Source organism: Hyperolius riggenbachi, chromosome 6 (genome assembly GCF_040937935.1).
Source record: "Hyperolius riggenbachi isolate aHypRig1 chromosome 6, aHypRig1.pri, whole genome shotgun sequence".
Taxonomy (NCBI): Eukaryota; Metazoa; Chordata; class Amphibia; order Anura; family Hyperoliidae; genus Hyperolius; species Hyperolius riggenbachi.
In genome coordinates this window covers 342,697,031-342,769,119 of record NC_090651.1, presented here as the reverse complement: position 1 = coordinate 342,769,119, position 72,089 = coordinate 342,697,031, and positions in this window count along the sequence as shown.

Below are 72,089 nucleotides of genomic sequence, written 5' to 3'. Positions count from 1 at the left end.
TTTTGGCTCACCATGAGCTTGCTGGGCAAGCCGACCTTTGACCTGAGCAACCGGAGCGGTCGGTCAGGGCACCAGCTTGCACAGTACAGTGTCACCGCTCGCTGCCCCGCTTTGTCTCTCCCTGCCACTGTCCCGCTCTGTCTCTCCCTGCCACCGCTGTAATTAGAGCAGGACTACAAGAAAATGGTCGCCGATGTCCACAAATGCTGACATTGGCGGCAATTTTCTTGTAGCCCTACTCTAACTACAGATAGAGCGAAGGCGGGAAGAAGCAGGGAGAGAAGAGTGACGTCGGCGCTGGAAGTCTGGAACGTGGATGTCAGGTGAGTAATTCCCCGCCCGCTGCCGCTGACACTATCTGTAAGGGGGGAGCACAGAAGTGGGGGATTGGGGCAACCATACTAGCTGCCTATACTGGCGAAACTACTACCTATTCTGGAGGAAACTATACTACCTATACTGATGGCAACTATACTAAGGCAACTATATTAGCTACCTATACTGTGCTAACTATACTAGCAACCTATACTGGGTCAATTATACTAGCTACCTATACTGGGGCAACTATACTACCTATACTGGGGGCAGCTATACTAGCTACCTATATTGGGGAAAATATACTACATATACTGGGGCAACTACTAGCTACCTCTACTGTGGCAACTATACTATGCTTGGCTACCTATACTGAGGGCACCTACACATTGACATCCTATACAGGGTGCACCTATAGCTGGTTACCTATACAGAGATCACCTACACCTGACTTCCTATACTGATGGCACCTATGCCTGGTTACCTATACAGAGAGGACCTACACCTGACTTCCTATACTGGGGGCACCTATAGCTGGCTACCTATACTAAGGGCACTTACACCTGGCCACCCATACTGAGGGCACCAACCCCTGGATACCTATACTAGGGGCACCTATAGCTGGCTACCTATACTAAGGGCACTTACACCTGGCTACCCATACTGAGGGCACCAACCCCTGGATACCTATACTAAGGGCACCTATGCCTGGTTACCTATACAGAGAAGACCTACACCTGACTTCCTATACTGGGGGCACCTATAGCTGGCTACCTATACTAAGGGCACCAACACCCGGCTACCTATACTGGAGGCACTTACACCTGGCTACCCATAGGGGGGCCTACACCTAACTTCCTAAACTGGGTGCACCTATGCTTGGCTACCCACAGTATATTAAGAGGAAACCTACACAGATCCTATACTGAGGGTACCTGGCTACCTACCTGCCTACACTGAGGGCGTTTTTTTTGGGGGGGGGGACGACCATGGCTATAATGCGCGGTGTAAAGCGTGTGTGTGTGTGTATAGGATGAAGGGGGGCACCAAAATCAGGCTTCGCTCAGGACGCTGTGAAATCTAAGGCCGGCCCTGTCTATAACCCTCATTCAAAGTCACTTAAAGGAATACTATCGATTGAAACAACTTTTTTTTAATGCTCTATATTAGTGTACACATTACCACTAGTGCTAGGGGCACTTTTTTTTATTCAACCAGGTCTCTCTCTTGCTATCCCTGCTTAAAAATTCATTTCTCACACAGCTCATAGTAGTTTGGGTCACCCTGAGCTGCTTGGTTACTCTGTCACACAGCTCACAAATATATTTCACTGTGTCACTCACAGCATGCAGGAGACATGAGCAGAAATAGGCTGATCTGAGGTGGTGACAGGTAACTAAATGAGCTGTAATATTGCTGGAATATAACCAGCTATAACACTAGTGTGTTTACACTCAGACTGGTTGCCTGGCTACCTGCTTGTGATGATTCACTCCAGGCTGCATCCACTTTACAAGCTGCTGAGAGGGGCAGACCACTGTCTACAATTAGCATTATTAGTATCTTTATCAGTCAAGAGAAGCAAAGATAATAAACACACATTGCTAGAATCTTTAACCCCTTACCACCATATCAATAAGATTCTTTCAGCAAGGTGATAATTAAACTATAAACTGAGGAGTTGATAGCAACTCCCCTGTGCAGAGACATGGTCTAGCCCTCTGGGAGCCGTCAGTATTTAGATACATTTTGTATCCAACACTGACGCCAAAACTGACGGAGGATTTTACAGCTGAGAGGAACAGCTGTGTGAGGAATCAAATTGCTCCTAGTACTTGTCCTAATGTGTGCTACAACATACAGCATTTAAAAATAAATGCATACATCGATAGTATTCCTTTAAGTCTTTTGGCTTACCTATTTTGATATTAATTTACATGATAACTACATTCTCCAAATTTTAAAGTTCCTTATATGAGCAACCCTATGTTGGTACATCACTCTACGTCACTGTAGTAAAATGGAAATACATATATCCAGGCACATCGCCTCTAGTTAGGACATTAAATAAATTATTAGGGAAAGGGAGGTGCTGAAGGGGGTGTGGCTAGAAAACAGCAAAAATCCATTAACCCTTCGCACACTCACATGCAAATGTTCAAACAAATGCATTCACAGATTCACTCATCCAGGCACAACTGTTATCCCTACAGCTAAATTAAAAGCCAGGGTTTTAGTTCACAGAAGAATGCATTATGCTGGTGTATGCGCATGGTGCACGTGGACACATAACGTTAGCTCCCTTGTGCGATTGGTAAGATGCACCGTCTTTCCCAGGAGAGGAAGTTAGGATGTGTGCTCCTAATCCATTGATAGGTTTGATGCAATGAATGTGTTTGCATGTCTGCACTATGCATGTTACAGGGCCAGAGTTAGGACACCTATGTTTACCTGGGTACTTCTGCGCAGTATAGGTGACTAAGCATAAGAATGCATTCTTCTGTGAACTAAAACCCTGGCTTTTAATTTAGCTGTAGGGATAACAGTTGTGCCTGGATGAGTGAATCTGTGAATGCATTTGTTTGAACATTTGCATGTGAGTGTGCGAAGGGTTAATGGATTTCTACGTCACTGTAGGACTAGTTTTCTTTCAAATAAGGGGTTTCTTTGTTTTTATGGCCACTCAGTGTACTTAATAAGTGTACACATTAAGACTTTTGCCATGCATATTGTACATGTTTATAAACTGCTTTAAAAAACAAAGCAGATTGAGAGCCCCAATAGTGCAATATGTCAATCCAATTGGTCAAAAGAGTAAATATATGAGAATATACTCACAAAGGTGGGTTACCTGTAGTAACCACTCAGGTCTATTCATATACGAACACAGTGAATCCAGCGCAGAAGACTTACGGCTATAGCAGCGCCCAGGGAGTAACTTTGGCGCCGTCAGAAGACGGAGCTGAAGTTACTTTTAAAACACCATAAATTAATTATTTCATTCCCCACCATCCATGGCGGCCTGGAGAGGGAATAGTATTTAACACGGCCGGGAACTTGTGCAGCAGCAGGATCAGCCATATACTGGCTGTGTCCTGCGCCCACGTCTCCCGGGCCGATTCCTCTCGTATGCATTGTTACGCCCCTGCCCACCGGGTCTAGGGAATTCTCTGTCCTCCATTTTAAAAATGGCCATTACCCATAACAGCTTTCTGGTCAGCACACTGTTAAACTGTAACATCGCCCACTTGAGCCATAGGGAAACATGGACATTACCTGGCACATCAGTTCTCCTCTCAGCTACAACTGACAGCTACTGATATATAACTGACAGCAATTGATATATTTCAGTTCTGACAAAATATTGTCAGAACTGGAAGGGATCACTGTAAGAAGAAAATGGTGAGCTTCTGAGAGGAACTGATGGCAAGGTAACTATGTAATGTTCATTTGAAGTAACCTTGTGTGTTTATTTTAACTAATTTTACTCAGTTCAGGTTCCCTTTAAATCACAAGTGTGGAATGCTTTTGTGAGAGCTTTTGTTAGTGATTTTATAGGTTTTTTTGTGTGCGATTTGGGTTTTTGGCTAGTGTTTTTGTAAGCATTTTTGGTTTGCCATTTGCGATTTACTGTGTGCAGACTACAGGAAGTGCACTCTTTAACCTGGAACTGTATGTATTGTAAAGTAATTTTACAAAATCGCTTTAAAGAGCTTTAAAAAAATGCTAGTGTTTCAAAAAAGCTCAAAGCGCTCATAGGGCTTGATTCACTAAACCGTGATAACTCAAATATCACACCTTATGAAAAGATATCACATCTTATGAAAAGATATCACACCTTATGAAAATATATCACACCTTATCAAAAATATCACACCTTATCAAATATATCACACCTTATCAAAGTTAATATGCCTTATCAGAGTAGCATAGTGAGCGCAACAAACGTATGCCTGCTAGTCGTCCTGCCCTGAGCCCGTGCGGGTTCATATCGCTCAATATGCTACTCTGATAAGGTGTGTTAACTTTGATAAGGTGTGATATCTTTGATAAGGTGTGATATATTTTCATACGGTGTGATATATTTTCATAAGGTGTGATATATTTTCATAAGGTGTGATATATTTTCATAAGGTGTGATATATCGTTGATAAAGTGAGATATTTGAGTTATCACAGTTTAGTGAATCAAGCCCATAGTGTGAACAAGCCCTGAATGTGGACCTTTTTTTTAAAAACAAAAACAAACGCCATACCACCTGATCCAGGGGGTAACCGGATCAGGCAGCTTCAATTACAGCCACTCCCTGCTGCTCCTACGTCCTGCATCTATGACTTTCAAGTAAAACAAACAAACAAATAAGGCCGTGACCCCTGGTGCCACGATGCTGCAGCTCTGGCTCTGTGTGTCTCAACACAGAGCACAGAACAGGAAGTTGGGGGAGCGGTGTGGACGAGGCGAGGGAGAAGCCGAGCTGCCCAATCAGAACTGGGGATGGGTCCTAATGCCAGAGTGGGAGTTTTGCTGCTTGTCACCAGTTTCGGGAAGGGGGAAGGTGCGGGTGACAGCATGGCGCTTGGGGCAGAGAGCACCGCAGGGAGGGGCACACACAGAGGCATGATGTGGACCAGGGAACCTGCCTCTGTGTCCCATCTGCCCACTTCCTCCCCCACAATCCTTATAGTTTGCTTTATAGCGCTGTTTTGCTGTTTCAGTCTTTATAATGTTTATATCTGTATACAGATGCATTGCCACAAACTTTAGGACCTGAAAATGAACAATATGACGAATTCAGGAACAGTGGGCTTATTGTTCTCGGTGTAATGACCGGACTAGTGCTTGTAACAGCTGTCTACTTTTATCACAGGTATAGTATGCACACTTCTATATTCCATAATGACCTACAGTAATACACTCTCTTCTGATTCATACATTATTAGCTTCTCCTCACCACAGCTTGAGGCATATCTGTGCGACTACAGTTGTCCAGATAAGCACTGCTTAAGTCTAACTGGATGTGTATACGTGTCCAGTGTTTAAGCGGCGGGTCCTGCCGGATATAGCAGGTGCCGTAACCAGCGGCCTTTCCATGTCGGCGATTGGAGAAGGGAGGCAAGGCTCCCCGGAACCGATTGCAGTGCCTGTAATGAATAAACATGACCCCAAACAGGGGCCATGTATTAGATGTATTGGCACCTTAAGGGCCCGTTTCCACTATCGCGGTTTCCGCCGCGATTCTGCAGAGTTTCCCCGCACATGAATCGCTCGGGGAAACTCTGCCATAGGGGATGACGGCGCCGCGGCGGAATCGCTTGCGGGAGAGATTTGGCCAGAACCCCTCGCAGAATTCGGACTTCTGTTATGTGTTTTGTTTTTTTAACTTACAATGTAGAAACATTTTTTTTAACTGAAGTAGTAATTTACTTATTTTTCATTTACAGATGGAGATTGCAGCATAATAAAGCACTAAACATTGAAGTATGTTCCTCTCTGTTTTAAAGCTTCCTTTCTAAATTATATTATTATTATTATTATTATTACTACTAGCTGATGACCCGGCGTTTCCCGGGTATGTATTTGGCTGCTGTTGGCTCTGCCCACTTTTTCTAACCCTAACACACAAACACTCAATGACCAAGTTTGTGAGCTTTGGGGTCATTGGCATCAATAATTTGTATTTTCCCATTGAAATGAAACAAATCTGATCTGTTTGTGGCTCCACCCCCTTTTCTGAATTTGAACCCCAGTCACCCAATGACCAACTGTACCAGGTTTGAGACGTCTATTTGAAAAGGGCGCCTGGAAAAAAGGGCGCCTGGTGTAACCCATATATGCCAAATTTGGCTACAAAAAGGGTGCCTGGTGTAGCCCATATATTCCAAAATCAGCTACAAAGGGCGTCCGGAGTAGTCCATATATTCCAAAATCGGCTACAAAAGGTGTCCAGTGTAGCCCATATATTTCAAATTCGGCTACAAAGGGTGCCTGGTGTAGCTCATATATGCCAAACTAGGCTACAAAGGGCGACTGGTGTAGCCCATATATATGTCAAATTCGGCTACAAAGGGTGCCTACTGTTGCCCATATATGCCATATAGTTTTAGTTTATAAAAAGAATGCTGTTATAGGCAAAATGTGTTGGGCTATAAAAGGGCTCTAGATATAGCTGAGAAAAGTGATTACTATGACCTAACTTGTCCATACTCTCACACAGAACCCTCCCCTGATGGTGCCTAACACTAACCCCCCTGGTGGTGCCTAACCCTAACCTCTCCCTTGTGGTGCCTAACCCTAAGCCATCCCCTGGTGCTTACTATGACCTAACTTCTCCCTACTCTCACAAAGAACCCTACCCTAACGCCCCCTGACGGTGCTTAACCCCAAGACCCCCAGGGTGTGCCTAACCTTAAGACTCCCCTGGTGGTGCCTAACCCAAAGACCCCCCCCCCTGGTGGTGCCTAACCCTAAGACTCCCCTGGTGGTGCCTAACCCTAAGACTCCCCTGGTGGTGCCTAACCCTAAGACCCCCCATGTGGTGCCTTACCCTAAGACTCCTCTGGTGGTGACTAACCCTAAGACCCCCCAAGTGGTGCCTAACCTTAAGACCCCCCAGGTGGTGCCTAACCCTAAACCTCCCTAGTGGTGCCTAATCCTTAGACTCCCCCCCACGTGTAATGCCTAATCCTAACCCCCCCTGCACCCCCGAATAAAAATTTCTGCTATAACAGGGTGCCCTTTTGTAGCAGAATAGAAAACCTTGTAGCCCAAAACCCTGTAGCTTAATGAAAAATATGGGCTACAAACGAGCGCCCTTTTGTAGCAGAATAAAAAACCTTGTAGCCCCAAAAAATATGGGCTACAAAGGGATGCCCTACTGTAGCCGAAAACCTTGTCGCTCCAAAAATGTGGGCTACAAAGGGGCGCCCTACTGTAGTCGAAAACCTTGTAGCCGAAAAAATATGGGCTACAAATGGGCGCCCGCTTGTAGCCTATATCAAAACTCCGGTGCCCTTTTCACCACCTTGTAGCCCATATTTGCAGAAATAACATTGATGTCTATGTAGGCACCCTTTTCATACAGGCAGCTCAGGCGCCCTTTCCAATGGATCCCAGTTTGAGGCTTGTACTATTAACAGTGCAAGAGTGTCAGCAATCTAAATATTCCCCTTGAAAATCAATAGGTGAATTTTGAATGGCTTTTGTAGGCTCCACCCACTTTTCTGAATATGTATCCCAGCCACCCAGTGACCAACTGTGCAAAGTTTAAGAACCCTGCAATTAACAGTGTAAGAATGGCTGTAGTTTACATTTTCCCAGTGAAATTGGTATTTGGCTCTGCCCACTTTTTGTAACCTTGACACACAGGCCAAGTTTGTAAGCTTTCAGGTTCCTGGCATCAAAATTTTGTGAATGGAAGCAGTTTATCCAGCTAAGAAATCTGATTGTCTGGTTGTGGCTCCGCCCCTTTTAGTGAATTTGAACCCTAGTCACTTATTGACTGACTGTAGCAGGTTTGAGTCCTCTGCCATTAACAGTGTAAGAATGGCAACAGTTTAAATATTCCCCTTTAAAATCCATAAGTGAATTTTGATTGGCTGTTGTAGGCTCCACTCACTTTTCTAAATATTAATCCCAGTCACTCAGTGGCCAACTGTGTCAAGTTTGAGAACTCGGCCATTAACAGTGTAAGAATGGCTGCAGTTTATATTTTCCCATGTAAAAAAGTTAGCTGTTTTTGGCTCCGCCCACTGTTTCTAACCTTGAAATACACTTACTTTATGAGCTGTGGGGTCCTTGGCATCAATCATTTGCATTTTACCACTGAAATTAAGCAAATCTGTCTGTTTGTGGCCACGCTCTCCTCTAGTCATCCATCCAATGACCGACTGTACCAGATTTGAGGCCTCTGCCATTAACGGTGTAAGAATGGCAGAATGCAAGTATTTCCCTTGAAAATCAAAGGGTAAATTTTTGATTGTCTGTTGTAAGCTCCACCCATTTTCCTGAAAATTAATCCCAGTCACCCAGTGACCAACTGTGCGAAGTTTGAGAACTCTGCCATTAACAGAGTAAGAATGGCTGCAGTTTATACTTTCCCATATAACAAGTTCTTGGCTTTGCCCACTTTTTCTAACCTTGACACACAGTTACTTAATGACCAAGTTTGTGAGCTTTGTGGTCCTTGGCATTAATAATTTAAATTTGCCCACGGAAATGAAACAAATCTGATTTGCTGTTTGTGGCTCGGCCCCTTTCAAGAATTTGAACCCCAGTCACAGTCACCCGATCACAGACTGTACCAGGTTTAAGGTATTTGCCATTAAGAGTGTAAGAGTGGCAAAAATGTAAATATTCCCTTTAAAAATCAATAAATGAATTTGATTGGTTGTTGTAGGCTCCACCCACTTTCCTGAATATTAATTCCAGTCACCCAGTGGCCGTTTGAGAACCCTGGCATTAACAGTCTAAGAATGGCTGCAGTTTATATTTTCCTATGTAAAAAATTAGTTGTTGGTTCCACCCACTTTTTCTGACCTTGACATACAGTCACTCAATGACCAAGTTTGTGAGCTGTGGGGTCCTTGGTATCAATCATTTATATATTTCCATAGAAATTAAACAAATCTGATTGGCTGTTTTTGGCTCCACCCCCTTTCCAGAATTTGAACCCCAGTCACCCAGTGACCAACTGTACCAGGTTTGAGGCATCTGCTATTAACCATGTAAAAATGGCAGCAATTTAAATATTCCCCTTGAAAATCGATAGGTGAATTTTGATTGGCTATTGTAGGCTCCACCCACTTCCCAGAATATTGATCCCAGTCACCCAGTGACTAACTGGGGAAAGTTTGAGAACCCTGCCATTAACAGTATAAGAAAGGCTGCAGTTTATATTTTCCCAGTGAAATTTATTTTTGGCTCTGCCCACTTTTTTTTTACCTTAACACACAGTCACCCAATGACCAAGTTTGTAAGCTTTCGCGTTCCCTGCATAAAGAATGTGTGAATGGAAGCAGTATATCCACCAAAGAAATCTGATTGACTGTTTGTAGCTCCGCTCCCTTTAGTGAATTTGAACCCCAATCACCCAATGACCGACTGTAGCTTGCAGCCTCTGCCATTGGGATGATACCATTTATTGGCTAACTTAGAGATGGATAAACAGTGAGCTTTCGACTTATAAAAAGCCTTCGTCGGACTGGTTCCTGACCAAAACTGAAAAAACACAGCTTATATACACTGACATACAGAGGAGAAACATTCTTTAGCAAACATAAATGTAATTAGATGCCTTAACTGTTACTGAGGAGGCTTTCCCAGGCATCCTATCTAAATTGATAAGATCAATAGAATCCTCAACATGACATAAAGCAGACTCTAGTGATGAAGAGACATCGTAAATTCCGAATTCAAATGGTAACAGGCCTGGTTACATGCACCATTAATTCTAAGCTTAATGGCCCATACTCACGAGGGACTTTTGTCGCCTCAACACGCGGCGCGCGCGTGTTGCGGCGACAGGTCGCCCGTGAGTATGGGCCGTTGCACGCGCGCGCACCCCGAACTGTCGCCCGTCGCTCTTGTCGCCATGCGATTGAAAGTTTCAATCGCATGGCAACAGTCGCCGCCGCACCTCCGCCGCAACTGTCGCTAGTCCGCGTGAGTACGCGGACTAGCGACAGCAACCTCCATAGAGGTAAATGGAGCTTCCGGCGGAGGGAGGAGGAACGTCGGCGACAGCTTCCGTCTCGCCGCTGGTCCCTCTTCCGCGTGTGTACGCGGAGGGACCTGGAGAGAAGCTGTCGCCGGCCTGTCGCTAGCACGCTCACGTGTGCTGGCGACAGGCCACTTCTGCAGCCCGTGAGTACGGGCCATAAGAGAATTGTGGCATTTAAAGCCAGCACCTGAAAGCAAATAAAAGGAATAGTGACAGTGAATTCCATCTTACACAGCATATGGCACAAAAAAGAATGAAAAGATAGAAAAATTTAAATTAAAAGAATTGTGGCATTTAAAACCCATCGTACCAGCACAAGAAGTTAGAGTCCTTGTTTAAACCATCTTCTACAGTTTTAAACCAATGTATAAACTTAGTTTCTTGTGTTAGTCTCATGTTTCCCGATTTGAAGCCAACCATTAATACAGTGACGCGAAAATCGCTTAAACTTAGGGTTGCCAGGTGTCCGGTTTTAGACCGGACAGTCCGGTTTTTGGCCGCTGTGTCCTGTCCAAAAAGGCATGTTAAACCGGACAATTAAGATGTCCGGTTTTATGCCTTTTGCCCATGCCCGTTTCTAGCCCCAGCAGCCAGGGAGGGAGCGCTGTATACAACATACCTCCCTGGCTCCAAGCGCTGCTCTCTCGCCGCCGGTCTTCTCCTCTCTGCATACACGCTTATACACACGCTGCTTCCTGTTTAGCCGGAAGCAGCGTATGTATACGCGTGTAGGCAGATGGGAGAAGACCGGCGACGAGAGAGCAGCGCTTGGAGCCAGGGAGGTATGTTGTATACAGCGCTCCCTCCCTGGCTGCTGCTGCTCACTATACATCTGAGGGGGGAGCACGGAGGGCGGCCCGGGAGAGGGAGGGAGAGGTCGGGTTGCCCTCCCCGCGGCTCTGGCTCCCCCCTCCATTATGGGGACAGCTACCTATCTAACCTATCCTGGGGGCACCTGCCTAATCTAACCTACGCTGGGGGGCAGCTACCTATCTAACCTATCCTGGGGGGCACCTACCTAATCTAACCTACGCTGGGGGGCAGCTACCTATCTAACCTATCCTGGGGGGCACCTACCTAATCTAACCTACGCTGGGGGGCAGCTACCTATCTAACCTATCCTGGGGGGCACCTACCTAATCTAACCTACGCTGGGGGGCAGCTACCTATCTAACCTATCCTGGGGGGCATCTACCTAATCTAACCTACGCTGGGGGGCACCTACCTAATCTAACCTACACTGGGGGGCAGCTACCTATCTAACTTACACTGGGTGGCAGCTACCTATCTAACCTATACTGGGGGGCACCTACCTAATCTAACCTATGCGGGGGGGCAGCTACCTATCTAACCTATACTGGGGGGCACCTGTCTAATCTAGCCTATACTGGAAGGGGGGGGCAGCTACCTAATCTAACCTATACTGGGGGGCACCTACCTATCTAACGTATACTGAGGGGCACCTACCTATCTAACCTATACTGGGGTGCAGCTACCTATCTAACCTATACTGGGGGGGGGGCATCTATTTATCTAACCTATACTGGGGGCACTTATCTAACCTGTATTGGGGGCACCTACCTACCTAGCTAGCCTATACAGGTGACAACTATACTGGCTACCTATATTGGAGACACCTACCTAAATGACCTATACTGGGGGCACCTACCTATCTAACCTATGCTGGGGGCAACTATTGCATTATTTGCATAGTTTTCCAGTTTTGTAATAGTTTTCTGCTCTGTCTCTTATTATGTGCATTTACTGGTGAAAAGCGGTCTCTTATTATGTGCATTTACTGGTGAAAAGTGGTCTCTTATGTGCATGTACTGGTGAGGACAGTTAGTGACATGGCTATGTACTCTGTAATGTGCTGCAGAAGATGTCAGTGCGATATAAATACTGTAAAAAACATTTTTTAAAAAGCCCATTGCTTAGCCCCACTCTACATAAAAGTGCGCTTCTGATTCCGCCCCTAACTCCACCCCCTGTCCGGTTTTCTCCATCAGCCGACCTGGCAACCCTACTTAAACTGTGTCCAGGTAAACAAAAGTGTGTTGGTATTGGGAGATCAGTATATTTTGCAATATCCTTTTTCCTGCTGTTAATAGTGGATCTGTGGTGTGTCATGGATCACGCAGTGGTTGACTTGTTTCACCCACATAAATTCCTTTGGGGCATTTTGCACACATGATCACGTATACCACTTTAGATGAGTCGCAGTAAAAGGTGCCTTGTACTTTGTATTCCTGTTGTGTACCTGGTATTATTATCCTGTCAGTGGAATGGATGTGTTTACAGGTCCCACACTTTTTCCCTCGGCAGGGGAATGTTCCATTCTGTTCTTGCCTATTTAAGGCACTCCTCACTATCATCTGCTTAAGATTGGGTGGCTGTCGGAACGCTAGGAGGGGAGGTTCAGGGAATATCTTTTTCAGTCTCTGATCCTTGTGTAGAACAGGATGAAGTTCTTTTGCAATCTTTCTTAAGATTTCCAAGCGTGGGTTGTAGGTTACTACCAGTGGGACACGGCTCTCTTCCTGGCTCTGCTTGTACTCCAGGAGCTGAGTCCTAGGGATGTTGTTAGCTTTCTTGATTTGGGTCTCAGCCATTAGAGGATTGTATCCCTGTTTTATGAAATTCTTCTTCAGGTAATCCAGGTGTTTGTCTTTGTCATCCTTGTCAGAACAGATCCGATTGCATCTTATTGCCTGGCTGTAAATTATGGAATTCTTTATATGTTTGGGGTGGAAACTGTCATACCTGAGGTATGTGGGATGATCCGTCGGTTTGCGGTACATGGACGTTTGTAAGCTGTTCTCTCTGATGTATATGGTGGTGTCAAGAAAGTTAATCTCCCTGTGAGAGTAGCTCAATTTCAGTTTGATTGTGGAATGGAAGGCATTGAAGTTCCTGTGAAATTGGATAAGATCCTCCTCACTTGCAGACCAGATGATCAAGATGTCGTCGATAAAACGGAAGTAGGCCAGGGGTTTTATATGACAAGTATTCAGGTATTCTTCTTCAATCTTTGCCATGAAGAGATTTGCGTACTGCGGTGCAAACCGTGAGCCCATTGCCACTCCCATTTGCTGTAAATAGAGGTCCTCCCCAAAAGTGAAATAATTGGGGGTGAGAACGAATCTCATTAGTCCAGCAATTGAGTTTATAGGTGTGCCCAAACCTTGAAGATATTTGCGACAGGCCGCAATACCATCATTGTGGGGAATGTTGGTGTACAGAGACTCTACATCCATAGTGGCAAGAATGGTACCTCCAGGCACTGGGCCAATGGCTGCCAGTTGGTTCAGGAGGTGTGTAGTATCCTGTATGTAGCTGGGTCTTTTACAGACTAGAGGCTTCAAAATGTTTTCCAACCACCCTGAGATATTCTCTGTGAGAGTTCCATTCCCTGAGATTATGGGTCTGCCTGGGTTCCCCTCTTTGTGGACTTTGGGAAGCATGTAAAAGCAGGCGGTTCTCGGCTTTTCTGGGATAAGAGTCTGTACATGAAGCCTGGTGTTTACGGGCAATTTCTTTACCATCCTATTGAGTGCCATCCTGTACCTTTTTGTTGGGTCCTCCTGTAATTTGGCATAGTGCATGGTGTTAGACAACTGTCTTTGTGCCTCCTGGATATAGTCACTGGTGTTCATGATGACTATGGCACCCCCTTTATCCGCTGGTTTAATAATAATGTCCTTATTCTCCTTAAGGGATGTGATAGCTTGTTGCTCTTGCAATGTTATGTTATGAGCCAGTGTTTTTCTTTTATTCAGAACCCTGTCAGAGATTTGGCGTCTAAATTTGTTGATGTATTTGTCCAGGGTAGAATTTTTTCCAGCTACAGGGGTCCATCCGCGTTTTTTTGTGGATCTGGTGTGCGTTGGCTCATTATCAGTAGTGTTGCAAGATTCCTTATCATAGTAGTGTTCCTTGAGACGTAGCTTCCTGAAGAATTGTTCCATATCACCACAGAGTGCAATCTTGTCTATGGGCTTTGCAGGGAAAAAATGACAGGCCTTTGGACAGTACTGCCATTTCAGCTTCAGTGGCCTGATAAGAGGAAAGGTTAATGACACCTGTGGGTTGCTCTTTCTCTGCTGCTGCGGTATCCAAGTGTCCACTCTTTATTTTGAGTCTCTGAAGTTTAACAGTGTAAGAATGACAGCAGTTTAAATATTCCCCTTGAAAATCAATAGGTGAATTTTGATTGGCTGTTGTAGGCTCCACCCATTTTCCTGAATATTAATCCCAGTCACTCAGTGGCCAACTGTGTCAAGTTTGAAAACCCTGCAATCAAAGAATGGCTGTAGTGTACATTTTCCCATTGAAGTGACCAACTGTGCCAAGTGTGGGGACTCTGGCTTGATTACTGTGAGAATGGCAGCCTTTTACATTTTTTCCATTGACATGAATGGGTGAAATCTGATTGGCTGTTTGTAGCTCAGACCAAGTGTGCAGAGGGGACGCGAGACCCCCAGAACATATCATCCCAGGTAGTCAGGGATCTGTATACCAAGTTTCACTACAGCAGAGAATTGTATGTGTGCATCACATAAAATTCTGTACTGTAATGTATGCAAAGTTTCGTTCAAATCGGTCAAGGCGTTTTTAAATGATCATGGCACTTACAGGGTCGGACTGGGCCACAGTAGTACAGTTTTTTCCTTTGGTGGGCCCCACCTCCAGGTCTCTGGTGGGCCCCACCCTCCTTGTCTGAAATAGCTCCAATTGCTGCCTGCAGCACAAAAATTCTCATCTCAGTGCTGTAATCACTCATGCTGAGAGCAGTGGCGTAGCTAAGGAGCTGCAGGTCTTGGTGCAAATTTTACAATGGGGCCCCCCAAGCACTCTTATACATAACAATTGATACGACGCACCAAAACCTGCCAATGGCAACTACAGTATCAGAGGTGAAAGAAGAGGATGGGAAATAGCTTGTTAATTATTACCACTGTTCAAAGTATCTATAGAAGTGAATATTATGAGCACAGGACCAATAGACAGGTAATACTGTGGTTGAGGGAGGGCCCTTCGGGGCCCCTTTGGCCCAAGGGCCCCGATGCAATTGCAATCTCTGCAAAGTAGGACATTACTTTATATTGAAGGAGGGGACTCTATTGCAAAGTTTTGCTGGGCAGCAGTGTCTCTGAATTACAATGCTGCTAAGATCATGTACAAGATCAAGTTTGCATATAGAGCAAACAGGTCTACTGACGATGCCATAAATATCTGCCTGGAGCTTGTAAATGAACACCTGGAAAGACCTGACTCATACGCCAGGATCCTTCTACTCGACTTTAGCTCGGCATTTAACACCATTAGCCCCCTAATACTTCAAGAAAATCTTGCTGCCCTTGGGGTCCACCCCACCCTCTGCCTCTGGATCACGGACTTCCTAAGTAATAGATCTCAAGCCGTCAAGCTGGACACTATCATCTCCCAATCAAGGACCACCAATACAGAGGCCCCTCAAGGTTGCGTACTGTCGCCGTTCCTATTCTCCCTATACACTAACAATTTCAGGTCCACCGCGGACTCCGTCAAAGTCCTCAAGTTCGCTGACGACACCACCATTGTTGGCCTCATCTCTGGTATTGATGAGCAGGAGTATCGCCACCAGATTGACAGAATTTGCCACTGGTGTAGGGAGAACGGGCTGGTCCTCAACACTGCAAAAATGGTTGAGATGATTGTCGATTTTAGGAAACGCGCCACCACCCCTACCCCGATCAGCATTGACGGCACGGTAGTTGAGAACGTCCCGTGTGCACGCCTTCTTGGCACGACAATCTCTAAGGACCTGACGTGGAAAGCCAACACTACCTCAACCCAGAAAAAAGCCCAGCAGAGGCTATTTTTCCTATGCCAACTAAAGAAGTTCGGTATGGCCCGCGAGCTTCTGATGAGCTTCTACACTGCCACAATTGAATCTGTCCTCTGCTCCTCCATCCTGGTCTGGTATGCTGGCTCCTCCGCCAGCGAGAGACACAAACTGCAGAGGGTCATCAGATCAGCAGAGAGAATCATCGGGAAACCACTCCCCTCTCTTGACCAAATTTTCAACTCTAGACTGCGCTCCAGAGCTCAAAAAATCGCTAATGACCCGTCCCACCCAGGTTTCCGCTTCTTTAGTAGGCTCCCCTTAGGCCGGAGATTCCGAGCCATCTACACCAGGACCACAAGGCACGGGAACAGTTTCTTCCCCTCAGCCGTAAACTATCTGAACTCTTAGAACCCTCCTCATCCAACCACGACAAGTGGTGTCTGGTAGCACCCAGCCTGACCGCACGGCTGCACACTTCATATATACATGTTCAAATGTGTCCAAATGCTGTAACTGTATCCTTTATATTGTCTGTCTGCTTACATATATGTATCGTTATGTCCTGCTCGTTCTCACATTAGCCCTGTACTTGCCAAACCCAATTCCGGGCACGGCCCAGTCGTGCTTGGCGAAATAAAAGATTTTGATTCTGATTCAGATGTACATGTGGCCCTGTCCATAATACATCATGGCCACGCCCACCTTCCAGTGCATGGTCACTAGTGTTGGGCGAACATCTAGATGTTCGGGTTCGGGCCGAACAGGCCGAACATGGCCGCGATGTTCGGGTGTTCGACCCGAACTCCGAACATAATGGAAGTCAATGGGGACCCGAACTTTTGTGGTTTGTAAAGCCTCCTTGCATGCTACATACCCCAAATTTACAGGGTATGTGCACCTTGGGAGTGGGTACAAGAGGAAAAAAAAATTAGCAAAAAGAGCTTATAGTTTTTGAGAAAATCGATTTTAAAGTTTCAAAGGGAAAACTGTCTTTTAAATGCGGGAAATGTCTGTTTTCTTTGCACAGGTAACATGTTTTTTGTCGGCATGCAGTCATAAATGTAATACATATAAGAGGTTCCAGGAAAAGGGACCGGTAACGCTAACCCAGCAGCAGCACACGTGATGGAACAGGAGGAGGGTGGCGCAGGAGGAGAAGAAGGCCACGCTTTGTGAGACACAACAACCCCGGCCTTGCATGAGGGCAAGAAGCGTGCGGATAGCAGGCTTTGTACCGCCATGCAGTCATAAATGTAATAAAGATAAGTGGTTCAATAAACAGGGACCACGCGGCAACGCTAACCCAGCAGCAGCAGACGTGATGGAACAGGAGCAGGCGCAGGAGGAGAAGGCCACGCTTTGTGAGACACAACAACCCAGGCCTTGCATGAGGGCAAGAAGCGTGCGGATAGCATGCTTTGTACCGCCATGCAGTCATAAATGTAATAAAGATAAGTGGTTCAATAAACAGGGACCACGCGGCAACGCTAACCCAGCAGCAGCAGACGTGATGGAACAGGAGGAGGCGCAGGAGGAGAAGGCCACGCTTTGTGAGACACAACAACCCCGGCCTTGCATGAGGGCAAGAAGCGTGCGGATAGCATGCTTTGTACCGCCATGCAGTCATAAATGTAATAAAGATAAGTGGTTCAATAAACAGGGACCACGCGGCAACGCTAACCCAGCAGCAGCAGACGTGATGGAACAGGAGCAGGCGCAGGAGGAGAAGGCCACGCTTTGTGAGACACAACAACCCAGGCCTTGCATGAGGGCAAGAAGCGTGCGGATAGCATGCTTTGTACCGCCATGCAGTCATAAATGTAATAAAGATAAGTGGTTCAATAAACAGGGACCACGCGGCAACGCTAACCCAGCAGCAGCAGACGTGATGGAACAGGAGGAGGCGCAGGAGGAGAAGGCCACGCTTTGTGAGACACAACAACCCAGGCCTTGCATGAGGGCAAGAAGCGTGCGGATAGCATGCTTTGTACCGCCATGCAGTCATAAATGTAATAAAGATAAGTGGTTCAATAAACAGGGACCACGCGGCAACGCTAACCCAGCAGCAGCAGACGTGATGGAACAGGAGCAGGCGCAGGAGGAGAAGGCCACGCTTTGTGAGACACAACAACCCAGGCCTTGCATGAGGGCAAGAAGCGTGCGGATAGCATGCTTTGTACCGCCATGCAGTCATAAATGTAATAAAGATAAGTGGTTCAATAAACAGGGACCACGCGGCAACGCTAACCCAGCAGCAGCAGACGTGATGGAACAGGAGCAGGCGCAGGAGGAGAAGGCCACGCTTTGTGAGACACAACAACCCAGGCCTTGCATGTGGACAAAAAGCGTGCGGATATAGCAGCAATGCTTTTTGCCGCCATGCAGTCATAAATGTAATACAGATGAGAGGTTCAATAAACAGGGCCCGGAAACGCAACACCATCCCAGATGTTCATTGGTCATGTTACTTGGTTGGGGTCCTGGAGTGTTGCGTAGTCATTTCCAATCCAGGATTGATTCATTTTAATTTGAGTCAGACGGTCTGCATTTTCTGTAGAGAGGCGGATACGCCGATCTGTGACGATGCCTCCGGCAGCACTGAAACAGCGTTCCGACATAACGCTGGCTGCCGGGCAAGCCAGCACCTCTATTGCGTACATTGCCAGTTCGTGCCAGGTGTCTAGCTTCGATACCCAATAGTTGAAGGGTGCAGATGGATGGTTCGACACAGCTACGCCATCTGACATGTAGTCCTTGACCATCTTCTCCAGGCGATCGGTGTTGGAGGTGGATCTGCACGCTTGCTGTTCAGTGGGCTGCGGCTGCATGGGTGTCAGAAAATTTTCCCACTCCAAGGACACTGCCGATACCATTCCCTTTTGGGTACTAGCTGCGGCTTGCGTTGTTTGCTGCCCTCCTGGTCGTCCTGGGTTTGCGGAAGTCAGTCTGTCTGCGTACAACTGGCTAGAGGAGGGGGAGGATGTCAATCTCCTCTCTAAAGTCTCCACAAGGGCCTGCTGGTATTCTTCCATTTTGACCTGTCTGACTCTTTCTTCAAGCAGTTTTGGAACATTGTGTTTGTACCGTGGATCCAGAAGGGTATAAACCCAGTAATTGGTGTTGTCCAGAATGCGCACAATGCGTGGGTCACGTTCAATGCAGTCTAGCATGAATTGAGCCATGTGTGCCAGAGTCCTACCAGAATCCTCATCATCCTCTTGTGAGCGTTGTGATAGTTGTTGTGATGCATCATAGTCGTCACCTTCCTCCTGGTCTGCTTCTGCTGACCATTCGCGTTGAATTGTGGAAGTCCAACGTGCACCGCTCTGGCCCTCGTCAGTGGTGGCATGAAATTCCTGCTCCAACTCCAGCTGTTCCTCCTCCTCTTCTTCGTCATAGCTGCTGGGGCCAGCGTTCCCTGAGGCGGATGGCCTGATGTTGGTACCATCACGCTGATCGTTTTCTCCTTCAGATTCCCCCAGTTGCATCATGACAGCTGTTTCCTTGATTTTTAACATCGACCTCTTCAGTAAACACAGCAGTGGTATGGTAATGCTGACTGAAGAGTTGTCACTGCTCACAAGCAACGTGGATTGCTCAAAATTTTGGAGGACTTGGCAGAGGTCCAACATGTTGGCCCAATCGGATCCACAGAAGCTTGGCAGCTGGCCGGATGCGCCTCGGTACTGCGCCGTCATGTACTGGACCACTGCACTCTTCTGCTCGCAAAAGCGGGCTAGCATGTGCAGCGTAGAATTCCAGCGCGTAGGGACATCACACAGCAAGCGATGGTGGGGGAGATTGAAGCGCTCCTGCATCTTGGCGAGTGCCCCCGAAGCAGTACTGGAATTTCTACAATGTTTGGACACTCGACGCACCTTCAACAGCAGATCGGGCACGCCTGGGTATGTCCTCAGGAACCGCTGAACTACTAGGTTCATCACGTGCGCCAGGCAAGGGATGTGTGTCAGCTTAGCCAACCTTAAAGCGCGAATGAGATTACTCCCATTATCACACACAACCATGCCCGGTTTCAGGTCCAGCGGTGCCAGCCACAAATCCGTCTGTTCCTTTATTCCCCTCCAAATTTCCTCCCCTGTGTGCTGCTTATCCCCAAGGCAGATTAGCTTCAGCAACGCTTGCTGACGCATGCCAACAGCTGTGCTGCACTGCTTCCACGATCCTACTGCTGCTGGGTTAGCGTTTCCGGATGAGGTACAGCTTTGAGATGCGTTGGAGGAGAAGGAGTCAGAGAGGTAGGTGCTGCTGTTATCCAGTGGGAGGGACGGCGGTGCAGCTGTTTGTGGCGTGGGCAACACCCGTGCCGTAGCAGGTGAGGAATCGCTGCCAGGCTCCACAAGGTTCACCCAGTGCGCGGTAAGGGAGATGTATCGACCCTGGCCGAACGCACTCGTCCAGGTGTCAGTGGTGAGGTGAACCTTGCAGGCAACGGCATTCTTCAAGCTTCGGGTTATTTTGCTGACCACGTGCTCATGCAACTCAGGCACTGCAGAGCGTGCAAAGTGGTAGCGGCTGGGAACCACGTAACGTGGGATGGCCACTGACATCATGCCCTTGAAGCTGTTTGTCTCCACCAATCGATATGGCAGCATTTCGCAGGCCAGAAGCTTGGCTATGCTGGCTGTTACTGCCACGGCCCGGGGGTCATTTGCTGGCAATTTCCTCTTGCGCTCAAACATCTCCGACACAGACAACTGAACCGTAGCGCTGCACACGGAAGGGCTGTTGGTTGTTGTGTTTGATGAACACTGGGAGACCTCAAGAGCACTACTCCGGAAAGTGACAGTGTCAGCGTCGTCTGATGTTTGTGAATGTTGTGAACCACGCAATGGCTGGGCTACTGCTGCTGCTGAGGCGGGTCTGGTGGTGAGTCTGGTGAACCCAAGGGAGGCAGTGTTGTTTCTGGTACCCTGTCCTGACGCGTTTGCCCAAAGAGTGGGATGTTTGGATAGCATGTGACGGCTCATGCTGGTGGTGGAGAGGTTGTTAATATTTTTCCCCCTGCTCAGGCGGGTCTTGCACACCTTGCAAATCGCCATGGTAACATCCTCAGTGCAGTCTTCAAAGAAAGCCCAGACTTTGGAGCACCTGCCTCCTTGCTGGCGATTTCTGTTTGCTCCTCTTTTGCCTCTCACTTGAACTTCCACGCTTGTGGTGCCTGAAATTGCGCGCCGCCTACCTTGTGGCACAAGGCGAACTCGTGCAGCAGTGTGTTCTTCAACAGACTCATCTGTGCTGCTGCTACGACGGCGATGTTCTCGTTCACAAACAAAATCTGGGTCTCTGTCCACATTGTCCATACCCTCCTCTTCCATCTCCTCAAACTCGTCATATGTCATTGTGGGCCACCGCCGTGGAGTAGAGCTCCCCACAACAACCTCTGCGCAGCACACTCCAACGTCGTCTTCCAGATCTTGTCGGCCGACCTCCTGCAATTGCAACCCCTCCTGCCCAAATTGCTCTGGGATTTGGGTTTCCGAGTCCTCTTCGGACTCGCCTTGTATTTCAGTGCGCGGTGCATTTCCCACAGTTAACGGTTGTGAATCCAGGCACAACATTTCTGGCTGTTCCTCCATTGACCTTTGAAAGGTGGAAGTTTGTTGGGCTGGGAATAGCTCCTGCGAATACCCCATTGTGTCCTGAGGTAATTCATCGGACTGGTTATCTGGCAGTTGTGTGCGTGGTGTCGCTGCCGGTTGTGTCAGCTTTGTGCCCACTGGCTCCTTGTAACTGGCTGAGGACTCGGACCTCGTGCGTGATGTGCTGGTGCTGCTTAACCCACTGCTGGACGCTTGAGAGGTCATCCAAGTAATTATCTGGTCCTGTTCTTTTGGATTTGTGAGGGTTGTTGTCCTGGACAACATGGGCGGTATTGAGTGGGTTTTCTTGGGTGCTCCCCTGTGGCCTGTACGTGAACCGTCAGGGGAAACACCTCTTCCCTTGCCCCTCCCTCTTTCACCGGATTTCTTCCTCATTTCACTTATCCTTACAGTACACGCTGACTGGCAGCAGTACAGTGGCAGTACAGAAATGCTATACAGTACCACTATTCCCAGCAGCGACACAGAGCACAATGCTATACAGTGACGGGTGAGCGGTGTACCACTATTCCCAGCAGCGACACAGAGCACAATGCTATACAGTGACGGGTGAGCGGTGTACCACTATTCCCAGCAGCGACACAGAGCACAATGCTATACAGTGGCGAACGAGCGGTGTACCACTATTCCCAGCAGACACAGAACAGTACACAGAATGCTATATAGTGTGGCTGAACGAGCGGTGTACCACTATTCCCAGCAGACACAGAACAGTACACAGAATGCTATATAGTGTGGCTGAACGAGCGGTGTACTACTGTTCCCAGCAGACACAGAACAGTACACAGAATGCTATATAGTGTGGCTGAACGAGCGGTGTACTACTGTTCCCAGCAGACACAGAACAGTACACAGAATGCTATATAGTGTGGCTGAACGAGCGGTGTACTACTGTTCCCAGCAGACACAGAACAGTACACAGAATGCTATATAGTGTGGCTGAACGAGCGGTGTACCACTGTTCCCAGCAGACACAGAACAGTACACAGAATGCTATATAGTGTGGCTGAACGAGCGGTGTACCACTGTTCCCAGCAGACACAGAACAGTACACAGAATGCTATATAGTGTGGCTGAACGAGCGGTGTACCACTATTCCCAGCAGACACAGAACAGTACACAGAATGCTATATAGTGTGGCTGAACGAGCGGTGTACTACTGTGCCCAGCAGACACAGAACAGTACACAGAATGCTATATAGTGTGGCTGAACGAGCGGTGTACTACTGTTCCCAGCAGACACAGAACAGTACACAGAATGCTATATAGTGTGGCTGAACGAGCGGTGTACCACTATTCCCAGCAGACACAGAACAGTACACAGAATGCTATATAGTGTGGCTGAACGAGCGGTGTACTACTGTTCCCAGCAGACACAGAACAGTACACAGAATGCTATATAGTGTGGCTGAACGAGCGGTGTACTACTGTTCCCAGCAGACACAGAACAGTACACAGAATGCTATATAGTGTGGCTGAACGAGCGGTGTACTACTGTTCCCAGCAGACACAGAACAGTACACAGAATGCTATATAGTGTGGCTGAACGAGCGGTGTACTACTGTTCCCAGCAGACACAGAACAGTACACAGAATGCTATATAGTGTGGCTGAACGAGCGGTGTACCACTATTCCCAGCAGACACAGAACAGTACACAGAATGCTATATAGTGTGGCTGAACGAGCGGTGTACTACTGTTCCCAGCAGACACAGAACAGTACACAGAATGCTATATAGTGTGGCTGAACGAGCGGTGTACTACTGTTCCCAGCAGACACAGAACAGTACACAGAATGCTATATAGTGTGGCTGAACGAGCGGTGTACTACTGTTCCCAGCAGACACAGAACAGTACACAGAATGCTATATAGTGTGGCTGAACGAGCGGTGTACCACTGTTCCCAGCAGACACAGAACAGTACACAGAATGCTATATAGTGTGGCTGAACGAGCGGTGTACCACTGTTCCCAGCAGACACAGAACAGTACACAGAATGCTATATAGTGTGGCTGAACGAGCGGTGTACTACTGTTCCCAGCAGTGACACACAATGACTGGGGGGGACCCTGGCTAGCGTGGCTGGAGCGCGAACTACCCTGCCTGCCTACCCAAAGCTAAACCCACAGACAAATGGCGGAGATATGACGTGGTTCGGGTATTTATTTACCCGAACCACGTGACAGTTCGGCCAATCAGAGCGCGTTCGGGTCCGAACCACGTGACCCGTTCGGCCAATCACAGCGCTAGCCGAACGTTCGGGGAACGTTCGGCCATGCGCTCTTAGTTCGGCCATATGGCCGAACGGTTTGGCCGAGCACCGTCAGGTGTTCGGCCGAACTCGAACATCACCCGAACAGGGTGATGTTCTGCAGAACCCGAACAGTGGCGAACACTGTTCGCCCAACACTAATGGTCACGCCCTTTTTTCACCACAATCATGGGATGTGTGGGCCCCAGGTTGAAATTTCTTTGGTGGGCCCCCAGTGTCCCAGTCTGCCCCTGGGCACTTATATACACACGTACACTCACACATACATACATACATACAATTTTATATATATATATATTATTATTATTACAGGTATTATTATTACTTTAATTTTCTGCAGTGTGACAACAGGTTCTTTAAAAGAAACCTAACATTTTTACACATACCTGGGGCTTCCTCCAGCCCTTTCAGGCTGTGGGCTTTCTCGCCATCTCACCACAGGCCGCCCGGATCATTCACAGACCATCTTGGTACATTAGGTTAGTTGTTGCCTATTGAGAATGCGCCCCCGTTGCCCTCCTGTGGCTGGGAGCATTCTGGGCATGCGCAGGCAACTGGGGGTGCCGGCACTGACCATGAAGCGCGACTGAACTAATGTACCGGGACAGCCATCAGTGGATCAGTGCCGCTGAGGGAGATGGCGAGGGAGCCCACGGAAGGGGCTGGAGTAAGCCCCAGGTAAGTATAAATGCGTAATTTAATTTATATCAGGTACACTTTAAAATTTGTTTTGTTTTTAAATTGTTTTTTTGCCATTGGAGGGACGTTCTCTAACATCCCGTTCCTGCAGAGGCATAACTATGGGGTGGGGTGAGATGATTTGTAGTTGGCTTCTCTGGAGTATAATGACTTCAATTTGAAATCAAAATATAGGCAAGTGATAGAAACTATTCAGGAATTTGAACTCTTGCCCAGTGCCCACAGTACGTAAAATGTTCTACAAGGGGGTGCTGATGAGTATTGAGCCTTACCCAGGAAAAAATTGAGCTATGAAGCTCTAATTGCCACCCTATTCTACATATTTCCCCTGGATGTCAGTGCACTTGCGACATCTATTCTGCAGCTTCTTAAAGAGAACCTGTACTGAGTAAAAATATCTAAAATAAACACATGAGGTAACTTCAAATGAACATTACATAGTTACCTTGCCATCAGTTCCTCTCAGAAGCTCACCATTTTCTTCTGACAGTGATCCCTTCCAGTTCTGACAATATTTTGTCAGATCTGAAATATATCAGTTGCTGTCAGTAAAATATCAGTTGCTGTCAGTTATAGCTGAGAGGAAAACTGATGTACCAGGTAAATGTCCATGTTCCCCTATGGCTCAAGTGGGCGATGTTACAGTTTAACTGTGTGCTGACCTGAAAGCTGTTATGGGTAATGGCCATTTTCAAAATGGAGGACGGAAAATTCCCTTGATCACAGTGAACAAACAGGGTGCGGACAGGAGAAAGACACTGAGGAGTAGACTACATGGGAGGCCAGTATGACTTGTATATGTTTAGTTTGACTTTTAATTTTCAGTACAGGTTTTCTTTAAGTCCCTGCAAATAGAAGTATTCCGAGTGCTGGTGTAACCACGCATTTGCAGCATTCGTTTTCGCCCAAAACAATCCTAACTCGTCCCTTTGGGTGTTTATTTTTTTTTTGAGTTTGGGTAACAGATAATTGTCAGAAGGAGCCAGTTTGTGTAAATAGGGTAGATGAGCCATCACTTGAAAGCCTAAGAAGTTCATTTTTGCAATACTGTCACCTGCAGTGTGTGATGGGGCATTGTCATGCAACGGGATAAGCTTCCCTCAACATTTTCCTGGATGCTTTGCATCAGCTTTGTCAAAAAACAGTAATATGTTGAATTGATGGTTGAACCCTTTGGGAGGTAGTCCTCGAGCAGAACTCCCTTCGTATCCCAAAAAAATAGTCAACATTTGCTTCTGCACTGACCTTTGCACACAGAATTTCTTTGGCCTGGGGGTACCACTGTGCCTCCATTTCTTACACTGTTCTTTTGTCTTTGGATCATAACAGTAGATCCATGTCTCATCACCTGTTACCAGTTTCTTACCCGTTTATCCTGAACATTTCTTGCAAAATGTTTTTAAAAGCAGCCACCGATGTCTCCACATGTCTCTTCTTTTCAGTTCAGTTGTCAAACGCTCTGGGATCCAATTTGTGGCTAGCTTTCTCATTTCCAAGTTGTTGTGAATAAAGGCATCAACTCTTGTTGGTGCCGATCCTCCATGATCATGTCATGGATGCCTTTCATATTTGCAGAGAGAGGCCTTCCGCTGGGTTTCTTACTTTCAACACCAAAATGGCCAGTTTTAAAATTGACAACCCAACGTTTAACTGTTGCATATGAAGAGCCACTGCCACCTAAAGATTTTGACGTTTCATCGTGGATCTGTTTTGCACCCTTCCCTTGGAGAATCAGGATCTTGATTATAGTCCTATGCTTTTCCGCATTGAACGTCTTTGGAGATGATGCCACGTTCAGTTTGGATCAAAAAGTATTTTTGCATCATTGAATATAGACAAATAGACTAGTAGACCCTGCAATTTACAAATGGTAAAACATAACACATGGTTAAATTAACACCCCCCATGTACATGCCTTAATAGAGCTAATGTCTTTCTCTCTCTCTAGGCTTCAGAGGCTCCTGGTGGTGATGCCATATACGATGATATTTCAGCAGCAGACTACCTGGAAATTCTGGTAATGATGTAGTCTATGCAGATGCAATAAGTTTTTTCTTCGGTAATTAGTATAATAATCACAGAGTAGGTCTTGTTATATGTGGGTGTTGATGTTTCCAGTACTAGTTCTGACACTTGGGGGACAAAGTACTGCAATTATTACATTTAAATCAGAAGTTGCAGGGAAAAATGGGCACAAAATAATGATAGTAGTATATTGGTTATTTTACCAATATTTTACTATTCGCTACACCAGAATATTGGTAATTTTACTGATATTATACCATCGCCCTCTGTACCTTAACTCTCACACAAACCCTCCCTTAAATATGCCTAACACTAACCACCCCCACTATTCCTAACACTAACCTTCTCCCATCTACTTCTAACACGAACCTCCGCCCACCCACCCCTAACACTAGCCACCATATCTACTCCCAAAACTAACCTCTCCGCACCAACTCCTAACACTAACCTCCCCCCTACCTACTCATAAAACTAACCCCCTTACCTACACCTATCACTGGCCTCCTCCCACCTACTCCTAACATTAACCTCCCACCACCTATGCTTAACACTGACCTCCCCCTACCTACTCCTAACACTACCCCAAATCTACTCTAACCACATCCCACCTACTCCTAACACTAACCATTCCCACCAACTTCTAACACCAACCCCCTCCACTACTAACACTAACTTCCACCCACCTACCCCTATCAATAACCTCGGTTCACCTACCCCTAACACTAACCAATCCCCACCTTATTGTTTAGTACTAGCTTTGCTAAATCTGCCCTAGTTGTGCATCCCCATGTGTCCTAATAGTCCCTCTTTGTGCCTCTTGCACATTACTTATTGTGTTGAATTTTAAAGGTGTTATGGTCTGGCAGCTTAATTAATTATTGCCAGTGAATTATCAACTTTCCAAATTTTAATGAGCATTTTGAAAATGTGCTAATCCTGATTAGCGTAGAGCAACAATGTAAGTCTTATTTTATATCATAACTCTAGTAATCTTTAGAGACAAGCAAAGTCCTGTTTGAGACTTTTCCAAACAACCTGATTTTGTGCTCATCCCTATACTGCTCACCTGTGCCACTCATATCATCCAAATGTAGGGGGCCTAGTTAGTGTTCACCAGTTTGTTAGTCAGACGCACTAGAGATTAGGGAAATGTAATCTAGTGTATTGCTAGCAGGGGCATAACTAGAAATTACTGAGCCCCCTGCAAAAATTTGGATGACCCCCCCCTCTGGGGCCCGCTTAGGGTCGTTTTGGGGGCAGGAGGGGTCGCAGCATGAGTGGAGAGCATTGGCTCCCACATCAACAGGGATGGGGACCGCCCCCCCCCTCACCTCGGGCTCTCCCCTCAGCACTCCCTCTCCAGCATTAATCAGCGGTAGGAGCATTGGCGAGCAGGAACACAGGCATACCTCCATGCTTCCACCACGGAGGTCCGATGTCTAAGCGTCTGACGCTACTTCCTGTTTATCAGGAAGTAGCGTGTGGCACACTTAGACATCAGACCTCTGTGGTGGAACACATGGAGGTATGCCTGTGTTCCTGCTCGCTGATGCTCCTACCGCTGATTAATGCTGGAGAGGGAGTGCTGAGGGGAAAGCCCGAGGTGAGGGAGGGGGGAGCGGTCCCCCTCCCCGCTGATGTGCGGGCCAATGCTCTCCATTCATGCTACGACCCATTCTGCCCCCCGAAACGTCCCCCGCATGTGGGTAAATTACCAAACTAATTGGCCGGTAAGAGTGTAGAATGCTGGTTTCCTCCATCGCTCTCTCCCTGTGCCCATGTGCCATCCCTCAGCCACAATCAGCTGAGTTCAGCCTGGACCCCAGTACAGCTCCGCAGGACACGCGGCTCATCCCCTCCTGGCCACCAGGGAGCGCATGACTGGCTCCTGATCAATGCATGCAGGAGGGAGAATGATACCAAGGATGGTCGAGCTGCAGCAAGCTGGGCCTGGTGCTGCAGGGGAATAAGTCCAGACTGCTGTGGCAGAAGCTGGGGGAGTGCAGGAGGAGGACACATGCAGAGCCTGAGCTCCCAAACCATGCTTATCGGGCTGCTGTTCAACTGGATTACATTGCTGATGTCCCGCCCGGCAGTGTACCGGCATCAATGGAGTGAGTAGCAGGACGGGATGGCTCCTCCTATTGGCTGTCTGCTTTGCCTGTCAATTTTACCACACGGGCATGTGCCTGTGGTAAGCGGAGGTTAGTGTTAGGGGTAGGTGGAGGGGGTTGGTGTTAGAAGTTGGTGGGGGTGGTTTGTGTTAGGGGTAGGTGGGTATACGCCTGTTTGTTATTTACCGACAGCTCCAGGATGGTCTTAAACTATACCCAAGTCGAGGCTCAGCCAGGCACAAAGTCAAATACTTGCCTAGGCTAAGATGCCTTTAGATTGTAAGCGTTTGGCAAGGCCTCAACCCCCCTCCCCAGCGATTCCGTCTTGATCTTGCGACCCCACCAATGACACTCTTCCCATGGACTGACTCAGACTTGAATTGCTGGTCTCTGTAAAATGGCATGATCTTGTATCTTCTAACCTATTTTTGTATATAACCTTGTGCTATGTTGTCTAACCGTGTGCTGCCTCCCTGTCTGACTCCCCTTGTTAACACTGTATGTATCCCTATTTATTGTCCAGCACTGTGTTATATGTTGGTGCTTTATAAATACAATAAATAATAAGTTGGCAGCAATTCTAAAAGTTTACAATGTTAATCTTTTATTTTAGCCGATGGAGTTTCCGATTGCCAACAATGCACAGCTTGATAAAAGTGGCATCTCAAATGAAAATGATCAAATTAAGGTAATGCTAATGTGTACTTTAAAAGACAACTGGAGTGAGAGGGATATGGAGGCTGCCATATTTATTTGCTTTTAAACAGTACACATTTTCTGGCAGTCCTGCTGATCCTCTTTCTTAATACATTTACAGTGGTTTGCCAAAGTATTCGGCCCCCTTGAAGTTTTCCACATTTTGTCACATTACTGCCACAAACTTGCATCAATTTTATTGGAATTCCACGTGAACGACCAATACCAAGTGGTGTACATGTGAGAAGTGGAACAAAAATCATACATGATTCCAAACATTTTTTTCAAATAAATAACTGCAAAGTGGGGTGTGTGTAATCATTCGGCCCCCTGAGTCAATACTTTGTAGAACCACCTTTTGCTGCAATTACAGCTGCCAGTCTTTTGGGGTAGGTCTCTACCAGCTTTGCACATCTAGAGAGGGAAATCCTTGCCCATTCCTCTTTGCAAAACAGCTCCAGCTCAGTCAGATTAGATAGACAGCGTTTGTGAACAGCAGTTTTCAGATCCTGCCACAGATTCTCGATTGGATTTAGATCTGGACTTTGACTGGGCCATTCTAACACATAGATATGTTTTGTTTTAAACCATTCCATTGTTGCCCTGCTTTATGTTTAGGGTCATTGTCCTGCTGGAAGGTGAACCTCCGCCCCAGTCTCAAGTCTTTTGCAGACTCCAAGAGGTTTTCTTCAAAGTTTACCCTGTATTTGGCTCCATCCATCTTCCCATCAACTCTGACCAGCTTCCCTGTCCCTGCTGAAGAGATGCACACCCCGAAACATGATGCTGCCACCACCATATTTGACAGTGGGGATGGTGTTCATAGTGATGTGCAGTGTTAGTTTTCTGCCACACATAGCGTTTTGCATTTTGGGCAAAAAGTTCCATTTTGGTCTCATCTGACCAGAGCACCTTCTTCCACATGGTTGCTGTGTCCCCCACATGGCTTGTGGCAAGCTGCAAACGGGACTTCTTAAGCTTTCTGTTAACAATGCCTTTCTTCTTGCCACTCTTCCATAAAGGCCAACTTTGTGCAGTGCATGACTAATAGTTGTCCTATGGACAGAGTCTCCCACCTGAGCTTTAGATCTCTGCAGCTCGTCCAGAGTCACCATGGGCCTCTTGACTGCATTTCTGATCAGCGCTCTCCTTGTTCGGCCTGTGAGTTTAGGTGGATGGCCTTGTCTTGGTAGGTTTACAGTTGTGCCATACTCCTTCCATTTCTGAATGATCGCTTGAACAGTGCTTCGTGGGATGTTCAAGGCTTTGGAAATCTTTTTGTAGCCTAAGCCTGCTTTAAATTTCTCGATACCTGACCTGTCTTGTGTGTTCTTTGGACTTCACGGTGTTGTTGCTCCCAATATTCTCTTAGACAACCTCTGAGGCCCTCACAGAGCAGCTGTATTTGTACTGATATTAGATTACACACAGGTGTACTCTATTTAGTCATTAGCACTCATCAGGCAATGTCTATAGGCAACTGACTGCACTCAGATCAAAGGGGGCCGAATAATTATGCACACACCAGTTTGCAGTTATTTATTTGTAAAAAATGTTTGGAATCCTGTATGATTTTCGTTCCACTTCTCATGTGTACACCACTTTGTGTTGGTCTTTCATGTAGAATTCCACTAAAATTGATTCATGTTTGTAGCAGTAATATGACAAAATGTGGAAACCTTCAAGGGGGCCGAATACTTTTGCAACCCACTGTATCCATAGACCCTGAACAAGCATGCAGCAGATCAGCTGTTTTTGACTGAAGTCTGACTGGATTAGCTACATGCTTGTTATGTATAATGCAATGATGCACTCACTTGCATTGCAGTGGCATGCAGCATGCTGTGCGTTTATCAGACGACATGCACATTTACAGTTGCAGTGAAGCATATTTCTATGTGCTGTATGCCTCACTGTATGTGTTGCTTCACGCGGTGAGACTTTTCTACACTTTCACCAAAAAACACCCTTAACCACTTCAGCCCATGGGTTGTATTCACCTTATCAATTTTCCCCTGTCAGCGCTCCTCCCATTAATTCACCAATAACTTTATCACTACTTATTACACCTAGATGATCTATATCTCTTTTTTTCACCACAAATTAGACTTTTTGGGAGTTTCAGTAATCACAATTTTTTCTATGCATTTTAAAGGGAAAATCAAGAAAAAAAATTAAAATTCACAATTTCTCCAATTCCATCCCCTATAGTTTTAAAATAAACAAAGCTACAGTAAATTGATGCATTTTATTTGCCCATTTGTTCATGTTATTACAACGTTAAATGATGTCCCTAGTACAATATATATTGACATAATATTATTTGGAAATCGCATTTAGGGAGAGTAAAGAATCCAGGAGCAACTCGCCATATTACACTTCAACAAAACTTAAACTTTTAATGCATTTCTTCCATAAAATCTTAAAGTGGTAAAAGACTAAAACAATCTACTAAGACTAAAACTTAACATTCAGGAGGAAGTATAGGATGGTGCGGAGGATGGTCGACGATCTTTTCGCCCCTTAATGAGGGCTATCTCGATGCCGTATAACCCCCTATACCTAGCCCCACTATAATATACTGCATGCCACACCCCCTTGTCACCCCATCAACCAATGGCAGAAGCACACCTGCACGCTCCGCGCCTGTAGCTCATCGTCCATTCCATGCCGCACAGGCTATGGCGTCACTTCCCCCGGCAACCTACTTGTTATTGTTTTCTTTCGGCTTCTTTCCCTTGCCGGAACGCAATTTGCTTATCACCCGCATCATCGCACGCACTATCATATTCACTGCCATCTTGTGGCTAAAATACTAACTTCAGAAGGAACTGTAGCTAAAATCCGTATATGTAGATGTAATTCCGTATTGAAAATAGTGCTGCCATCTTGTGGCTACATAACACATTGCAAAGCCTGCATAAAGTAAATAGTGCATCCAGCTGGAGTTCTTTATTCAGCTGGCCTTGTTGAGGTCTCCATTTTTTAAAAGCTTTTCTTATAATATTCTCAACTAGTGAATGGAATGTTATAATATGAAATTCTACAGCTCTTTCAGGAAGCTATTATGGATTACTGTGTATGTATTCATGCATTTTTAACTGTATTGTGATGTTTTGTATGTCTATATTGGGCCCGCTCTAATTTGCTGTAGGCTGGCATGGTGCTATTTGCAGCCTCTGCTCTGTACACCAATAGTGGAGGCTTTAATTTATGTAGGCTTTGCAATGTGTTATGTAGCCACAAGATGGCACCACTATTTTCAATACGGAATTTTTGTCTACATATACAGGTTTTAGCTACAGTTCCTTCTGAAGTTAGTATTTCTTTTACAACTTTATGACTTTATGGAAGAAACGCATTAAAAGTTGAAGTTTTATTGAAGTGTAATATGGCGAGTTGCTCCTGGATTCTTTACTCTCCCTAAATGCTACTGTGATTGACACTTGTTTTCATCTGGAAGTTGCACCGCTGTTGAAAGTGGATAAAGGTTACAAGGCATAGGTGTGCACTTGCTCTTTTCTCTCTCCTGATCTACTTAAGTATATCATTTGGAAATAAAGGTGTGTTTTTTTTTGTACCCAATCAATAATTAGAAGCACTTATTTGCAAAAATAACAATACTATCCCCTCATTACATACAGAGTAAAAAAAGCCCCTAACGTAACTATTTATGTATTTTTTTTAAATGCTTTCACATTTTTTTAATTAAGCGTTCTATTTTTGTAATTACAGGGGAGGGGGTTTACAAGGGGGTTTTATTGCTCTCATAACTTTATTTTTTAATTTAACTTTATTGTAATTTTACTTTTGGCCACAACACTATCTTGGTTACCAGGAAATGTTTGAGTACTTTTTTTTTTTTATTTACATATGTTATTATGAAAGAACGTGGCTCTGAGTCCTTATTGGGGTCATGTTCGTTCATTTCCCGCTGCTCATTTAAAGGATGTAGATACGCATCCACATTGATTTTAAGAGGGTCAAACTGGAGGAATAAATACATCCAATTTGACTTAAGAGGCTAAAGTGAACTTAAAGCGAATAAAGAAAAAAAAAGTTAAACTTCCCTGGGGCTTCCACCAGCCCCCTTGAGCTGTCCTATGCCCATGTCATGGTAATGTGATGCTCCAGTTGCCTGCAGCACCCCTATTTCAGCCGGGCGACTGGGTGAGTTGCCGGGAACTGCACATGCACGGGGTCGGATGTCTGAGCATACACAGTAGAGATTTTTACATACTCTGCATGTGCAGAACATTCCTTTATCCTACTATAGGATCACAAAATACTCATTGCACATCTCCCGGCAAAACCTTCTCTAGGAAGCAGGGCCAGTTCTAGACTTTTTGCTGCCTGAGGTAAATTTGTGACAATGCCCCGCACTTAAACATAACTTTTATTAAGTAGAGTTAAAAAACAAATGTTTGGGTAGCAGCAAACGGACAATACAAAACAGACTGTGTTAAGTCTCATCTACAAGGGTAGATGAGGTGGCGATGTGGCTTATCAATTAACAATGGCAGGGAATCGAGCGGAAGATAAGCGGCACCGGCGGGGACGAGCGGGGGATTTAATCCGGCACACGCGCGGCGAGCGGGGACGCAGCGGGTACGTGCGGGGATGTGGAAGAGGCGATCCGGCGGCTAGTAGACGGGGCTTAAGTGTATAATACAATCAAGATGTGTCAGAGTAAATCTATTGATTGGGAGATTGATTGGACCTTCTGTGTGCCTGTCTTATACACGACCACACAGACCCCAAATAGTATAGTGGTATGTCTATAGTATAGGTGTCGTGTACATAGGACCAATATCAATTAGACAGTCTCCCTAATACATCTGACACGAATCAGAGGCGGACAGTGTGGGGTTGCACTATTACACCCAGGGCCGTTTCTTGCCCCGTTCAGCCGGTTCTGCTGAACGGGGCGCCGATGAGTGACAGATTGGGGGGCGCCAGGCCGTCCCTGTGGCCGCCGCCACTGCTCCCCCTCCCTCCCTCCTGGCGCCTCACTCAGACCTCGATCAGGCGGCGACCAATCGTGCGGGCGCTAGGACCCAGCGCCCGCACTATGCGGAAGTGACATCACTTCCGCATATAGAGCGGTTGCGTCCGGCGCCCGCCGGTACTGGTCGGGTCGCCGCTGATCCTGAGGTCTGCAAGGTGAGGGGGGAGCGGGAGCGGCGGCTGGGGGCTCCCTGTCACTTACTGCTCAAACGGGCTCCCTGTCACTCACTTCCTAAAGGGACTCCCTGTCACTCACTTCCTAAAGGGGCTCCCTGTCACTCACTTCCTAAAGGGGCTCCCTGTCACTCACTTCCGAAAGGGGCTCCCTGTCACTTCCTAAAGGGGCTCCCTGTCACTTCCTAAAGGGGCTCCCTGTCACTCACTTCCTAAAGGGGCTCCCTGTCACTCACTTCCTAAAGGGGCTCCCTGTCACTCACTAGCTAAAGGGGCTCCCTGTCGCTCACTAGCTAAAGGGGCTCCCTGTCGCTCACTAGCTAAAGGGGCTCCCTGTCGCTCACTAGCTAAAGGGGCTCCCTGTCGCTCACTTCCTAAAGGGGCTCCCTGTCACTCACTTCCTAAAGGTACTCCCTGTCACTCACTTCCTAAAGGGGCTCCCTGTCACTCACTTCCTAAAGGGGCTCCCTGTCACTCACTTCCTAAAGGGGCTCCCTGTCACTCACTCACTTCCTAAAGGGGCTCCCTGTCACTCACTCACTTCCTAAAGGGGCTCCCTGTCACTCACTCACTTCCTAAAGGGGCTCCCTGTCACTCACTCACTTCCTAAAGGGGCTCCCTGTCACTCACTCACTTCCTAAAGGGGCTCCCTGTCACTCACTCACTTCCTAAAGGGGCTCCCTGTCACTCACTCACTGCCTAAAGGGGCTCCCTGTCACTCACTCACTGCCTAAAGGGGCTCCCTGTCACTCACTCACTGCCTAAAGGGGCTCCCTGTCACTCACTGCCTAAAGGGGCTCCCTGTCACTCACTGCCTAAAGGGGCTCCCTGTCACTCACTGCCTAAAGGGGCTCCCTGTCACTCACTGCCTAAAGGGGCTCCCTGTCACTCACTGCCTAAAGGGGCTCCCTGTCACTCACTGCCTAAAGGGGCTCCCTGTCACTCACTGCCTAATGGGGGTCCAGGCTGGCTACATGTACTAGGGAAACTGGCTGTTTGTCATTATGTGCATTTACTGGTGAAAAGCGGTCTCTTATTATGTGCATTTACTGGTGAAAAGCGGTCTCTTATTATGTGCATTTACTGGTGAAAAGCGGTCTCTTATTATGTGCATTTACTGGTGAAAAGCAGTCTCTTATTATGTGCATTTACTGGTAAAAAGCAGTCTCTTATTATGTGCATTTACTGGTGAAAAGCAGTCTCTTATTATGTGCATTTACTGGTGAAAAGCTGTCTCTTATTATGTGCATTTACTGGTGAAAAGCAGTCTCTTGTTATGTGCATTTACTGGTGAAAAGCAGTCTCTTGTTATGTGCATTTACTGGTGAAAAGCAGTCTCTTGTTATGTGCATTTACTGGTGAAAAGCAGTCTCTTATTATGTGCATTTACTGGTAAAAAGCAGTCTCTTATTATGTGCATTTACTGGTGAAAAGCAGTCTCTTATTATGTGCATTTACTGGTGAAAAGCTGTCTCTTATTATGTGCATTTACTGGTGAAAAGCTGTCTCTTATTATGTGCATTTACTGGTAAAAAGCAGTCTCTTATTATGTGCATTTACTGGTAAAAAGCAGTCTCTTATTATGTGCATTTACTGGTGAAAAGCTGTCTCTTATGTGCATTTACTGGTGAAAAGCGGTCTCTTATGTGCATTTACTGGTGAAAAGCGGTCTCTTATTATGTGCATTTACTGGTGAAACGCTGTCTCTTATGTGCATTTAGTGGGGAAATTTTGTCAGTAAAAATAATCTTTTGTCAGTAAATTTTTAGGTATTTGTCAGTAAAAAATAACGTGAAAGGTTGGCAACACTGGCAGGCTGCACGGCGCAACGGGAAAGATACAGGCAGCCCACCTCACGCTTGGGCTTGGCGGGGGGAGGAGCCCACGACAGCGAGCGAGAGTACGGTGGCCGCAGGCAGCCATAAATACGCAGTGTGTGACTGCGTCGCACTCGCAGAGCCTCTCAACCTGAGTCAGTCCAGAGACTAGCAGACTGCCAGGCAGTCAAAGCCAGCCAGGAGCAAGCCCATGGAAGAGGGGTAGGAATGGGGTACCACATGCATGCGTAAAGAGGTGGAAGGTGTGGGTGTGATTAGGCAGGACATGGGTGTGGTTATGTGGTTGGGCGCGGTTAATTTAACCACTCCCATAGGCGCCAGAGAAAATCTTGCTGCCAGGTGCCAGGCACCCCAGGCTCACCCCTGTGTGCAGAAGCAGTGTGCGGCGGAGCCCAGCCCCAGAAGGTGGAGTCTTTTTGGCCAGTTGGACTCGGGCTCCTCGCTGCCACTGCTGCTAGTGGGTGCCTTGGCCCTTGCTGCCGCTGCCCGCTAGCACCTCCATGGTCCCCTGCCCGGACCCCCACCGTTCCTGGCCCGGCGCCTTCTTCCAGTTCCACCTGCCATGAGATGGACCTCATGGTAAGTAGGCAGTAAGGCAGGCAGTCTATGTACAGCACTGCCTCTCTCTTTCTGATGTGGCTGCTGGGGGAGGGGGGCGCTCTTTTTGCCCTGGGCTGGTGGTCAGAACCCACCATGGTGATGGTCTAACAGTGTGACTCCCTGGCTGGGGGTAGGGGGGCACTCTTTTTGCCCTGGGCTGGTGGTCAGAGTCTGACCACCAACCAGCCCAGGGCAAAAAGAGTACCCCCCTTCCCCAGCCAGGGAGTCACAGTCAGACCATGGTGGGCTCTGACCACCAGCCCAGGGCAAAAAGAGCACCCCCCCTACCACCCACAGCCAGGGAGTCAAAGTCAGACCATGGTGGTCTGACGGTCAAACCACCATGGTCTGACTGTGACTCCCTGGCTAGGGGGGGAGAGGGTCACTCTTTTTTTCCCTGGACAGGTGGTCAGACCACCATACTGTGACTCCCTGGCTAGGGGGCGGAGGGGGTCACTCTTTTTTTCCCTGGGCAGGTGGTCAGACGCAGAGTAAAAAAATTAAAAATAAAATAAAAATGGTGAGTTGGTTTCAAGAAGCCTTTTGACATGATTTCACTTAGCAGCTTTGATTTGGGGGGGGGGGGGGGGGGGGGGGGCAATTTTTTGACTCTCGAACTGGGTGAAATTTAGCCTAGAAACTGCCCTGATTACACCAAGTGCACTAACAATAAAACTCAACATGTTTCAGCATTACGCCTTCGTCAGGAGTGAATGTATATGCAGTGCAGTGTATTATGAACACAAAAAAACATCAAAGCCCCCGTCCCACATATAAACAGACAGCCAGCATAACGCCGCTATCAGAGCTGAGTGCTGCTCCCCATCACCAGTCTTATATACTAGTGCACACATCACCTGTTCAGTTAGTGCCGCTCCCCCTCAGGGTCTGAGTCATTGACCACACCTGTAGATGTTGTAACCACCTTCCAGGGTTCTCCTCTCCTGGCTGTGCAAAAGCCACAACCTGCGCACAGCATGATTCCATGCACCAGCCGGTCTCCTTGGCGAGTTCGGAGACTCGGTGCCGCTTTGTTTACTTCCGGGTGATCGTACTCACCCCGAAGTGCATCATCCCCTCTGTCTCCTAGCAACTCAATAACAATAACAGGGTGGCACGGCCCGTCCTGCTGCTACTGTATATACATACACTCTCCTCAATACAGGATGCATCTTAAAACCCCCCTGCATAGGGTGCAGTGGTTACATATGAGAGTGGCGGCAGAAGCCACCGCTCATAGGATGTTACACTTAATGTTCGTCTGCAGCCTAAGGGTGGGTGGCTTTGTAGATACATGATTGTTGTAGAGATCAAATAATCCCTGCAGATGCCTTAAAAAGGTCACACTCGTCACTGGCGCACGGAAGGGGGTATTCCGGGTGTCTGGAACCCACCCCTGCACCAAGCCGTGTATTCAGCCAGGGAAGGCCGCATAATATAAACAGCCTCGTTCTCCCTCCCTTCTTACTTCCGACGCCTCCCTCCAGCTAATAGAATGAGAGAGGCAGCCAAGCCCGCCCCCACAAGAAGCTGCAGCCTGCGTTAGTGAGAGAATGTTGATTCTCGAGTCCCCGACTTTCCACAGCACAGGCGGCAGGGAGGGGCACTTTGACAGCACAGCAGTGTCAGCTAAGTCAGGACTCAGACACCAGTCACTCCTGCCTGCCCTGTGCTGCAGTCTGCAGAAGCTGTGAGTATGTAACCTGGGACCTGGGAGGGATGGATCTCCTCCTGTTATCAACTCAGCTCTGCTAGAGGTAAATAAGTGCAGCAGATAAGAAAACACAAACAGTAAAAATCAGTCAAGCTGCAAACACTGCTACTATTTCATGATGCCTGACAGAGCTTAGGCTATTTCCTGAATTTTAGCCTATAAATGTGTAAATGCCTTTTCCATTATAAGTGCCCTGAAGTATCCCCTAAAATGCCTGTCTGTAGTGTAATGTAGGGCAGAAGAGGTTTACTTTATGTACATGATGCAATTAGAGGGCAGGCAAGCTGGTAAATATACACAGCATGATGCAGAGCTTGCCTGGAGGGTCTGTGGGCAAACATCTGTCTGGTCTCTCCACATTGTTATAATGACTGCATGTGTGGATAGGGTGTTAAACCAGTTGAAAAGTTTTTGACAGTCTCTAGACTCCAGGAGGGCTGCTTTCTGACTTGTGTGAGAGACTGGCCGGGACAGGAGTCCTATTACAGGCAAGTAGCCTCTGTGTGATGTGGGACTGCAATTATGATAAGCTCTCTGCTCCATCTCAGGCTATTCTCAATTTCTCCACTCCTCCTATCTCTCGGCTAGTGCAACGCCAAAATGACAATAGCAATCGATAGCAATTTGTGAGTGCGATTTTGTAAATCGATTTTCAGAGCGATGTTTGAATTAATCGCTCAAAAACATGCTACATGCAGTATACCTGCGATTTTGAAAAAACCACAATGCTGCTGTGGGAACACCCTCATAGGGTGACATTAGCCAAGCGCTTTTCAAATCACTGGTGATTTGAAAAACGCTCAGAAGCCCTCTTGGTGTGCAGCAGCCCTCCCTCATTCACCTTTGTTTCCCTCTTCCCCTAGTGCTGGGTGTGTCTTCTTGTCATACAGTAAAGCTAAATAAAAGTGCAATCTTGGTGAGGCAAATTATTATTTAGTATTTATATAGCGCCGCCGTCTTCCGCAGATGCATATATCCCCGCATCATATGGGTATCGCTTGCGCTATGTGCAGGGCCGGGCCGAGGGAGAGGCGAGAGAGGCTCCAGCCTCAGGGCGCAGTGTAGGAGGGGCGCACAACTCACTCAGCTATCATTCCCCTATTGTGTTTGAAGCATAGAGAAATAAGAAAAGGGGATACATGGCAGTAACGGCAGCCAGATAGATAGAGATTAAGGTGTTGGGGGCCCTGGGGCTCCTCTTAGCAGGGTCGGACTGGGACCCTGGGGGCCCACCAGAGAAATTTCAACCTGGGGCCCACACATCCCATTACTGCGGTGAAAAAAGGAACATGACCATGCATCGGAAGGTGGGCGTGGTCATGATGCATCATGGACAGGGCCAAATGTACATGAACTTAGCAGCATTGTAATGAAGAAACACTGCTACCCAGTAAAACTTTGCATAGAGTCCCCCTTTAATATAATGTCCCAGTTGCCATACATATGACATGGATTAGATTGTGAGCTCCTCTGAGGACAGTCAGTGACACGACTATGTCAATTAATCTAAGTCAATAAATCTAAGAATCTAAGGCCTCCTTTCCACGGACTGCTGATAGGCAGTGAAATGCCTCTCAAACTCTCTCAACTGCTTACTGCTGCCTGGTAACTGCATGATAACTGCTTACTTCTGCCTGGTAACTGCTTGCTGAGCACACAGCTCAACAGTTCGTGGAAAGGAGGCCTCAGTCAATCTAAAATCAATTACCTGGTGGGTGGCCTAATATCAATTACCTGGAGGGTGGGTGGCCTAATATCAATTACTAGGTGGGTGGGCTAATATCAATTACTAGGTGGGTGGGCTAATATCAATCACCTGGAGGGTGGGCTAATATCAATTACCAGGTGGGTGGGCTAATATCAATTACCTGGAGGGTGGGCTAATATCAATTACCAGGTGTGGGTGGGCTAATATCAATTACCTGGAGGGTGGGCTAATATCAATTACCAGGTGTGGGAGGGCTAATATCAATTACCAGGTGGGTGGGCTAATATCAATTACCTGGAGGGTGGGCTAATATCAATTACCTGGAGGGTGGGCTAATATCAATTACCTGGAGGGTGGGCTAATATCAATTACCTGGAGGGTGGGTGGGCTAATATCAATTACCTGGAGGGTGGGTGGGCTAATATCAATTACCAGGTGGGTGGGCTAATATCAATTACCAGGTGGGTGGGCTAATATCAATTACCAGGTGGGTGGGCTAATATCAATTACCAGGTGGGTGGGCTAATATCAATTACCAGGTGGGTGGGCTAATATCAATTACCAGGTGGGTGGGCTAATATCAATTACCAGGTGGGTGGGCTAATATCAATTACCAGGTGGGTGGGCTAATATCAATTACCTGGAGGGTGGGCTCACACAAGCCTAAGTAAGGCAGGGTGGGTGATCTAATAAGTGAGCTTACACTTTGAAACGTCTTATGTACATAGGCAAAAGAGGTTAGTATGTTAGTATTAGGCAGAGTAAAGGTTAGTGTCAAGGTGGCCATTAACGATACAATTCTCCAGATGATCGACCATCTGATTCGATCGTAATATCGATCGGAAACAATCATTCAAGATCACTAACAGAAGTAATGATGCTAACCAATTTGATCAGACCAATGAAATTGATCCAGAAAATGAATCTATTCCATTAATCTGATCAAATTGCATAGAAGCTTTCATTCCGCTAGTGGGACCGAACGATCATCTCCAAAAGATATTGAGATTAGGTGATCGTCTGGAGAATTGTATCGCTAATGATCATTAGCAGAGGAGAGAAAAATAAATGCAATGCAGGTAGTTAATCCACACAAATAGATGTATTAAATGGATAGGACTTACTGCAATTCAGTGACAATAACTGCACAAAATAATCATAAATAAAAAGTGCAAATGCTATAATCATACACCAGGAATACAATAAACTGCATAACCTGAAAGTGCAAACAATACATTGTTGTAAACTAAAAGAAAATACAAAACGAGGGATGAATAGTGTGAGAATTCTCCAGACAGGAAAGAGTGGAGATAGGGAGTTGTGTGAACTACAACAGAGAGAAGAGCTGACAGCTATTTCAGGCTCAGCTCAGTGCTGGGACAGGAGAGTGTGTACACGGAAGGGGGGGGGGGGGAGGGTAGTGTCTGCAGCACTGACAGGCAGGAGGTAGCCAGAGGGAGAGATAACAGAATACCTGCTGGCAATGGCATTCCGTGGAGGAGGCAGATCAGCTGGACCAAAGACATGTCTGTGCTGGCTGATTCAAATTAGCCGCGCTGTTGCTGCTTTCTCCTCACTGCTGTGCACGTGGGGGGCAGGGCCTCTTCCAGTAACCAGAGTGACTCTCGTCTCTGGCTGTATTCCCATCTCTGTCTGCTGTAGAGCGGAGGGGTGGAGCCACGCCCACTTGCTGTGTTTTCTCTGTTCAGCCGGAACTATAAACTAATTGCCGGCTGGAGACAGAGAGCGCAGGGAGGCGGAAGGTTAAAATAGTCCCTTAGCCTGCCTGCGCAGCGTCTCTGCAACAATCTTCTGGGGGGTGATTTTACTTATTGAAATGGCCCAGCCAGGGCTGCATTAAAGAAGATATTAAAACACATGTAGCCAGAAAACGCGCCCCGTCTATGGGCCCCATAGTTATCCCTACGCCACTGGCCCTGGGGCCCACTGGAGATGTGGAGGCGGGGCCCACCGACCAAAACATCGGCACTTCGCTGGGTCAGTACGACGCTGCCTCTTAGTCTAATAGCAATCAGTGTGTGAAGGATGGGTGGTAGAGATGGGGGGGCGCAGTTTGCTGTCTCAGCCTTGGGTGCTGGAGGACCTTGTCCCGCCTCTGGCTATGTGACACTATGTAGCATATTCCACTGAATTGTCCAAACTAAGTCTATCTCTCTCTCGGGGAGTTGTGCCAGCGCTGTCCCCCGTTCAAATTTGCTGCTATCAGAAGCCCTCAGAAACACTCGTGTCCTTGAGTACTTCCAAAGATAGGCAGCTCCGTAATACGCCAGCTCACTTTTGTGCATGGGCAGTATGTAGCCACCTGTATTCGGAAGCACTCGAGGACATAAGTACTTCTGGACCTTCAAGGAATCCCCCCCCCCCCCCCCTTAAAAATCCTGTGTTTGCCCCTGCTCGTCCCGTATACCATCAGTACTTTCCCCCAATACAGCTATTAAATACATAATAACTGAGCATATATATGCCCAATACTAAAGGGGAACTCCCCCGCACTAGATGGATAGGGTAGAGTATATGGGGAGGAGAGGGGAGGGGAGATTTACCAAGGCGAGTAGAGGGGCTTTAAGAGCTGGGAAAACATCTCAGGCATGATCATGGGGCGTATACACCAATACAGGGCACATTCACAAGAGAGCAGGCGTTGTTAATAGTGCACATAGCCCACATGTTTGTGTTTGGGGCATATATATAGGAGAGAACAGTCATATCTAGTAAAATACACTGTTTACACCATATTACAAAGGGGACCAAATTTCAAGTATAAATAATCCAGAAATGATGCATATGTGAAGCCCTCATTAAGCCCAATCGGGTCCATACAGTTTAAACGAAAATTCCATTTGGCTTCAATTTGTCGTAACGTTTTATCATGAGTTCCTCCTCTGTTGTTTCTAAGGACTTTTTGAATACCAAAGAAACCTACATTAAAGGGGTTCTCCGTATGGCATGACCTCATGTGTCTGGAGATTGCCGTGTCCCTTTTATTCCTGGTGTCCCCATATGTTCGAGGACTCGTAGTTTTAGGGCCCTGCCAGTCTCCCACATATAACTTCTTACAGGGGCATAGGGCTCCATAGATCACACTTTCAGTTTCACAATTGATGAACGTAAAAATCTGGAAGTTACGTGTCTCACTAGTGTTCTTGAAATGCTTTACTTGTAAAATATTTGCACAGGCCTTATACCTACCACACCTACATGTGCCCTTGGGTTTTAGGGGTAGCCAAGAGTGTACTGGTGTTGGTTCCACCAAATCCCTTTTGAATTCACTGTGTACTAGGTAATCTCTGATGTTGCTCGCCCTTCTGTATGTTACACAGGGACCCTTTGATTGAATCTTACACAGGTCCTTGTCCTGGTATAAAATCGGCCAGTACCTTTTTAATATCTCAAAAATCTGGTGTGATTGGGCCGTGTATGTACCCACCAGTCTCGGAAAAGGGGTCTTGATAGGGGCATTTTGCTCTCGCTTTCCATTGTCATTCAATAAAGACACCCGATCAGTAGCTCTTGCCCTGTTGTATGCTTTTTTAAGGACAAACTCCGGGAACCGTCTCTTCTTACATCTATCTGTAAGGCATATACGCTCCCGTTCAAAATCATCCTGTCTCGAGCAATTCCTTCTAGCTCTTAAATACTGGCCAACTGGAATACCAGCTTTGAGTCGTGGATGTGCACTCGTCCAGTGTAGTAATGCATTTGTGGAGGTGGGTTTCCTATATATGGATATACAGATGCCACCCTCTACATCCAAGGTAATAGTAAGATCGAGGAAGTTAATGCTTTTCACGTTTATCTCATGTGTGAAGTGCATCCCTATCGAGTTTGTGTTGTGGCATGTAACAAAATCATAAAATAGATCCATGGGGCCATCCCACAGAATCAATATGTTGTCTATAAAACGCCCCCAAAATAGGATGTTTGATGTATAGAACAACATATCATCTCCAAACACGATAACATCCTCCCACCACCCAAGGAACAAATTTGCATACGATGGGGCACAGGCTGTCCCCATCGCACTTCCTCGTACTTAATGGTATACACAACCCTCAAACCGAAAAAAAATGTGAGCGAGTATAAACATGTGTGTGCCCCTTGTCTGCAGGAAATAACTCACTGCCTTTGTTCCAACTTCCAAAGATCATGTTGGATACTACTATACAGGGCTTCCACATCTAAACTTGCTAGAATCGCAGTCTCAGGGATCTGAATATCCTGCAGACACCCTAGCAAGTCTTTGGTATCTGGTATGTAAGATGGCAGTATTTCCACAAACGGTCTAAGGAACCCATCAATGTATATACATAGTTTTTCCGTTAGACTCCCCCTACCAGACACAATCGGTCTCCCGAGTGGGGGATTTTTTTCCTTTGTGGATTTTTGGTAAAGCATAAAACACTGCCATTAAGGGGGTCTCTGCATGTTTCTTTAGAAAGGTGTAATCATCTTTATGTAAACCACCTGATATTAAACCATTTTCCAACACAGTCAACATTTCTTTTTGGAATAAAGTTGTAGGGTCCTCTCTCAGACGCCTATATTGGTCTCCATTTTCCAGGAGAGACATGCACATGTTTCTATATACATCCCTATCGAGCACCACCACATTCCCCCCTTTATCTGCGGGTTTAACCACAACTTATTTCTCGTCTTTTAGATACTGTAGGGCCTTTCTTTCCTCCCTGGATAAATTGTCTCCCCTAAACATATTCTTCTATTAGACCTCTTTTCCTAGGTCTTACAATTCTTGTGTGATCATGTTAATAAAGGTCTGAATATGGGTATATTGTGTCATGGGGGGGGGGGGGGTCGGTGCAAAACCTGCTCTTATGTTCCAGGTTACTTGTTGGGGCCATAATGTTCGCCCCAACCTCATTTTCCCTCAGGAGGCCCTCTAGGTCTGCCAAGGCCTGATTTTCAGTCCTAACTTTCTGTTTGTATAGTGCTGTGGGACTCGCAAAATATTTGTGTAATGCCAGTTTCCTGGCAAATAGGTTTATGTTCTTTACCCAGTCAAAAACATCAAAATCTGTAGAGGGAACATATGAGAGGCCTTTTTCCAAAAGACACAACATATTTGCATCAAGTGTAATTGAGGACAGGTTGATCACCTTTAATGTATCTGCCTGGCTTATTAGCCATTGGTTACCATCTGTTGGACGGGTTCCTCTGTTTTCACCCCGTGTAGCCCCATCTGTCCAGATTCCTCAGTGTTTTATAGCTGTAATTTGTTATCAGTTAACCGACTGGGTCCTGACTGGAAAAAAACTGTCAGTTCTATAGCTAATTATAAACTCTTTCAGGCAGGGAAAAAAAGAAAAGGAGCACAGCATAAGTGTCTGTATGCTTGCCACTGTATATGCACACGTCTATTTCATCATGTCACATGTCATCTCTAGTACACTTTAAAGTGAACCAGAGATGAAGCACACTCATGTATTTTATCATATATATCAGTGGGAACATTAGCGAAAACACCTACCCTGCTCTCTGTTTCATTCTTCACTGCTCAGCCTGCTTATTATCAGCCTTGATAAAATCCCCGACTGAGCATTCAGTCTGGCTTTGCTCAGGAATCATTATAGCTGAGTCTTTGTTCTCTGGTGTCTTTTCAAGCCCATGCCTGCCCCCTTGTGGCTCTGCTCAGGAATCATTATAGTTGAGTCATTATAGCAAAAGCCAGACTGAATCCTCAGTGGGGGATTTTATCAGGGCTGATAAGAAGCAAGCTGAACAGTGAAGAATGATTTTGTCTCTGAAAAGAAATTATGGGCAATTCTTAAGGTGTGAGGCCACCTTAAGAATTACCCATAATTTCTTGATACATGATACAATTTGCCAAACGATCGATTCCGAACGGTTCTTCATATGATCGTAAATGATTGATTGGGACCTCTAATGGACAAGAATCTCCTAACCAATCTGATCAGATTAATGAAATCGATCTGAATTTTGGAGCAAACCCATCAATCTGATCTGATTGGTCTGGAAATTTTTGTCCATTGGTAGTCCCAAACGATCATTTACGATCGTTCATAAGAATAATCTCTCGTATTCGATCGTTAGGCAAATTGTATCATTAGTGGCCAACTTAAACGTATAACAACAGCTAAATGTTTTCTTTCTACTTAGGCTGCAGAGGTTCCTGATCCCCCCTATAAACCCCTCGACAAAAACACCATGTCAAAAGATTATGATGAACTAAAGGTAATTTTATTGTATTTCCTATTTTTAAAGGGAACCTGAAGCGAGAGGGTTGTGGAGACTGCCATATTTAACTATCAGCAATATGCCACCTAGATTAAAGCGGACCTGAACTCAGAACTTCCTCTCTGCTCTAAAAGATAAGCAGCAGCATAATAACCTTTCACAGGAAAACATTTCTTTGTTACACCTGATACAAATCCTACAGTGAATCGGCATCGTGTCTCCTTCCTGCTTTCGTGGAAGCAGACATAGGGTTAACCTCCTGCGTTTACAAATTAGCTGCTCTGCCGAGGCAGCCAGCTGACACAGCTGAGACATCAAATTACGGTCGCATTTAGTTACAGATGGGGGGATTAGACAGGCTAAACTCTCTGAATACATACAGGGTGCATTTCTGTATGTTTTCCATCTATCCTGTGCAAGAGTTCATGTCCACTTTAACATTCTGGCTGATGCTTGATTTGCCTCTGCAGAGACGTTATGGGTAATCCAACACTTATAACAAGGGGTAAATGCATTCTTTCTACTTAGGCTGGTGAAGCTCCTGAACCCCTCTATACATCAATCAACAAAAATGCCAAGTCAAAAGATGATGAACGAAAGGTAAACTTATTGTATTTTATGGAGACAAAACCATTTGTTTTTTTGTCATTTTAAGGGGTATCTGAAAATATAAACTGCATGCAAATAGTACCCAGGCTGAGAAGTGTACCGTAGATGGGGCCACAGTGATACACTATCCATACCTGGGGCTTCCTCCAGCACCCTCTGGCCTGATCGCTACCACACCTTCCTCTTCTGTCTCCCTGTTCACCTGCAACTGGCCCTGTAAAATCCTCCAGTCAGGGCCAGTCGGTGCAGTCAGACCAGGCGCTCTCCCTTGTCTCGCTCTCGTCACTGGCAGCATTCTGCGCCTACACAGTACACGCAAAACGCTCAAGGAGACGTGAATGCGACAGGAGCGCACACGGCCTGGCCACTAATGCGCAGTTTGCCCTGGACCGGAGGACTCTCCTGGGACCAATTGGAGGCAAACAGGCAGTCTGAAGAGGACGGCAAGGGAACGATCAGCCTAGAGGTGCCTGGAGGAAGCACCAGGTATGTATATTTTATTGCTGTGGCTCCACCTTAGCTGGACTTTAAAGTGAACCAGAGATGAAAATAAACTAATGAGAATAACAATTGGATCTGTCCTTCTACTCCTAAAAATTTTAGATATTGAAGGTTTTATTTTATGTATAGACATTTACAAAGCAGATTTAAGGTTTCATAGTCTCTGCTCAATTGCAGTGCCTCAAGAGTCCCAGAGTGAAAATTCATGAACTGCTGACCTTTTTATATTTTCCTCTCACAGTAAAAAGACCAGGTATCTGCTTAGGAAAGTGTTTTATAGCTGTAATTTGTTAGCAGTGAACCGACTGGGTCCTGACTGGAGAAAAACTGTCAGTTCCATAGCTAATTATAAACTCTTTCAGGCAGGTAAAAAAGAAAAGGAGCATAAGTGTGTGTATGCTTGCCACTGTATATGCACATGTCTATCTCACCATGTCACATGTCATCTCTGGTCCACTTTAAGCATGGGTGGGGGAGGGTGAAGGTACTAGTGTATACACCAGTTCATTATGGAGGGGTTAAACTATCAGCAATATGCCACCTAGGTTAACATTCTGGCTGATGCTTGATTTTGGCTCTGCAGAGAAATTCTTAAGGTGGCCACGAAATGATACAGTTTGCTGAACGATCGATTACGAACGATTCTTTGTGTGAAATGATTGATTGGGACCACTAATGGACAAAAATCTCCTAACCAATCTAATCAGATTAATCAAATCGATCTGAAATTTGGAGCAAACCCATCAATCTGATCTGATTGGTCTGGAAATTTTTGTCCATTGGTGGTCCCAAACGATCATTTACGATCGTTCATAAGAAGAATCATTCGTATTCGATCGTTAGGCAAATTGTATCATTAGTGGCCAACTTAAACCTATAACAAGAGCTGTGTGTTGTTTTTTTTTCTATTTAGGCTGCTGAGGTTCCTGATCCCCCCTATAAACCTCTCGACAAAAATACCATGACAAAAGATTATGATGAACTAAAGGTAATTTTATTGCATTTTGTATTTTCAAGGGAACCTGAAGTGAGAGGGATTATGGAGGGTGCTATATTTTTTATTAAACAATACCAGTTGCCTGGCTGTCCTGCTGATCTCTTAGGCTGCAGTAGGCCTGGTTCACATTAGCATTTTTTTTCGGAACGTAACCGGAATGTATACTGTACAAACGGAACGAATGTGAAAGGATCCAATGTTAACCTATGGATCCATTCACAAGCGTCCGTTGGTACGGATACATTCCATACGTTCCGTTCCCTGGACCTAAAAAATGCTGCAGGCCCAAATTTTCCGGACCGTTCTGCCCAGCGGAACAGAACTGGACAAAAAATGCTGCAGCATTGGGGGGAATGGGGAACGAAACGTTTCTTCACACTAGTGAAGAAACAGACCATTCCTCGGGGGATGGGGGGATGTGCTGAGTGCCGAGAGGGTGAGGGAGGGTTCAACAGCCGGGTGGGTGGGTGAGGGAGGGTAAAATACGTACCTAATGCACTTTTAAAGCCGGCGGTAGAGGCTTCCATCTTCATTCGCGTCATGTGACTAGTCACATGACGTGCTATGTAGTCACAGCGGAAGAAGAGGAAGCCTCGACCTCCGGCTTCAAAAGAGCATTAGGTATGTATTTAACGGCAAAATGAGTGAAAATTGATCCGTTTGATCGTTGATCAAATCCGTTTTCACTTTCCATTTGGCAGTGTGCACAGAGCCATTCGGATCCGGTGGCTCAAAACACTTATGTGAACCGGGCCTCAGTGTCACAAACAAGCATGCAGCTAATCATTATCAAATTGGATGCAAATCAGTGCTGTCACAAGCATGCCCAATCGACGATTTGACCAATACTGGCCTGAAATTGGTCTAATGTATCGGACAGACATGTTGCAAAATGTTGGGCCGACGTGGTCACACGTGCCTGATGTGCTTAATGTTGGAAGCCAGCCCGCAATTCGTAAGCTGAATGGGGGCAGCAGACAGGTGACGGGAGACAGTGGACAGGTAAAGTATGAAATGCACAGAGGAGGGACACATTTATATCAGGGAGTCAGCAACAGAGGAAGCGGATGCGTTGCCACAAGGCCTATTCGGAATCGATGTGCTGGTACATGGGCAGGCTACAGATCTCTCTCCGATCAGAATCGATCAGTGAGAGATCTGTCTTTTGGTCCATCTGCCCATACGTTGTATGATGCATGGGCACCACAAGTATTAAAGACAGATTATCAGCAGGACAATATACATTGTTTAAAAGGAAATAAAATGTCAGCCTCCATATTCCTCTCAGTCCAGGTTCCTTTAAAAGGAATTTGTTTGATTTGGGTTGTTTTTAAGTATATTAATCTGGAAAATATTAAATATTATAGAATTAACCGCTGTTACACGCTTCCTTTTTTCTTAGGCTGAAGAGGTTCCTGACCCTCCCTATAAACCTCTCGACAAAAATACCATGTCAAAAGATTATGATGAACTCAAGGTAAAAAATGTTTGTATTGTGTGACGATGTAACCATTTGCTTTCTAGTTGGAGGAAATTTGTGTAATTTGTTGCTGTGTTTATTTATGTATTAACAGGCTTAGTAGCAAAATACATGTTTAAGTGTTTTACTGAGAAAATGATGAACTTATAAGGCAAATTTTTCAGCACAAAAAAAAAAATGTGCTGAAAAGTTACCCCCTTAGCTTATATGCGGGTCAGTGGAGCAGAACAGATGGAGACTTGGGGAGCTGGTTTTATTACTGGCAGAGAAGCATAAGGATCTTACACTAGTGATCCTGATCTTGCCAGCTATCTGCCTGCCGTGTCCGTGGTCCGTGCCCCCCATCCCCTGCAGCATGGTGTGCAGAATGTGCTGCTTAAGACTACCTGTGTCCTCTGGCTTGTGGAGCAGAGCGTGCAAGCAAGGATCAGTGGTGCAATGATCAAGGATTCTTTCTGTGTGGCAATCGCTGTGTCTCATATCTATGACGCCATCTAGTGGCATCTTGTAACACAGCTGTATTATCCTTGGGGCACATCTGGTTATGGGGAGGGGGTCTGACTTATATTGGGAGCACATTTAGCTACTGTGGAGGGGCTATACTGGGGAGGGAGCTTATATGCAAATCAATCACTTTTTACTGGTTTCTGAGTGAAAAGTGGGAACCTCGGCTTATACGCACGGTGGCTTATATGCGAGTATATAAGGTAAACATTATAAAATTAGAATTGGATATATGTTTAAAGCTTTACCTGCTGGTTTGACTGACAGATGACCCAGAAGAGGAATTTTTACTATATAGATAGATAGATAGATAGATAGATAGATAGATAGATACTAGCCCGGGTATGTATTTGGCTGGTGTTGGCTGCACCCCCTTTTTCTAACCCTAACACACAATTACTCAATGACCAAGTTTGTGAGCTTTGCGGTCTTTGGCATCAATAATTTGCATTGAAATGAAACAAATCTGATTGGCTGCTTGTGGCTCCAGCCCCTTTTCTGAATTTGAACCCCAGTCACCCAATGATCAACTGTACCAGGTTTGAGGCTTGCACCATTAACAGTGCAAAAATGGCAGCAATTAAATATTCCCCTTGAAAAGTAGTGGATGAATTTTGTTTTGCTTTTGTAGGCTCCACCCACTTTTCTGAATATTAATCCCAATCACCCAGTGACCAACTGTGCAAAGTTTGGGAACCCTGCCATTAACAGTGTAAGAATGGCTGCAGTTTACATTTTCCCAGTGAAATTTGTATTTGTCTCTGCCCACTTTTTGTTTATGTGGATCAAGTAGCGCAGTAGCGATACTTCACAGAAGCAGGACCACCCGCAGTTAATGTTACGCGTCTTGCTAAGGAAGCAATGCGCGTAACTAAGGCACTCTCCTTACATGGCAGTGAGCGCTGCTATGTAAGGCATGCATAACGCGCACTACACAACATTAAAGAGACACTGAAGCGAAAAAAAATTATGATATTATGATTAGTATGTGTAGCACAGCTAAGAAATAAAACATTAAGATCAGACACATCAGTCTAATTGTTTCCAGTACAGGAAGAGTTAAGAAACTCCAGTTGTTATCTCTATGCAAAAAAGCCATTCATCTCTACGGCTTTCAAAGTGGTGGAGAGGGCTGTCTTCTGACTTTTATTATCTCAACTGTAAGTGAACAGTTTTCTTTTGATCTGCCAGAGGAGAGGTCATTAGTTCACAGACTGCTCTGAAAGAATCATTTTGAATGCAGAGTGCTGTGTAATCTGCACATATTAGAGAATGATGCAATGTTAGAAAACACACTATATACCTGAAAATAAAAATATGAGAATATTTTCTTTGCTGCTAATCTTCTAGTAATTATTCATAGTACACAACCAATTCACTATATCATATATTTTTTTTTCGCTTCAGTGTCTCTTTAAGCTACGCTGCTTTAGCTTGATGAATCAGCCCCACTGTGCGCAGATAACTCATGCAGGAAAATGCGCATAGAAAACTGACAGACAAGTTGGCACTGAGCCTAGGCCCCTAAAATATGTCATGGTAATTTGAATGATGACTCACAAAAAATATGTTTTCTTTCCACAGCCTGAAGATCCCACAGCAAATGCTGCTGATGGTGCAGCTTCAGCTAAGGTGGAAGGATATGTCAATGTTGAAGAGATAATGTGAAGAAAATCTCTCTGTATTGAACTGTTCTGGAAACAACAAATCTTCAAAGAAAAACAAATCAAGCTGTGGATGAAAATCAAAGTCCTTCTCCAAGCATTTAAAACATTCCTAGCAGAGGCATACAATTAAAATCTGGACTTACCTGGTGCTTCCTCCAGCCCCCGTAGCCCTCGAGGTCTCTCGGTATCCTCTGGGTCCCTTCTGTGGTCCCATTGGCGGCTCCCTTAATCTGGCGACTTCGGTTAAAGTCATGTATGTGCCCATGCGCGCCCCATAGCATCGGTCGCCTTAAACGTCCTGCTCATGCGCGGTTCTAAAACGACTGTTGCGGGCCGTGCGCGATTTAGCCGATGTCTCCGGATTAACAGAACTGCCAGCAGGACCGTGGAAGGGACCCAGAGGATGCTGGGAAACCTTGCAGGCTACAAGGGGCTGGAGGAAGTCCCAAGTAAGTCCAGATTTTAATTGCAGAGGTATCTGCTCAGGGTCCCTTTACAGAAAAGGTGATATTCACATCCCCAGGAAAGAGGCCTGTGGTGGAGTCAAGGAGTCAGAGCAATTTTTGGGTACCTGGAATCGGAGTCGGTGGTTTCATAAACTTTGGAGTCAGATGATTCTTGTTGTACCAACTCCACAGTCCTGGCAAGTAATAGACTAAGGAGTCAGAGTCGGAGCAATTTTGGGTACCTGGAGTCAGATGATTTTTGTACCGACTACACAGAGCTGCCAAGAACACTCCCTCGGGTACTTTGTCCATCCTCTTCTCTTCCAGATTTCTCCCACACGTCTATTAAACCCATTTGTTGGGTCACAGCAGAGTTAAAGTGGACCCAAATTAAAAATACAAGATTTCAGATATAAAATCTATTTTCTAACTTATAGTAATAAATGGCAGCCTTTTTTCAGCTGCATGATGACAAATATAAAATATTTTACATTTATTGGAGGAACCCCTCCCTTCCTTTCATATTGCCGGGACAGAATCCAGCAGACTGGTGGAGGAGATAAAAACAAAAACAAAACACAGGCTGCTACTGATGATGTCACAGGGGAGGTGATCATAGCTTGTGTGAGATTTCACATAGACGACGCCCCTATGAGCAAGGGTAGCTGAAGACAAACACACCCATGATCTAAAACCTCCTACTAAGTTTAGAAGTAATGGCTGCCACCTGTATAACTCTAGTTATGAAAAGCATACATTGAAATGCTCATAGGCTTGATGGAGTGTTAATTTATCTTTGTATGTGTCGGAGTGGTGCAACTAACGATTCTGAATTAAAAAAATGTTTGGTTTGGGTCTGCTTTAAGGAGGAACTGTAAGGACATATAGTTGTACACTGTCAATAATTCAGGATACCCCTTTTATGTTCAAATGAACCCAAGGTGAGAGTAATACGGAGGCTGCCATATTTGTTTCCTTTCAAACAATACCAGTTGCCTGGCAGCCCTTCTGATGTATTTGGCTGCAGTAGTGTCTGAATAATACCAGAAACAAGCATGCAGCTAATCTGACAATAATGTCAAAAACACCTGATCTGCATGCTTGTTCAGGGTTTATGGCTGAAAGTATTAGAGGCAGAGGATCAGCAGGGCAGCCAGGCAACTGGTATTGTTTAAAATGAAATCAATATGGCAGCCTCCATATAACTCTCACCTCAGGTTCAGTTTATATATCCTTATTCCAGCACCAAAAAAACACTTCCTATAGCTATAGATTGCTGTACATTGATATGTAGCCCTGCCCTCCCACTGAGTTTTAGCCTAGGCTGTTTATTATGCAAAATTCTCCCACCCCCCAGAGATCTCCTCTACTGTCTTTAGAACTCTCAGTAAACAAACATTCCGCAGACATCACCTGCCAGTACTAAAGATGTCACCACCTGCGATGTATTTCAGAAAGTAAATCAGGGAGAAGAAAGATTTTACAGCGGGCAAACACTGACTAAATGACATATAAATGATTAGTATAGATCAGGGGTAGGGAACCTATGGCTCGGAAGCCAGATGTGGCTCTTTTGATGGCTACATCTGGCTCGCATACAAATCAGTAGGGGTTGATTCACTAAGCTACAATGCTCAAGCAGCGCAGCTCAGTGTGGCAGCGCAAGTAACATTTTCAAAGTAGGCATGTTACTGCTGTAGCAGGCACCACTAATTTACTTGCGCTACCCCCAAAACAAACAGCTGCTCCAATTGTCCCACTCTGGATCCTGTCAGGTCCAGTGACTTTGTAGAATGAGATCCCCACACTTTGATTGGCCCAATAGGCTCCCTGTCACTTGACAGGGAGCCTATTGGGCCAAAGTTTGGGGATCTCATCCTACAAAGTGAATAAACCCCCAAGTAAGCTATCTAATTGTACAAGCTGTTAGTCAGTATTTCTCCTGTCTGGCTCTCGGGGAATTGCTGAAGTTGCTGAAACCCAAGAGAAGCCGAAGACATGTCTGACACTTCCGCTGCCCTACAAATTAACTGTATACACATCACCATAGCAACAGGGAGGTGAGCTCTCTGCTGCGCATGCACATTGTCCCAGTTTGAAACATATTGTATGGCTCTCTCGGAATTACATTTTAAAATATGTGGCATTTATGGCTCTCTCAGCCAAAAAGGTTCCTGACCCCTGGTATAGATAAACACATTTATTTATTATGTTATTTTGACTGTGGTAGCTGCCTTGCAGGGCCGGGCCGAGGCATAGGCTGGAGAGGCTCCAGCCTCAGGGCGCAGTGTAGGAGGGGGCGCACAATTCATTCAGCTGTCATTCCTAATTGTGTATGAAGCAGAAAGAAATAAGAAAAGGGGATACATAGCAGTGACTGCAAGCCAGATAACTAGATATTAAGGTGTTGGGGGCTCTGTGGCCCTCTTAGTCTAATAGCAATCAGTGTGTGGCGGCTGAGGTGGGAGGGATGGAGGGGCGCATTTTGGTGTCTCAGCCTTGGGTGCTGAAGGACCTTGTCCCTGCTCTGCTGCCTTGTCAGTCAAAGCTGCATGCATCCTTTACTGTAATGCAGAGTACTAGAAGTGGTGGGACATGCAGCCCACTATGGAACTACGATAGATGAATCTTCAATCCTGCCAAACATCTACTGTTCTTCACAACCACCTCTACTCCTGGAAATGTACTGCATTTATGGCTGTATATTATACCAGCTGCCACAGGCAGTCTATTGTATGTAAGAATGGAATATCAACTCTTTTCTGGTCTGGACAGCTTTAGCCAAGTCAGAATATCACATTCATTCCAAACCTAATTTTTTAGATTTTTTTTCATTTAACAGTTGGGAATGAGGTCATCTGTCTGTGTCATACTGTTTTTAGTACACCACATTTTAACTCTTTCAAGAGTTTGGGGTTAAGGAAACACCGTGAATGGGAGTAGACCTGCTATCACTGGGGGTAGAAAAAACATTGAGTGCCTTAGCATGGAATTCCTTTACTCTTGTATCTGTTTTTCCTGTTCAGTGGCACTATTGGAGCCTGGAAACAGTTAGATGCATGTTACTCAGCAGGGAGGGGGAGTCACTAAGGGCCCCTTACAGGGCTACTGGTTGTGATGCTCTGAGGGTGGTGCTGGTACAAACTTTGCTAAATCTGCTTTAGTTGTGCATCCGCATGTGCCTCTTGCACAGTACTTATTGTGTTGAATTTTAAAGGTGTAATTATCTAGCAGCTCAATTAATTATTGCCAGCTAGTCTTTCCCCGAATTTAAGACCTCCCCCTAAAGTAAGACACCCCATATATTTCGAGAGTGCTCAAAATATAAGAAATCCCCCTAATATAGAACCTAGTGGCAGACCGGCTCCTGCTCGCTTTCCCGCCCGCTCCCTTTAACTCCCCTGCTCTCGGCGCTGTCCCCTTGTTGAAGGCCGGAATCCTCTGTTCATTATGCCTGTCGTTAATCACACCGCAGATTAGCGGTGACTAGCGTGAAAGCAGCTACAGGAATGTATCAGGTAACAGCGCCGCCCTATACAGGAAGTGATCTCTGTTTACTTCCTGTCGGCACTGTTACCTGATACATTCCTGTAGCTGCTTTCACGCGAGTCACCGCTAATCTGTGGTGTGATTAATGACAGGCATAATGAACAGAGGATTCCGGACTTCAACAAGGGGACAGCGGCGAGAGCAGGGGAGGTAAAGGGAGCGGGTGTGCAAGCAAGCGGGCGGGCAGACTGACAGGCATAATCAATCAGGAGAGGCTTCCGGAGTTTAACAGGAGGACAGCGGCAAGAGCAGGGGGGGTAAAGGTAGTGGGCGGGTAGGGGGAATCTATCTGGCTACCATCATTGAATTGAAGACCCCCCCGAAAATAAGACCTAGCACAAATTTTGAAAGACAAATTAATATAAGACAGTTGCCCATATGCAATTAACTTTTTCACCTGCGTTTTCTCCTAGCTGAAATTTTTAAACTTGTTAATAAAATGTCTTTTAAACCACCAGAAAGCAAAAAAATACTCAAAATAATTTTGATAGTACTTTCCCTCCTACTTTTTGGTACTTTTTCCATTGCAAAGTGCTAAAAAGTTACTCTAAATCAAAGAAGAAAAATTATCTCCTGGGAGAAAAGTCAGGTGAAAAAGTGAATTGCATATGGGCCAGTGTCTTATTTTCGGGGAAACACAGTAGCTTTCCAAACTTTAATGAACCTTTTGCAAAGATCTAGTGCATCCTTTATAATTGTGAAGCTCCACTTTTTGAGAAATAAAAACATTTTTAGTTTTTTTTTTTTTTTTTTTTTAATTGATAGGCTCAATTGCAAACATTTCACATTGTTTAATTTCTTAGTGGACATACAAACTCGAGGAGACACAGTGATCATAAAGGTAGTTAAATATGGGTCAATAGAGGCTCATGTCAGCAAATGATTGGTTATTAAACAAAGAAAAATCAGTTGGAGAGTGAAGATCAATTTGCCATATTGCATTTGTTTATCTCAATCAGTGTTCTGCAAATCAAACCTTTGCACCTGTGTTAGGATAGGAACACTGATTGCGGTACAAATTGGGCGGGGCTCAGTCGCAGAGTCCTGTGAGTGTCCTATTGGCTGCAACTGAGGAACTTCTGTGTGATTTGTGGCAGAGTGGAATAGAGGTTTCATGGCGTGCTTGATGCCACCAGGGTAGAGTCATGTGCACGTGACGTCCTGCTGTAACACTGGTATACACTGAAGACCTTCCCTGGCACAGCGTCTCTTAGGATCAAGAATGGGTGAGAGCAGCAGATCCCTGACATCCTGAAGCACCCTATGGTTGGCGAGACCCAGTGGTTGTAGTTCTTCAGTTTGCAAACCGTTTGTATGGCAAAGCCCTATCATCTTTCCACATCAAGGTTACGTCAATGTCCTCCTCTCTGAAGATACCAGTGTTGGTACCTGATTGGAAGTAGGAGCGTGGTTGTAGCTTGTGGATTGATGCATGGGAGCGCTCCATATGCAGGCAGATTTTAATTGGTTTCAGATTAGTTGGTCTATAGATGTTGTGTATTTGGTACAATAAAGGCTGTTTTTGCATTTTCTTATGCCATGAGTGATGACCCATTTCTCTATACATTTTGAGCAATGCTGTTATATTTGATTGTCACTCCCCCTTGTGTGGGGTTATTGGCAGAAAACAAACTGTGCTGTTGAGCCAGGCATATCTGCTATTTGCTTTGGGTACAAAGTGGGCATGACCATGCATCAGAATATGGGTGTGGTCATGGGTGAAGCCAAATGTACAAATGCAGCCAGATATGCCCCCCTTCCCCCATTTAGATAGGCAAATATGCCTCCCTTTAGATAGCCGGATGTGCCTCCCTTCTCCTCGTTTAGATAGCCAAATGTGCCCCCCTTGTTCTGCTGCTGTTAACACTTCTGCACTCTGCAGAGGAAGGGAGAAAAGCAAGGGCACTTCGGGCAACCAGTGAACCAACTCTCACTCACTTGGGGGTGCGGTGGCCATGCTCTGTGCCCCCTTACAGTGCTGCGCCCGGGGACATGTGTTCCCCCTTGCCCACCCATAGCTACACCTCTTACCCCCAGATACCATTAAACCATCCAGCACCTAACCGCCGATGCCAAAGCCTGTGCATGCGAACCTCACTGCGCAAGAGCAGTTAGTGGTGGTTGAGCTGTGCGCATACTGTCCCTGGGCTGTGCCTATTCCCAAAAACATACAGATAAGTTAACTGGATTCCCCCTAAAAATTGGCCCTAGACTATGATGGACATATGACTATGGTAGGGATTAGATTGGGAGCTGCTCTGAGGGACAGATAAGTGACAAGACTATGGGCCATATGCAATTAACTTTTTCATCTGAGTTATTTCTTAGGAGATCATTTTCATCATATCTTTAAACCAAATTTTTGAGCGTTTTACAATTGAAAAAGTACCCAAATGTGGGTGAAAAAGTACTACTAAATTTATTTTGAGTATTTTGTTGTTTGCTGATGGCTTAAAAGGCATTTTATGACCAGTTGTGAAAATATCACCTGGGAGAAAACTCAGGTGAAAAAGTGGATTGCATATGGGCCTATATACTCTGTACAGCTCTGCGGAAGATGTCAGCGCTATATTAAATAAAAATAATAAAATCTCTCGATTAGTACATAGGTTACCTATTCACTGCTGATTTCATGTATACGGAAAGATTAATATGTAGTATGTGGTGTTAATTAAAAAGCACAATTTTTTGAAGTACAAAAGTAGATTCGATAACTCCGTACCCAGAGAAAAGAATATGTTTACGTCAATGAAGAATGGAAAATTACTCTTCAAGGCACACTGTGAAGCTACAGTACAAAGCTGGATGTGCAAGACTTCCTGTAATTCTAACCTCTTTGTGCAACTGGAACAGAACTTACTTGAAATAACCGGAAAACAATAATGAAGAAAAATTTCACATTTCTCTTCCTTCTCTCTTAACTGCCTGAAGTGTTTTCCTGCATGTTTGTTAAAGGGAACCTGCATTTATTTCCTTTTAAAGGGAACCTGAACTGAGTAAAATTATTTAAAATAAAAACATGCTGCTAATAAATATTACATACATACTAACCTCACAGCCAGTTCCTCTCGGAAGCTCGCCATTTTCTTCTTACAGTGATCTTTTCCCGTTCTGACAATATTTTGTCAGAACTGAAATATACCAGTTGCTGTTAGTTATATATCAACTGCTGTCAGTTACAACTGAATGTGCAAGGTAATGTCCATGTTTCCCTATGGCTCAAGTGGGTGATATTACAGTTTAACCGTGTGCTGACCAGGAAGCTGTTATAGGGTAATGGCCAATTGGCCATTTTCAAAATGGAGGACGGAGAATTCCATTGATCACAGTGGACAAATGGGACGCAGGAGAGGAGAATGAGATTGAGGAGTAGACTACACAGGAGGTAAGTATGACCTGTGTACAGTTATTTTGACTCTTTATTTTCAGTTCAGGTTTTCTTTAAGTAATACCAGTTGACTGGTTGTCCTGTTGCTCCTCTGCCTCTAATACTTTTAGCCATAGGCCCTGAACAAGCATGCAGCAGATCAGGCGTTTCTGATATTTTTGTCAGTTCTGACAAGTGGAGCTGCATTCTGGTTTCTGAATCTCATGTGATTCAGACACTACTGTAGCCAAATAGACCAGCAGTGCTGCCAGGCACCTGGTATTGTTTAAAAGGAAATAGATATGGCAGCCTCCATATACGTCTTGCTTCAGGTTCCCTTCAGCTGCTTCAGCCCAAGTAGGTTGTTTTTACCTTATGGACACAAGCAATTCTCACATTTCAGCACTGCTCCCATTCATTCACCAATAATTGTATCCCTAGTTATCACACACACGTTATCTATGTATTGTTTTATGTAAGTGGTCATTTTTTGTCAGTAATATCTTTTTTTTTTTGTAATTAATTAACAGTGCTACTATAATTAAAACTCACACATTTTGTTTGCTTATTTATCCTTGTTATCACAACATTTAAATGATGCTGCTAGTTTTTTGTTTTCTAATTAAGCACTTATTTTCAAAAATAATATTAATATTCCTTCAAGGCATACATATTAGAAAAAAGTCCCCAAGGTAACAATGTTATTAATTTGAGTTGAGAAAAGACATAAGTCCATCGAGTTCAACCAGAGAACAAAGTACAACACCAGCCTGCTCCCTCACATATCCTTGTTGATCCAAAGGAAGATGAAAAACCTCTTACAAGGCATGGTCCAATTAGCCCCAAAAGGGAGTGTCCTGTCCTCACTGCCACGTGTACCCCTGGGGCGTGTATGGAGCTTAGCAGGCAGATAAACACCCTCCTACTACTCAATAAATTGACACCAGGTAATGATCTGTAGCTTTAATGAGCTGAAGTAAGTTGGTGTGAAACTGTAAACAAATAACAGAAAGGATGCAATAAGTACATGAACTGAAAATATACATATCACATATCAGCATACAATAGTCTAGTGCATACAGGAACATGGCTGCATGGTTAGCTGACTAGGCCTCACTATACAGTTGAACTACTAACTAGCTGCCTTCACAGAAATAACACATAATACATGGCTACAGCTAGTACTAGTCATGCAGATTCATAGAAAACAGTAAGAAAGAATGCCTTACTGGCTATGCAGCCTTTAGTAGAAGCATGGACAGGATTCCTCAGAGCATGTGAAAATGGCAGCTTCTAGCAAGACTACTTCCTTCTTGTCTGATACATGAGGTTACAGAGGAGAAGGAGGAGTAACAGGAAGGCTGAACTGGTCAGTAGGTGGCGCTGTCCTACCTCATTCTAATACAGGATAAATCCTGTATGGAGTAGCACCCATTTTAATGAAAGATGTCTGCAAGACATGACAGGGAGAAACTTCCTTCCTGACTCCAGATGGCTATCAGATAAAATCCCTGGATCAACACCACCGGGCATTACCTAGTAATTATAGCCATGTATGTCTTTCAACGCAAGGAAAGCATCTAAGCCCGCCGTTAAACGCAGATATAGAATTTGCAATAACTACTTCCTGTGGCAACCCTGGGGGGTACTTACCTCGGAAGGGGGAAGCCTCTGGATCCTAAAGAAGCTTTCCCCTTCCCCAAGTCCACTCGGGTCCCCTCTACTGCAAAGGTGCAGCCGCAGACGCCTCGCCCCGATGCAGGAGAGTGGACCTGATCGGGCTCGGCTATTTGTGCAGGAGTCCAAGCGGGAAGCCGCTAGTGGGCATGCATGCAGCGGCGATCAGGAATGTTTTTTTTTTTTTTTTAGTCTAGTGCTGGATTGCTCTAGTGGTGGAGGACAGGGTGAAGCCTCATTAGGATCCAGAGACTTCCCCCTCCTGAGATAAGAACTCTCCAGGGGATGTTTTTTCCCTACAGGTACACTTTAATGTTAAACTAGGGCCACCACATTTGTATTACAGTTTTACACCACATTTACAGTACAGTTCTGACATTTTTGAATACAGGAAATGACAGCTATTGCAAGTTCCTTTCTGTAGGAGTTCTGAGCAGGTAACTGTGCTTTTTTGTTACTTTGGAGAACATGATTAAGCAGCAATGTTGCCATGAGGAAATGCATTAGTGACACACATTGGTGATTTCTTTTCATCATAATGAACAGGCAGTGAGCCAGAGGTGTCAGCATTTAAGAGAGCCCATGGTGGGCTCATTAAAAAAAACAAAAAACTAGGCTACCTGATCTGGGGTGGTGGGGGGGTAGGGCGGGGTTGAGGTGGACTAGGTAGCTGCCATCCCCGCCGCTCTCTGCTGCTCCGTTCGCCTGCAGCACGTTGCTTTCACTTTCAGTGACCTCTGGGGTCACGACGCTGGATGGAGAGAAATATTCTCTCTCAGCGTGCAGGGAGGTGGGGGGTGGTAGGGGGCATGGCCAGGGAGAGACAGCTGCCCAATGGCAGCTCTGGAAAGCCTGCAAAGACAACCCAGTGGGCGGTGAGCAGGGAATCCCTCTCCTCCCATTAGCCTCCGGAATAGCGACAAATATTGTTGCTAATTCCGGGGGGGGATGCTATAGTGCAGTGGTGAGGGGTGGAGAGAGTGGCGTGGGGGGGGGGGGAGACAGGGGCATGTCCTGCAGCAAGGAACATGCCTCTGTGTCCCATCTGCAACCCTTCCGCACCACCTTGGGTTCTCTCTAAAGTGAATGGGAACTGATAATTAAATAAAAAAGTCAGATACTCACCTAAGGAGAGGGAGGCTCTGGGTCCCATAGAGCATTCCCTCTCCTCTCCTGGTCTCCGCTGTTGCGCTGGCTCCCCCGTAGCAGTATTTGACTGTTTCGGTCAAATACTGCTGTTTCCCCGCCGAAGGGAGGCTTCGGAAATGCTTCAGGAGCCCGAGTGCTGCGCACGTGTGGGCGCCCTCTATGACGCACTCGCACAGTTTGGAGCCGCCTGTCTTTAGGAGGACTTGGCTCCCAAAGACTTCCGAAGTCCCCCACGGCGGAGGATTTGAAAAGGAGAGCTTCGGTCTGAACGAGGGCACCGGGAGAGGAGAGGGAAGGTTCATTAGGACCCGAGCCTTCCCTCTCCTTAGGTGAGTATCTTTTTTTATTTAATTATTGATTCCCCTTGGCTTTTCACTCTCTGAAAAGCCTGAGAATGTTTAGAAGTTTCTCTTCCATGGACTTGCCTGTCTAGCAGAAGATGTTAAGTTTCTGCAACCGTTGCCTTGGGAACAAGGAAGATGCAAAGAAAAGTAAGCAAGCTGTAAGCAGAGGATGCTCTGGTTGCCTGGACCCCCCATTCATGTGAAAACCCGCTTGTTCTGCAACTTTAGTGTGGCCTTTGGGGACCAGGGAACCCCCGGTAGCCATTATGTTGACGTCGCAATGGGCTAAAAATTCTTATTTTAAAGCCAATTTTCACTTTCCTAGCCCTGGTGTTAACACCATGTTTGCTGGAAATTCTTGTTTTTGAAGCCACAATTCTTGTTTTGAAGCCGAATTTTGCAATGGCAGAACATTTGCGGTACTTTCGATTTTACTCGAAATGTCTGAATTCCTATATTAAAATCGGAACTCAGAACTGTTCCGATTCTGCGAGTTCATCCCTAAAACAGAGGGAACAAGCAGGCCTCATGCCCATTACTCCCCTCCCCCCCCCCGTTCACCTTGTAAAAGTCCCCGTAAGTGCTCCAATAAATGGCCAGGTTGCACACTACTGCACATGTGCTGGCCTGGCGGCTCACATCCTTGATAGCACTCTTATGTAGTGTGCATGTCCTCCTGGCCAATGGAGCACGTTCAATGATGCGCCTTTGGGTGCAGTAGTGCGTGACCTGGGCGACCTGGCACAACTTATGGGGGGCATTATGGTGAAATTACAAAGGCTGTATTTGCTCATTAGATATGTCGCAAACATAGATTTTCTGTTTTCAAAGTTTTATTGAAGTTTTAAGGTTTTAAACAATTTGAACAGTGCATAATATATCAGCACAGAGGGAACAAAAGGAATATCTTGAACAGGTATGCTCATCATATAAACATTACATAACAGGGGGGATGGGGGTAATGATCAGTAGTACAGCTAGATAGTCATTTGTATCATTAAAATCTAAACACTACCATCAGGAAACTTCAAATAGCCCTCAGAGGACATAGTCCAGCTATCTGGTGCTTGCTAAAGAGAATCGAAGGGATGGGGGAGGGCCCAAACAAGTAGCGGGCCATTCAATTACAATCCTGGGTGCCCGTCGTCCTGCGATCGACAAGCAGGCCAGGAAAGGTTATATCAATTAGCTTCATTTGGGGGTCATCTGGGTAAGAAGGGGGAGAGAGAAAGAGAAGAAGAGGAAAGAGGAAGAGAGAAGGAAGAGAAGACAAGGGGAAAGGTCCACCTCACAGCCTTGTGATGAAAGAAGATTCCAGACTTGAATGTTCTAGACGGATCCAGGGATCCCAAATTCTCTCAAACTTCTTGTGGGTATCTCTGAGGATACTGGTTAGCTTCTCGCTGACCATACTTGAGTTAATTCTAGATTTTACTTCGGTAATGGAGACCGAGGGCTTTTTCCAATTTCGTGCAATTGTCATGGTAGCTGCAGAGAGTACTACTGAGGCTAATTTATTTTGCGTTGAGGTAAGGGATCCTATTTTCCCATGTAATAAAGCTTGCCAGGGGTCTCTAGCTATGGGCTGACGAAAGAGGGAGGAAAGTAACTTATATACTTGGCACCAGAAACGTGTGAGTCGTGGACAGGTCCACCAAGTGTGTAACATGTCACCGGGTACTCTACAGCCTCGGAAGCAATATGGGTTTGCAGATGGGAATACCTTGGCTATGCGTGCGGGGACTAGGTACCAACGGGTCATAATCTTATAGGCAGCTTCAACTATATGTAAGTTACAGGAACAGCAGGAGACTCTGCTCCAGATATCCAGCCAGTCTTCTCTATCTTTAGGGCTGTTGAGGTCGGCTTCCCATCTGGAGGTGTAGAGATGTGTTACAGGGGGGGATGGGCGGGTCAAAAGGCCATATATTGTAGAAATTAAACCTTTGGTGTTAGGGCGATGGAGACAGATATTTTCATAGGGCGTTACAGTGAATGGAGGTTCTTTGTCCTGAATAAGTGATTTAACCCAATGTCTTATTTGTAGATAACGAAAGAGTTCTCTGGGAGGGGCCTGGAATTTCTCTTGTATATCTGTCCAGGAAAGAATACCCCTGGATGTAAGGAAGTTTGTGACTTGGCGAATGCGAACATCTGAAAAATGTTCGCGTACAGACGAATCTGGCGAACTGCCTTCAATGGGAAGCTGAATTTTAAAATCTACAAAGACAGTTTCTGGCCACAAAAGTGATGAAAAAGTTGTTACAAAAGGGCCTAACACCTGGACTGTTGCATGCCGGAGGGGGATCCATGCCAAAAGTTGACGCAAAGTCAGGTTTTAATCCCTAACGGCCAGAAATCACATTATTGCACAGCTCTGGGTGTCAGTGGGCTGTGGAGTGTCACAATCAGAGAAATGCAATAGTAATTTCAGAATACAGTGAAATAATAATACACTGGAGTTGTTCTGTGCCTGTAACCTAATGAGGCAACAGCAGTAGTGTGCACACAGCTCTGGATGTCAGTGGGCTGTGGAGTGTCACACACACAAAAAACCCCGATGTGCTAGCCCTCAACAGGGCTGTTTGAAGTGCTTTCACAGCAAGTGAGGAACAAGAACACAGGCCTAGCTAATGCTTTCCCTACCTATGGCCTGGTGCACACCAAAAACCGCTAGCAGATTCGCAAAATGCTAGCAGATTTTGAAACGCTTCTTCTTATTTTTCTGTAGCGTTTCAGCTAGCATTTTGCGGTTTTGGGAAGCATTTTTGGTGTAGTAGATGTCTGATATTGTTACAGTAAAGCTGTTACTGAACAGCTTCTGTAACAAAAACGCCTGCAAAACCGCTCTGCACTGCCGTTTTTCAGAGCGGTTTGCGTTTTTCCTATACTTTACATTGGAGGCAGAAACGCCTCCGCAATTCAAAATCTGCAGCAGCCCGGGAGTATGCGTTTCTGCAAAACGCCTCCCGCTCTGATGTGCACCACCCCATTGAAATACACATCCGCAAGCGGATCGCAAACCGCAGCCAAAACGCTCTGGTGTGCACTAGGCCTCACTGCAGAAAGTCCCTGTTCTTACTAACAGTCAGCAGCCAGCAGAGAATTGATCCAATGTGGCCACCAAAACTGCTTTTGATGGGGGGGGGAAGTTCCAGGAAGGGATGCTAGCTGATTGGCTGCCATGTGTCTGCTGACTGTGAGGTAAGGTGTCAAAGTTTAGCTCAATGATGATGTATAGGGGGTGAATCGAACATGCCAAATGTTCGCTATTCGCCGCGAATGTGAACAGCCGACAGAATACTGCTCGCCGGCAAACTATTCAGGCCATCTTTATAATGCTCATCAGTACTTTATACCCACTCCCACTTTTGAGATTTATTTTTTCATCCCTTAGGGCCAGTGATGAGCCAAAATACCAATATTCTTTTCACATACATTTTTGTGAAAATAATGTTGAATTGGATTTTCGAGCAAAAATGCCTGTGAAAATAAGTTTTATTTTAGCTTTTTTGTGATGATCATGGTAAATAAATAGATTTTTTTTGTGGTAAAAAAATTTGCGGCTTATGTGTTTCCACGGTAAAATATCGACTTTTCAACACAAACTATTTTTGCTAAATTTTTCTCGAAATCAAAAATACCACTTGCGACGCAAAAATGACTTTGGCCAAAATGACTATGCCTCATTATTCCATCAGAACCTATTATTTACATTTTAGTGGTGTCAATATTTTTTTTTCTTCTTTTTAGTTATTTAAAATAAAATGCTGAGAAAAGCGTTCAGCATGTAAATGGACTCTGAGCTTGCTTCCTTTAAAAACATCTCAGCCTTACGCAATCAGCCATAATTATATATATAATGTAGAAGTGCATAAACTCCAACAAACATGACAGGAAAGTTTGCTCAACACAGGAAATAATGGGTACAATGAACGTCAGCAAACTTATATTAAGGCACCTACATCTATTATTTATGGATTTAGCAATCTATCATCTGCAAGAGTCGATGAGCCAAGCATGTAAGTACAATAAAGCTATAAAAATGTACTTTATAAATTAATTTTCTTAAAGTGTACCATAGCTGTGGCAAAAAGAAAATTTGATACTCACCTGCGGCTTCCTCCAGCATCATAAACACATCTGGGTCCCACGCCACCCTCCCGCGATCTGCCGTTCAGCCGCAATCATCCCCGGTAACCGGCTCCATTGGGTTCAGTCTGGGTTTTCTTTGCGTGCGTGGAACTCCTGACAATGCGCAGTAGACCCAAACTGACACGAATGAGCCAGTTACCGGGGCTGATCGCGGCTGAACAACATATCGCAGGAGGACGATGGGGGACTCAGACGTGTTTATGTTTATGTTGGAGGAAGCCAGAAGTGAAGCGGAGGCGGGGCCGGAGCATCAGTGAGTGGCTGCGCGGGCACAGGATGTCTGCGGGGGACCATTAGAAGCCCCGGGTAAGTTCAACTCATTTTCCCCCGACCCCCCTACAGTATCCCTTTAAGCATAGAACAGTTTCACAGGATTCAGCAGGGGGGAGGAGCACTTCACAAATCATGTCTAGCCTTCACTGCACTATCTGTAGAAGTGCTATTGAACACTTCTTAATCTGCGGCAGTTTAGGGATGGATTTGCGCTTTACTTAAAGGGAAACTTAAGTGATTGTGGCGTGGCTTGCTGGAACAACTTCCGGGTCAGCCAGCGCTTGTTGCCGTCATTCCGCCTCCTGCCTCATTGCTAAGCTACAGTACTAGCTTGTGCACTGCTTTATTTCTTTCAGTGCACAAACACACAATGCGCTGTTCCCAAGGCAGTTTGAGGAGCATGCGCAAAATGGAGGGCAGGGATGGGCAAGGCACAGCTCTAAACACCGAACTGTTGCTATATATATATATATATATACTGTGTGCTATGTAGAGCTCACCACATGCACATTGCTAAGTTATCAGAGCAAGGCACGGATCAGTAAATCTAGCGTAGCCGGCGGCATTAGGACTCAGCGTTGGAGGGAGGATTGCTCTGATTACAATCCTGGATCATTCGCCGCCACGCGCCGTCAGGGAGAGCTGACAGGGGGGGGGGGGATTTCTGCCAAACGGAGGACTTGATAAGAGAACAGACACAGCGGTAAGTCTCTTATTAGCCTCCACTATTATGCACTACATCTGTTTTAAAAACATAATTTGGCTTAAGTGCCTCTTTAACTGTAGTGCAGTTCTAGAAATTCATGTTAGACTGCTGCTATGAAGTAGGATTTAAGAAGTTTCTTGTTATCATGCAGAACAGTCTCCATGCTGTTTAAAGCCAATGGGTACCACATTAAAAATAAAAAAGTCAGATACTCACCTAAGGAGAGGGAAGGATTGGTCCTAATGAGCCTTCCCTCTCCTCTCCCGGTGCCCTCGGTGCTGCGCTGGCTTCCCCGTTCGCGTCCGCCGCCGCAGGGACTTCGGAGGTCTTCGGGAGCACTCGGGCTTCCGAAGACGGGCCGCTCCATACTAAGCACGCGCGAGTGCGTCATAGAGGGCGCTCGCGCATGCGTAGTATGGAGCAGCCCGTCTTCGGGAGCCCAAGTGCTCCCGAAGGCTTCCGAAAGCTCCCTTCGGCATGCGGAAGTGACAGTATTTGACCGAACTGGTCGAATACTGCCACGGGGGATCCTGCGCGGGACCGGGCACCGGGAGAGGAGAGGGAAGGCTCATTAGGACCGAGCCTTCCCTCTCCTTAGGTGAGTATCCGACTTTTTTATTTTTTAAATGGTAAACACTCACTTTAAAACTGTTTAAAGAGGAACTGTCACGAAAATGTTAAAATTTAAAACACATACAAATAAAAAGTACATTTCTCCCAAAGTAAAATGAGCCATAAACAACTTGTGAGATTTTTACTACTTACTGTAAGTGACCGCAACATAGGAGAAAGGTAATTTATGGCTCATTTTACTCTGGAAGAACCATACTTCTTATTTGTATGTGTTTTAACCCTCCTGGCGGTTTGCAAAAAAATCGCCAGGGGGCAGCAAATCTTTTTTTTTTATTTATTTTTTTTTTTTCATGTAGCGAGACAAAGTCTCGCTACATGATAGCCGCTGCTCAGCGGCATCCCCCCAGCCCCTCCGATCGCCGCCGGCGATCGGAGATCCGGAGATCCCGTTCAAAGAACGGGATCTCCTGGAGGGCTTCCCCCGTCGCCATGGCGACGGGCGGGATGACGTCACCGACGTCATCGACGTCGTGACGTCAGAGGGGACTCCGATCTGCCCCATAGCGCTGCCTGGCACTGATTGGCCAGGCAGCGCACGGGGTCTGGGGGGGGGGGGGGCGGCCGCGGCGAGAGGAATTGCGGCGGATCGGCGGGTAGCGGCGGCGATCGGGCACTGCACGCAGCTAGCAAAGTGCTAGCTGCGTGCAGCAAAAAAAAATTATGCAAATCGGCCCAGCGGGGCCTGAGCGGTGCCTTCCGGCGGCATAGCCCGAACTCAGTTCGGGCTTACCGCCAGGAAGGTTAAATAAAAAAAAGTTGTCCCCTATGAAACAAAGATTGGTATAAGATTTTTAGCCTCTTTATAGTACATTTTGTTAATTATGTAATCATTTTTTATGAACATAAATCAAATAAATATGGTGTCAAAAAGTGTCAAGGAGAAACACCTCTTAAAATATTTTAAGTGCCCTTGTTCTGTAGGTAAGATCTGTCTTCAAATTTATCTTATAGGACATATAGGACAACTATTGATAGCTCACCCTAAATTCTGGAAGATTCTAGAAGATAATTTAGCAACTGAAACAGTTGATGTCCAGGAGGAAATATTAACTTTTTCAAAGATAATATTTAAATGACATCATTACTTGCCCTTATTCTCCAAAATATTTAGTCATTTCTGCATAAATGCTGTAGTGATTATGAGGTTAAAAAAAATGCTCAGCAGCATTATATTTCTTTTTTTTATTTATATAGTGCCAACATCTTCTGTAGAGCTGTACATAGTATGAAACAAATACTTTATTGGGAAACAATTTCAAAACGCTGTACAATCAAGGCATCTAGCAACACAAATACAAATACATCACTAATATTGGTACACGTGACACATACGCCGGTCACGTGACGCAAACACTTCCTCCTTCAACCCGGAAGGAGGAAGTGTTTGTAGTTATGTGACCGGCGAATGCGACGCTTAATACGCATGGTGGGAGGTGACGCATACGAAGCCAATGAAGACGTCATTCAGGTAAGATTGACCCCTCCCCATACAGCATTCCTGAGAGATATCCGGATAGCAACTATCCGGATGTCTCCCGGGTAGAATTAGAGCATGCCTGATATATATATATATATATCAAACAAATATATATATATATATCAACAAATCTGATTTTTTTTGTGGCTCTGCCCCCTTTTCTGAATTTGTACCCCGGTCACCCAATGACCAATTGTACCAGGTTTAAGGTCTCTGCTATTAACAGTGTAAGAATGGCATCAATTTCAATATTCCTCTTGAAATTCAAGAGGTGAATTTTGATTGGCTGTTGTAGTCTCCACCCACTTTCCTGAATATTAATCCTAGTCTCCTTGAGACCAACTGTGCAAAGTTTAAGAACCCTGCCATTAAAAGCATAAGAATGGCTGCAGTTTACATTTTACCAGTGAATTGTTTTGGCTCCACCCACTTTTTGTAACCTTGACACACAGTCACTCAAGTTTGTGAGCTTCTGGGTTCCTAGCATCAACATGTGTGAATGGAAGCAGTTTATCCAGCCAAGAAATCTGATTGGCTGTTTGTGGCTCCGCCCCCTTTATTGAATTTGAACTCCAGTGACCAAATGACTGACTATACCATGTTTGAAGCCTCTGCCATTAACAGTGTAATAATTACAGCAATTTAAATATTCCTCTTCAAAATCAATAGGTGAATTTTGATTGGCTGTTGTAGGTTCCACCCACTTTCCTGAATATTAATCCCTGTCACCCAGTGGCCAACTGTGTCAAGTTTGACAGTCGTGAGATTAACAGAATAAGAATGGCTGAAGTTTACACTTTCCCATTTTAAATGAACAGCTGAAATTTGATTGGCTGTGTTATGCTTCACCCACTTTTTCTGAATTTGTAACTTCGGTCACCAAGGCAAGGTAGAATGTCAGCCTTTTACATTTTTTTCATTGACACGAAAAATCTGATTGGCTGTTTGTAGCTCCGCCAAGGGTGCAGGGGGAAGGGGGCGGGGGGACGCAAGACTTCCAGAACATATTATCCCAGGTAGTAAGGGATCTGTATACCAAGCTTCGTTGAAATCAGTCAAGGCATTTTCTAGTGATCGCAGCACATACACACATACATACATACAAACACACACATCCGATTTAATATATATAGATTGTATAATCAGCAGACGTCACCCCTCCGTCTAATAATTCACAAATGGCAAGTGAAGGAGCCGAGACACATAGCCCAGTGCCTTCAGGGATAAACAGATCAGCTGGTGAAGAATGGGTCGGCACCACCAGCATAAAATTATAGCTCTTTTATTGCATCACTAGCAAGGCAGCAGTGACAGTGGTTAATATGCCCTCTCTCAGACTGCAAAAAGCCAAGGGAAATACAATTAGCACCAACACCTTTAACCACTTCCTGCAAAACAGGTATTTTAAAGTGATCCATTTTGCCGGGCAGACGATAGGGATACGCCCGTCGGTCCCATGCGGGTGCATGTACACGTGCATGCCCACTGTCCGCCGCCTATGGGCGGTCGGGACATGGTTAAATACACAGCCCCATGTGTGTTGCCCAATCAGCACACACGGGGGCAGGGAGAGCGGTGGATCTGATGGGATACAGGCTGATCACTTTCAAAGTAACAACTGTGTGCATGAAATAGCATACTAACACCCTCCTTGCTCACCCTCTAATAGCACCATACTTAACACCATAATCTCCTAGAGCGTCCTTGTGTGCACAAAGACACGCCTACTCAGTCACTGGGTCGGCAGCTCCACGTGACCACGTGACATCATCGGGACGGCACTGACCAGCCATCTGAAAACAAAGACACAAGGAAAGAGAATAAGAAGTTAAACACTTTACACAGAGGACATTTCCCATCATTACAGCCCAGATCAAGTGACAACTATACACAGAAGCTGAAAGATCATACACCCGACTGAGTCCTCCTGGCTCCATCGTCCCCAAACTCCTAATCCAAAACATCTCCTTTTTTTAGTAGGGCTTTCTCCC